Here is a 72,089-nt window from a genome sequence, read left to right on the forward strand (position 1 = left end):
GCATACATTATCTGATTTCGCATTGCAGCATATCCATGCGTTCACATTGAGTAGAACTACACATTAGACACTTCAGATTTCGGAACCGAAGACCTGCAAATTTCGGCCAGATATCCTACGTGTTTCTGCACCGGGTGTTTTGAGGTCGTGATTTTGGTTCATAGACCTTAGGGAGAGTGGCCTATAGGTATTAGTAGGGTCTCCTTCAAGTTCTGTGGTGTTTCGAAAGTGTTTGATGGGTGTTCGGCTCTAGATGGCATTGTAGGAAGTTTCCTCTTTTGCACTCTTGAAGGCTGTGACTTAGACAATTGGTAGAGACCTCTGTAGGAATTAGTTAGAGTGTAGGTTGACACCTTATGCTTGCTTCCACGTGCCCGCGGGTCGAGCTTCGTCCTTAGCTGACATTACTTGTTAGGTGAGTTCTCGCTGTGCCGACGTCCGTCGCAGCGTATCCGTCCAACAGCAAGCTTAAGCATTGAAGCATGGCTCTTGGTTGGATTTGCATTCCATAGCCAAGAGTGTTGGTGTAGGCTCTCACTTCTCACAAGCTTGGAAAAGAAGGTGGAGTTCCTCAACTTTCACCAAGTGAGAATGGATCCATAAAATGAGTGTGTGTGTGTGTGTGTGTGTGTGTGTGGGGTATATCCCCCTAGCACCCCCCTTGCTTGCTTGGGGCAAGTTGTGACTTTTCCACATGCTACAAGCTCATTTGGACCCCTCTCCTCCTAGCCAATCACATGCAACATGCAGTTAAGTACATGGGTAGTCTTTTGACAAGTGCCCTCCTCACCCCTTAGAGAGAGAGAGAGCTTGAATATATCTAGATATTTGTTGGATGGAGCTAGAAGCTCATTGGACCCCTCTTTAGCCCAACCAATAGCATTCAAGCACACCATGTGGTTAAACTTAGGGAGAGTTTGACATGTGTCCCATGTGCCCTTTGGGTGAGTAGAAGGTTAGGTCAAAGATTCCCCTAACTTTGGGACTTTCATGCATAGGAAGCTTCTCAAGCACCTTCCTCATTAAGTTTGTAGGGTCTCTTTTTTACTCAAGCACCTTACCGCCCATGCATGGGAAGCTTCTCAAGCACCTTCCTCGTTAAGTATGACAAGTACCTCAAGTACCTTAGTCATCAAGCATGACAATCACCTTAGGTGGAGTTCTTACCTCAAGCTCAGCCCTAGCTTGCCTAAGGTCAAAGGCAAGTTTAGGTCGGGTTTCCAACTCAAACTTAGCCCTAGTTTGCCTAAGGTCAAAGGTAAGTTTAGGTCGGGTTCCAACCTCCTAGCTTGCCTAAGGTCAAAGGACTTTTAACACTAACCGTTGGAGGTCTTTAATGAAGCTAACCCTAAGGTATTTTAAGCTCCATTAGTTGACCTTGCTCTTTGACAGACCATCTCTCATTTGGGCCCCTTTACCATTAGCCCCATGATGAGATAGATCCGTAATCACATGTCTATATTTTAACCCTTGTTCCCGTTTATTATCCCACATTAAATGGTCGGGTTTTAATATGAGAAAATCATTTGGGTTGGTTAGATATTAGATTTAATGACATTACCTCTCTCTTGAATTTATAGTCGTCCTCGACTATGAGGTAAAAGAGATAAAGTCATAGTCATTAGTCAATTTGTATTAGCGGGTAGAGGATCCCTTTTTAGCCTATGACATCATTCCAAGATGTATGACTAATCCATTTGGTGCTTGGGAGACATAGCTGCCGCAAGCATGTCTGCTCTTTAGTCCATTTCATCCTCCCAAGTAGAGTGACAAATTCTACATGGTGTTTGAGAGACGTCGTCATCCCAAACATGAATCTTAGTATGCATACTACTTAAATGTGTGCACAATAAAGAGAGAATTAGTCTTATAAGACAAAAACATTGATCATTTAAAAGAAACATGTACATTTGCTTACTCTAATGTAGCATTGTAAGCATTGACAAGGTTCATAATATCCTTAAGTTGGATTCCTTGCATCCATCTAGCATCTTCAAAAGGATAATTTTTGAACTTAATAAGATACCGTCGGATAATATTACCATGTCATAGTACCTTATCTTCATGCCGAAGGATAGCTTTGAGCTGTAGTACCTCTTCTTGATCTTTGATTTTGGGAGGGTCTTCAATAATTGGTTCATTTGGAGGCTCTCCTTTGTAGGGCTTGAGTAGGCTCACATGAAAAGCATTGTGTATGAGCCAATGGTTAGGCAACTTGAGTTGATAAGCCACCTCATTAATTGGCTTCAAAATTTGAAAGGGACCATAGTATCTTTTTGCAATTTAGCATAATACTTTTGATGGCCCATACGATTTTTGCCCGTCGTTTGCCTCAATCGAGCCTTAGGAAACTTAAGTAAGACCCAATCATTTTCTTTGAACATTAAGGCCCTTTTGTGCTTGTCAACAGAAGCTTTTTGCCTTAGTTGGAAATTTGATATAGCTTCTTTAATCTTTTGAAAAGATGCTTGCAGGTCACGGCTATACTCATCGGCAGCGAAGATCTTCCCATGTACTTTAAGTAGCAAGGGACCTTTAGGTCTTCCCTCTATGATTTCAAAAGGCGCTTTTCTCGTAGAAGTATGGATAATATTATTATACGCATACTCTACAAGAGGTAAGTACTTTTCCCATTGTGAGCGTTGATCTACTTTTGTAACATAGGTCTTTAGTAGATCAAGAATCGTAAGATTAGCTATCTCACTTTGGCCATCCGTTTGTGGGTGATAGGCCGAAGAGAAATTCAATCTTGTACCTAGATTTTCGAAGAGACCTTTCCAAAAATTACTGGTCTTTCTAGGATCTCTATCTGACACGATGGATGTTGGCAATCCATGGTGTTTGAAAATCTGGGATATGAAGAGAGTTGCCATTTGGTGTGCCTTAATAGTCTTCTTGACAGGGATAAAGTGTACTTGCTTGCTAACCCTATCAACATTAGTCCATATTGCCGTATTCCCATGGATAGACTTGGGTAATCCAAAGATAAAATCCATGGATATACTCTCCCATGGTGAATTAGGAATTGGCAATGGCTAGAGTAATCCAGGTTGCTTCTCTCTATCGTACTTGGTCTTTTGGCATACCACACATTTTGAAACATACTCTTGTATATCCACTTTAATGGTAGGCCAATAAAAGTACGTCTCTACTTCTCAAAGAGTAGGTTGAATGCCTCTATGCCCCGCATAGGGAGGAGCATGGGATTCATACATGACTTTCTTACGAAGGGAGTGGGTAACACATAGCCTATTGCCATGGAGAAGATAACCATTCTACAAGGTGAATGGTTCCTCTTTCTTCCCCAAAGCAAGGGCTAGAATTATGTCTTTAAAGTTAGGGTCAATAGCATACTCATCTATCATAGAAGATAGATCATTGTGAGTTGCTATTGACACAACATTAACTTTTGGTCGTCGTGAAAGTGCATCAGCCACTTGATTGTGCTTACCACAGCAATGTGAGCAATGTGGAAATTAAATTGTGAAAGAAAATTTGCCCACCTCATTTGTTTGTCGGAAAGCTTTGTTTGCATCATGAAGTACTTGAGACTTTGATGGTCTGCTCGTAAAATGAATGGAGTCCCCAATAGATAGCGCTTCCATGTGTCTAGGGCACGTAGAATAACTAACAACTCTTTCTCATAAATACCTAAGACCCGTTCATCCGTGTTGAGCCTTCGGCTCTCATATGCTATGGCATGCCGTTCTTGAAGCAAGACTGATCCAAGGCAATCACCACAAGAATCACATTGGACCTCAACTGGTTTTGAGAGGTCCGAAAACATAAGGACTGGTTGGGAGGTAAGCTTCTCTTTGAGCTTGTCAAAAGCACTTTGCTCCTTAAAAACTTAACGTTTTTCTTTGTTAAGTCATGTAATGGTCCTGCTATATGAGAGAATTTTGCTATGAAGCGTCTTTAGTATGCACACATACCAATAAAGCTTCTTAGCTCATGTAGATTTCTTGGATTAGGCCATGCTTTTATTACCTCCAACTTTGATGGATCCATATGGATACCACCTCGAGAGATAATATGACCTAAGTATTGAATCTCTTGAATGAATTTTTTTTTTCTTTTGATTGAGAAAAAGCTTATTCTCCCTTAATGCTTGAAAAATCAATTGGAGATGTTGCTTGTGTTCCTCCAAGGAATTGGAGTAGATGATGATATCATCAAAGAACATTGCAGTGAATTTGCGGTAGGGTCTATATTGTTTTTCCATCAATCGATTGAATGTAGCTAGTGCATTAGTCAAGCCAAAAAGCATGACTAGATATTCATAAAGGCCAAATGTTGTTCGAAACGCGGTCTTTAGGATGTCTTCATTCACTATCCTTATTTGATGGTAGCCACTTTTAAGGTCAATCCTACTGAAGTAGGTAGAGCCTTGTAGCTTATCAAACAGATCTTCTACCCGAGGTACGGGAAATCTGTTTTTGATAGTGATATGGTTTAGTGCATGATATTCCACACACATGCGGTATGTACCATCTTTCTTTTGCACTAAAAGGACTGGAGAACAAAAGGGAGAGGAGCTAGGCCTCACCATCCCTTTGTCTACCATTTCTTGTACTTGCCTCGTGAAACTCGATAGGGAGGTTTGTTAGGAAGTGAGCTTCCTGATAGGAGCTCAATTCGATGGTCATCATCCCCTCGTTTTAGAGGTAAGTCCATAGGGATATCATCGATGAACACATCTTGGAATCCTTTTAGAAAGTTAGACAAGTTAGACAAGTCTAACTCTTCTTGATTCCTACCATTCACCTTTGATGAATCATTAGGAACTTTTAAGGATTCTTTGACAAAAATCATGTACGCAGAAACTGAGCTTTTCATTGATTTATCAAGGGCGAGAGGATTTACAAGTGGTATAGTACGAACATACTCATTAGCATCTATATATGTATTCTTTCCCCTGTAGTAGGTGAAGTAGATTCTCCTTTCAGGGAACTTCATGTTGGCAGCCATGCGGTTGAACCATGGTACTCCTAGGATAGCATCCTCGTGTTAGAGAGGAGAGATAAAGAAGTCGTCTTTGTCGACATAGCTTTGGACATGAAGCCTCAACTTCCCAATCAAGTGAGTAACGGAGGCTTGCTGTCCCTTGAAAGCGGCATCGGCAGTTACAGCATCTCCCATTGCAAAAGCTTGAATGCCCAACTTCGTGGCCAACTCCATTGAGATGAAGTTGTGAGTAGAACCAGGGTCAAACAAGATGAAGGCATCATGCTCCCTTACCTTTCCCCAAGCATAGGAGAGAGGTGATCCTTTACAATGAGCATCCTCTTTTGGAGCTTCGATAATGGAAGCCCTAGGAGTCTCATTGCGAGCATTTATTTTGGGGCAAGAACAATAACCACGTCCTTGCTCCCCACACTTAAAACATTTGTGATCCTTGCGAAAAGTTACAAGCTCTTCAGGAGAGAGTTTATTTTTAACTTTGTAAACTCCTTTCTCCTTGGACCAATTGTTGTTGTTGTTGTTGGAATGGCCTTGGGAAAAATTTTGGGCATTAGTTTTTCCCTTTGCATCACTTTTGTCTTTATTTTCCATGGGCTTGACATTCCATCTAGCCCCTTGTTGGAAATTGATGCGTGAAGCAACCATGGTATGGTGGATTACTTCGCTGGTAGAACCAAGCCGTTGAGAGTTGACATACTCGGCCATCTCTTTAGGTATTCCCGCACAGAATTGTTGCTTTTGCTCAGTAAAGTCTATCTTTTGAAAGACAGTAGCCTTGAGATGTAAATCCCAAAACTTGTCCACATATTTGTGGATAGACTCATGATAAAGAAGCCTCAAACTCCGCCATTCGGTGAGCACTTTTTCCTTTGTATCGCTTGCAAGGAATTGCTTCATGATGGAAACTCGTAGAGTTTTCCATGTCTTTGGGGCTTCGTCATTTCCACGAAGGCTAGCCCACCATTGACGAGCCGATTTTTGGAAGTGCATAGCTACATGGCGTAGCTTGGAGGACTCTGTGAAGCCCTAGTCTCCAAAGGCCGCATCAAATTGTTGGATGAAGGCCAATACTTTGTCGGTAGCACCAAAGATGCCATCATAGGTGAGAAAAGAGATACTCTTTCCTCCCTCTTTGAACTTCTTGAGCTTTTGTGACCTTAGCCATGCAGGGTAAGATTTGTGATGTCCTCCCCTCTTATATTCTCTAGGAGAATAGCCATAGCTTTCATCGGTAGAGGAGGAAGGTGAAGAAGAAGGCGAAGAGGGTGACCTCTTTCTTGCCCTTTTCTTCCTTGGTTTCCTCTCCTCCCTTTTGGAGTGACGAGGCGAAGGACTATGGGTTAACCGTTTCCTCTTGGGAGGAGTTGGCAATCGTTTAGTTTGCCTTCTTGTGAAGCCACATCTTTGGAGGAATTTAGGGATTCATTGCTTTCTTGATCTTTGGATTCCTCCTCTCGTATGGGAGAGAGTCTTCTTTTGGGGGTCTCATCAAGAGGCCTCGTAAGCTCTCTCTCCTCTTGGAGAGGCAAGGAAATCCCATAAGCATGAAGTTGTTGAGTAACTTTGGCTTGTAAAGCGGGGTTGCCCATAGCTTGTTGCAACCTAGTGACAAGATAATTAACAAACATGGGGGCATCATTATGGGCACCTTCATGCGCAAAATCAAAGTTATCAATGTTCATTCTACTCTCTTGGTTATTGTCAACCATGCTAATTAAACTTATGTGTTTACTTAGTGTATGCTTTGGCAATTCAAAACCCTAGTTGCTACTCCTCTTAGCCTTTGAAAATAGGCACTTAAGTATCTACACCCACAGCTCTAATTGGTTAATTATAGAGAGTAGTGGAGTGAGTCTAACATAACGAAGTTGCCGAGCGATAGCTTCTTTTGGACTTCCTATGGCTCAATAATGGTAAAGCCGTAGGCAAGTTTAAAAAGACTCCATTATTAAGACCAAAGCTCTAGAGGTGTGCACCATATCCCACATAGTGGGCTCAAAAAAACCGATAATAGATCCCAATCCCACTTACCCTAATATAATTAACAAAAACAACCATTAATAGGCTACTTAAGGACCTCTCTTCTTGAGAAAGAAAAGAGAAACCAAATGCTCTGATACCAATGTAATGGAAATGGCCTATGAATTTTGAGAGTAGCGGAATTAGGAAATTAGATGAAGCACTTTTGTGAGATTACTTTGTGAGCATAGCGGGTGAACTTAATTGATGGTAGCAACATAAACATGGTACTTAGTTAACTTGGCATGAACAATACTTTTGCAAGAGAGAGAGTTTAGAGAACATGAGAATAGTTGAGGACGGGATTCATACGGAGCCGGTCCCCCCTCCAATAGGTATTTGTATTATAGTTTCTCCCATCAAGAGAGACTTGGTACAATACAATCTTTGTGTTCCTTGTGACCTAGGGATGCAATGAATATGGAAAGCTTCATGCATCACAAACATAACATAAACTTTGTAGAAAGCATTAACTATCCCAAGCCTCAGTCCCCAGGCTTCAAACACCTTCGAAGGTGGAGAGAGCTAGTGAGAAATGAGGATAGGGAAGAGGAAGAAGAAACATTCCATAGGAGAAAGAAATAGTTCCTCATTTATCATCACTTTTCTTGCTAGCATACATAATGGCATAGTAATGAAGATGGAGAAGATGGCAAGCTTAAGCATTGAAGCATGTCTCTTGGTTGGATTTGCATTCCATAGCCAAGAGTGTTAGTGTAGGCTCTCACTTCTCACAAGCTTGGAGAAGGAGGTGGAGTTCTTCAACTTTCACCAAGTGAGAATGGATCCACAAAATGAGTGTGTGTGTGTGGTGTATATCCCCCTAGCACCCCCCTTGCTTGCTCGGGGCAAGTTGTGACTTTTCCACATGCTGCAAGCTCATTGGACCCCTCTCCCCTAGCCAATCACATGCAGCATGCAGTTAAGTACATGGGTAGTCTTTTGACAAGTGCCCTCCTTACCCCTTAGAGAGAGAGAGAGAGAGAGAGAGCTTGAAAGTATCTAGATATTTGTTGGATGGAACTAGAAGATTATTGGACCCCTCTTTAGCCCAACCAATAGCATTCAAGCACACCAAGTGGTTAAGCTTAGGGAGAGTCTAACATGTGTCCCATGTGCCCTTTGAGAAAAGGGGTGCCCTTTGGGTGATTGGAAGGTTAGGTCAAAGATTCCCCTAACTTTGGGACTTTCATGCATAGGAAGCTTCTCAAGCACCTTCCTCATTAAGTTTGTAGGGTCTCTTTTTGACTCAAGCACCTTACCCCCCATGCACGGGAAGCTTCTCAAGCAGCTTCTTCATTAAGTATGACAAATACCTTAAGTACCTTAGTCATCAAGCATGACAAGCACCTTAGGTGGAGTTCCCACCTCAAGCTCAGCCCTAGCTTGCCTAAGGTCAAAGGCAAGTTTAGGTCGGGTTCCCACCTCAAGCTCAGCCCTAGTTTGCCTAAGGTCAAATGTAAGTTTAGGTCGGGTTCCCACCTCAAGCTCAGCCCTAGCTTGCCTAAGGTCAAAGGACTTTTAACACTAACCATTGGAGGTCTTTAATGAAGCTAACCCTAAGGTCTTTTAAGCTCCATTAGTTAACCATGCTCTTTGACATACCATATCTCATTTGGGCCCCTTTACCATTGGCCCCATGTTGAGATAGATCCGTAATCACATGTCTATATTCTAACCCTTGTTCCCGTTTATTATCCCACATTAAATGGTCGGGTTTTAATATGAGAAAATCATTTGGGCTGGTTAGATATTAGATTTGATGATAGTGTCTTTTGGACTTCCTCCTTCACTTTGCTAGACATAAAATACATAGACTTCGATTCTTATGCTCACCTATATCAACACGAGCGACACAACGTAAATACGCTCAACTCTTCCAGCTTGAGCAATACCTAGAATAGCTAAAGACTCTTGGACCACAAAAAATATTACTTGAAGATTTAGGACTAGTGCCTTGCTCATTTAGTGGCTTAGGTGTCCGACTCTTATGCTCACCTATACCAGCATGAGCACCACAATGTAAATATGCTTAACTCTTCGAGCTTGGGTAGTACGTCCTTAATCCCCTCGGATAACACGTATCCAAAGTATTTGGGAAAATAATAGACCACCAAAGACGAAACCACCTAAATGTAACAAGCCAATTGTAGCGATTCTATGAACACAAAGAAATCCAACTCATTCATAAGGACTCATGAGACCAACTGGAGCAAAGCATAGACCACTCGAGAGAAAGCCATAACAACAAGCATGACAATAAAGAGAATATACTTGCAGGACTGATGATTCTGTTGCAGGCCATGCCTCGACCCACCCGTCCCCTCCACGTCTGCTCGCTCGCCTTCATTTGCCCTTTCCTTGATTTTTTCGGAAGGTATCTATTTTATTAGTGATGTATTTTTGGAATAAAATCCAGCTGGTCCCCCCTACTAGGAGCTATTGGGGCACACCTAATAAGCTGGTCTTGAGTTGATTAACCATGAGAAAATAAGATTTCTCACATGGTGCACTTTTCTAGTGGGGGTCGCGAGATCGAGCGTTCATCCGCTTTGTCAAGGGGAGTTGGCCTCGGCGCAATCTCGTAAAACTAGTCAAAGCATAGGCAAGTTCTCCACAAAATGCAGCCACGTCAAGGGGAGTTGGGCACATGCTTAAAAAAAAAAAGGAAAAATTACCAAAATACCCCTCTAATTTGAGAAAATTCCCAAAATACCCTTGTATCTATTTTGGTTGGATTGTTCAAGATTTTCTAATCTTCATTCGTTTTTGACAATTGAGATCCATTTTTGAGTGCTCCGCATGTAATTTGACACCAATTACCATCGCAAAAAAGGTAGTTATGTCTAAAAATAATGAAGCAATTCATCTCCAAAGCCTGCATAACCAGCTCAAATTGTAGTTTTATCATCTTGTATGATATACAATCACTGTTTTTGTGAAGATCTACAAAAAAATTTATTTTTGGAGAAATTTACTCACACAACCAGGGGTATTTTGGGAATTTTGGAAAATTAGATGGGCATTCTAGGAATTTCTGACAAAATATCGGGGGTATTTTGGGAATTTTTGAAATTTGAGGGTATTTTGGGAATTTCCACAAATTAGAGGGGTATTTTCCCAAATAAAAAAGATTTCTCACATGCTATGCTGATACATTTTTGCCGCCCCCGGAGTCGACCTTTTGACCTGCACGTTTACGTGCTCTTGCTCTCAGGCGATGGAGGCTGTCTCAGAGGGTGAAGAGCTCATCACCGCAGAACCTGTTGGCGCCTCAGGCGATTCTCCCGTAGCCATGGAAGCAGCTATACTTGGATCAGACAATCAAGTTGAGGCAGATTACGCAGAGAAAAAAATAGAGAGTGGAGAAGCGGAGCCTGCAGGTGCAAAGCGGGCCCGAGATGAGGACGAGCGGACACAAGAGACAGAGGAGACCTTAATGCCTATGCAAGAAGGACGAGCTGAGAGTGAATTAGAGAAAGAAGAAGAGGCAGAGAACGCGAGAGCAAAGAGGGCACGGGTTGCCGAGTATCCTGTCACCGTTGATGCAACGGAAAGGTTGGCAGAGCAAAAACTAGGGTTGTCCACAGGAAAAACGATTACTTTACATGAAATTCAACAAGACAAACTCACAATGATTGCACTTGAAAACTGGTCTGTTACCTTGAAAGAAGCTTCCAGGCCCCCTTTCAATGCAAATCTTGTTGCTGAGATTTACAGAAATGAGCTTTTGGTTACTTCTGGAAACAAGACCGTTCCTCTGCAAAAAGTAATGGTCTTAGAAATCAGCCAGTATTTGGAGAACTACCTGTGGCTGCATTTTGATTCAGGCTCATCTTCTTTTGAGCATCTCATGTCCATCATTCTCATGGTGAACGAGAAGGTTGGTTTGTACACTTTTCTACATTTAAGATCTTGTGACTGCTGTGTTCACTTCATGCTGTCCCTTCATGGGCCTTGTTGTCTCTGCTTTTGAATCCATATGCGAAGGTTGTTATTCCTTCTCCAAGAAGAGTATTTGTAACTTCCTGGTTCTGCTATGCAGTTTCGAGAGAATGTACCAGCGTGGAAATGTTTTCATGACAGGAAGGAGAATTTTGAACCTTTTTTGAGGCGCATTCTTGGTTTAAAGGACCAGGTACTTATCAGCCTGCCTGTGGTTACTATCGTTTCGCTTGTTTTTTGGGTGTACGAGTTGCAGATTGAGCTTCTGAATCGGCACATTACAGGGCAGAAATCTAAACGTAGCAGAGAAGACAAATTATCTGCTGTTCATAATACACTGCTTTCAGGTAATGATTTATTCAGTTTTGGTATTGTTGCATTTATGGCGTTTGGTGAGTGAGATGCAGTATATTCTATAGAATACATAAAAAAAGTCACTGAATTAGTTATTTAATGAACTGACAGAATTGAAAGAGATTTGATTGGTTACCATGGAGTGGTGTATGTGTGATGACCACCTCTACTGAAGATTACTTAGTATATCTGACTGTCTAGTTCTCAGCTATGTGGATTTGCTCTGTGTCTTCAATCCCAAGCAATTCCTAGCTGTGGGCAGCTCTTGGGTTGAAGGGTAAGATCATCCACTAAAAATGTAGTAGACGACCCTTCAAAATGGGAAGGTTTATAGTGGTAATCTTGCTGACTCATTTATCAAGAGTATGGTGCCTTCTATACAGGCTTGTTTGATTGGGCAGGTCTACTAATTTGACATGGGAGGAACAAGTTTCCATAGCGTTGGATCAAGTCAGATGAGGACAGGTATACGGAGCACAGAAGGATGATAATTTTTTTGGATCTGGCGGATCTTTCGAGAGTGAGGCCATTTTCCGTAATTGTGATGAAACATTCAAGGAATTGCCCGAAGAAGTCTAGTAGGCAAGTGTCGTGTCTGAGGCAGAGTTGATCCGACATAGTAGTTGTCACTCCAGCAATGGAGTTCTTCACAGAGGTGACACTTTATCTCAACTCTGACATAGTAATTGTCACTGCAGCCATGGAGTTTATTCACAGTGGTGACACTTCATCGACTTTGAGATCTAGAGGGAGATCTCCAAGTCAGAGACTTGAAGGGGGATGATCCTCTTTTATAGTATCTTTCTTGGCCACCTTTGTGAGTGTCGGGGAAGGGTCTTTCCTCTTATGTTTGCTTCTGATGGACAGGTTCGCTAGGCTCCTAGTTCTGTTATAGGGGGGTGATAAAAATAATAATAAAAAATTACAATTTTAGGACCTTCATGTGAAATATTGCACCAGAGGAGAGCTTCTTAATTCAATTCTTGTAGGTCAACACAGATTGAGAAATATCTTTGACTTTTTTGGGGGTACTGAGTTGATGGTGCTCTACCCGCAGGCCAACACTCACTTCAAAAGCTCCAGGCTCAAGAGGGGACGCCCAAATTTGAGAGGGGGGCTGACTCATTGTGCTCTATAGTGTGTGTAGAGTAGTCGTCGGAGGTGATCACAGTTTTAATGGAAAGCTGGCCTCTCCCTTGTCTCATGTAGCGGGATGATTTGCTCTCGTGCATCTCTCTCTCTCTCTACTAGTTGGGCTTCTCAGATGACCATGTAAAATTTTATGGGTTTTATGCGCGTTTGCCAAGTTAAGAGCCTTTTGTATAGGAGCTAGATCAGCTAATTGCTAATCCCCACAGGTACGCACAGTTCCATCACGAAGATGCGAATACGGAGAGTTTTCTCGCGTGAAAACTTGTCCAAACTTTAGGGGAACCGTCCCATTGCATGCGCGAGCTCTTGAGACACACATGGACATGTTTGCTCCGCTCAAAACAATCCAAAACATAAAATTACAGCATGCTGTGTTTGTTTGCAGGTTTAGGGTTTCGCACCTAAACTGCAAGATAACAAAGATCCTCCCACACAAGCATAGGTCCTTTACAAAGCATTCACCAACAAATATCCTAATCCACACTCGTTTTCAAACAGCAATCAACAATAAGATTTACATCTTTGTCCTCTCTAGACTTCACATGCATCCCATCAGGTCCAAGCCTCGCTGACCTCTATACTGATGTTATCATGCATTAGAATCATCCTCATTACCTCACCGATGAACTGAGATAAAAGGTTAGAATCTAGATACATTCTACCTCATATACTCAAACAAACATGCAAAAGAGTAGACATCTTTGTTGCAACAATCAATTTGATATCACATAGTACACCATAATATATATACATAAGTAGCAGTCACCAAGTTGCTCTCTTACTGCCATGTGTCCACTTTGCTTCTTTTGGTTTAATTTCTAGTACCCACGAACTTATAAAGTCTTGCCACTTCTTTACTAGTTGAATTCTAGTGTCAATCGGCCCACAACCATCTCGTGGCTGCCTGGCCTTGACTCATGCGGGTGAAGTTCTTCGTCATTGGCTGTTTCACATTGGCCATGCAATGTCCGGGCATTTGTGATCTCAAAATGAGGCTCCCAAAAATTAAATAAAAATGAAACCAACAAATAAAGATAGCGGTTTGTCACAACCTCGTGACACAAGACACTTGTTAGGTGTGTAAGGGCACTTGTCACAGAAAGAAGACAATTTACTTTTTTTTAAAAACAAAAGGCAAGATATTTGTGTCGAGACACTTGAGACCTGTAAGGACACTTGTCAAAGATGGTCTATCCTTTTAGACAAGTGGCAAGACACTTGTGTAAATGCTACCAAGTAACCTCCTTTTTCAAGAAGCAAGTTCATCTTGATGTGGAATTGGTGGTCGCTAGGAAGGCATTTACAAATTCAAAGGTATCTCACTTAGAAGATTTTATTAGAAGTTTTGATTTTGGAGACCCAATTGTGTTTGCCAAGGAATATCTATTAAGGAAGTGAATCATCGGTCCGAGCTCCTCCGGTCCGAGCTCCTCCAGAAATGCTATTTTTTTGGAGCCCTACGCAATAGCCTCTTCTCATCATTTATCAACGGAGCTACGTACAAAGAAGAAGATATTTGAATCAGAAAATAAGAAAAATAAGAAAGAAGCTTGCAAGCTTGGAGACAAGAGTGTGAAACTTCCTTACTTTGATGGAAATGGCATGGACATTGCAAAGGCTCTTGCCTTCATCAGAGAATTTGATTTAGCCTTCGAGAATCATAAACTTCTCTGAAGAGTCTATGCTTTATTAAAGAAGTTGCTAGTAATTGGTATCTAACACATGTAACTAGGAACACAGATCCTAAAACTTGGGAGGAATTCAATAAGATATTTATATCTCAATTTCTTTCTACGAATTTCAAGAAGGACGTGTGCACAGATTGGGATAAGCTGGAACAGAAAGAGGCTAATGTGCAAGGGTATATTGACCCTTTTTGGGATACATATCTCGAGGCTTCTCAATATATTAATGTAAGCGACGACGAAGTTATCCACAAGTTTGAAGGTGGCCTACATCCACTTTTGAAGCCTCTTATGCATACCTCCAAAAAGGATTACATTTTAGAGTATTGCATGGAATCAGCATTAAACGCAGAAGCTTGTGATATGAAGTGGCATCAAAGAGGGCGAAGATCGACGAGAATGAAGTAGAAGCTTTTAGCATCTTCTAAATCAACAAGCTGTCAAAGGAAGAAATGGAGAGAGGACTCAAGGAAGGAAGGGGTTTTGAATGCGGCGGCAAAGGACACATGGCATTAGAGTCCAAGAAGACTGGTAACAATAAAATAACAGAGGAGCCAACCAAACCTAAGGTTGCTACCATTACAGATGTGCAAGTTTCTGAATGCCTAAAGTAAGGCAACCATGGATAGCTTTTGGAAAGCTGAGAGATCCACGTGTTGTAGGTGTGATTGTGTCACGAGGACGTGGCAACTACTAACATTAGTTGTTGGTTTCTTTCCAATGATTTTTGTTTAATTTTTGAGACCCTCTTTTTGAAGTTGCAACTGGTCGGACATTGTATGGCCAATGTGAACGGTAGTTTCACCCGCAGACGGAAAGTTGGTCGGCACTGGAACTCGTAAAGTAAAAGGATGTCTAGGCTCAGTTCAAGATCATGTAGGTCCCCCCGTCGCACTTAGCAGATTGGTTGAAACCGGCCCGTAGGGCGGTAGGCGTTGGCTTTCACCCGAAATTCTTTACTTTAAACACACACACAGAGCACTTTGCAAAGAGAACCTGCGACGGGAGTTAACACTTGAATACACACACGGCTCGGAAGCTAGAATGCTCCGAGCAGACGCCGACAACCTGTAGGCCCCAAAATTGGCGCCCCTTTCGGTATTTCTTTATTCTTTAGGAGGGTAAATTACAAGTAAGGTCCTGGGAATCCTTCACGTGTATCCACCTAGATACCATTTGATTTGGCCAAATTTCGGCAGCATAACAGCCCCAAAACTTGCGCGAAACCAATTCCCCTGCTGGAACTCGCTTGCGCTGTCGTATACCCTCTGATTCCTGTCCAAAAACAGTAAATTCAGCATGCTGTATTTACTGGTTTTTGCCCTGTTTTCAGCCCCAAACAGTCCCCTAACTGTCCTTTGCCAGTGGGGCACGATTCCCAATGATCCTGGCGTCCGTATGGCTGAAAAACAGTGAATTTACAGCGCATACACAGCGCTGATTTTGCACCTGTACGGTGAGGTTATGACCCTCACCAGTGCCTGCTTTGGAGCAGCAGTTAGCTACCCCTGTTCCTGCTCAAGGAGGCTCTTGCCTCAGCACAAAAGCATGAACCCACACAACTGTACATCAGTCAAATGAGTAGCCCTCTTGTGGGGCATCACATAACTGCACGTAGGGGAGAAAGAGAGCAGTATGTAGCGTGCGGGGCATCACTCCCGTCACCATACTGTGCATAGAGGGCAAGGTAAGCATTCCATAGCTTCTGTACCTGTTGCAATCCGCCTGTGGCTGAAAATGGCGCCCCCTTTGTTGATATGCAGCTCGTTTTTGCCTCCCAGAGTGGCAGAATCGCTCACAAGCTGACACGTCGCCCAGTTTCCGAGTTTGGGCTTTCCCTGCTAAAAATATCTCAACTGGTGCGTCAGTTGACTTCGCGGCAGAGTTGTAAAGTGTTCCCCTAGTCATACCGAAGGTAATGACGCGAACACATTTCGTGGCCCAAAATAGCAGTTCCCTAAATTTTAGGAGATGCTTCCGTTGGGCTCCCACTGGTCTTCTGACCATCTATCCTCATTGGGACCGCATCCAAAAATGCAATGTGGCCCAACTGTCGGATACTTTTTGTTGGTAGTCCCACCTTGACTTTATGCCTTAATTGAGTTCACTTCCTAGTATCCACCAACTTGCTAAGTGCGACGGGGGGACCTATATGATCTTGCTCTGAGCCTAGACATCCTCTTACCATACGAATTCCAGTGCCGACCACTTCCCGTCTGCGGGTGAATCTACCGTTCACATTGGCCATACAATGTCCGACCGTTTGCTACTTCAAAAAGAGGGTCTCAAAATAAATAAAATAAACCCCATTGGAAAGAAACCAACAACCAAGGTTAGCAGTTGCCACATCTCTGTGACATGGTTAATAACTGCCACGTCCTCGTGACATTGGTGGATACTAGGAAGTGAACTCAATAAAGGCATAAAGTCAAGGTGGGATCACCAACAGAAAGTATCCGACAGTTGGGCCACATTGCACTTCTGGATGCGGTCCCAATGAGGATAGATGGTCAGATGACCAGTGGGAGCCCAACGGAAGCATCTCCTAAAATTTAGGAAACTGCTTTTTTGGGCCATGAAATCTGTTCGTGTCATTAGCTTCAGAATGACAAGGGACTCTGCTGCAAAGTCAACTGATATGCCAGTTGAGAGATTTTTAAGCGGGAAGCCCAATGCGGGAAAATTGCATGCATGAGTGCCAAGTGGCACTTTTTGGCAAATTTACCAAGTTTGGGAGAACAGAACTCGTAATTGACTTTTTGGAGCAGTTTTGGAGGCTGATAACTCTGATTTTCAGCCATTTCTCTCCATTTTTGAGCTTCCCATAACTTTACCTAGGACTAAGGAGCTCATTTTCAGCACTGGAAGGCATCAGATGCGTGTTTACAGGGCTGTTTTGCTGCGTTTTCAGCGATATGCAGGTTTTGGCAGCCATGGAAATCTTCCTCTTTTTGTATCTATTTGTTCACAGATGCATTATAGATCAAGCACAGAAGAGAGAGTGCTCGATTTATGCTGGGGGGATGCTTCATTGAGAACCTGTCACAGGTTAAGAGCTAGGGAGTGCTTCCCTTCCACTCTATGTACAGTGTGGTGCTAGGAGTGATGACCTGCACACTACACACCGCTCTCTCTCTCCCTCTCTCCCCTATGTGCAGTTATGTGATGCCCCACAAGAGGGCTCTTCATTTGACTGATGTACAGCTGTGTGGTTTCATGCTTTTGTGCTGAGGCAAGATTGAGCAGGAACAGGGGTAGCTAATTGCTACTCCAACGTAGGCACCGGTGAGGTCATAACCTCATCGTAAAGGTGCGTTTTCAGCGCATACACAGCGTTGTAAATTGACTGTTTTTAAGCCATACGTGCGCCAGAACCTTTGGGAGTAGTGTCCCAGTGGTAGAGGACAGTTAGGGGACTGTTTAGGGCTGAAAACAGGGCAAAAATCAGTAAATACACGTGCTGAATTTACTCTTTTTGGGCACGAATCAAAGGGTTTATGCTAGTGGAAGTGAGTTCTAGAAGGGGAATTGGTTTCGCAGAAGTTTTGGGGCTGTTATGCTACCGGAATTTGGCCAAAAGAGGTGGTATCTAGCGGGATACTGGTAAAGGGATTCCCAGGACTCTACTTTGTAATTTACCCTTCTAAGGAATAAAGAAATACCGAAAGGGGCGCCAATTTTGGGGCCTACAGGTTGTCGGCGTCCGCTCGGAGCATTCTAGCTTCTAGGCCGTGTGTGTACTTAAGTGTTAATTCCCATTGCAGGTTCCCGTTGCATGTTCTCTCTGTGTGTGTCTAAAGTAAAGAATTTCGGGTGAAAGCCAAAGCCTACCGCCCCACGGGGCCGGTTTCAGATTGACTCTAGATCAACTCATAACTTCATTTTTGAGGAAGCAGTGAGATCTATTGGCCTCACTAATGACGACAAAGGTACGCTAATAATTGCAGACACTCTCTTTGGACAACAAGCACAAGTTGCACTTGTCAAGGACCCATTATGAATTCACATTGGGGGATATTTGAATCATGTGGACTTTATTAATGGTTCTACTCAAGGCTGCGATGTAATGCTAGGCATGCCTTGGATGCGCAAAGTCAAGGCAATTCCTATTTATGATAAAGATACTTAAGCTCACACATAAAGGCAAGGATCTTTTGATTCCTAACCTAGGTCCCAACCCTAATAATAATGTCAAGGCTTACATAGATATACACTCTCTTTCTTTTTCCACTCCGAAGTGAGCCACCTAAGCAATGGATTGCAGTTGTATACATAAGTCAATAAAAAAGTTATGGGGCTCTTCCAGTGGTGGCCTCAACGTAAAACGCGAAAGCTAAGATGCCACCATAGTTGGAATTAAAAATGGATAAATTTACCGATGAGGCGGGGCTTGGTGGGTTTGGTGTCTGTGAGCTGTGCACCTCTGGGTTCTGACGACTCCTAGGCTACTCCATGTTGCTTGATTTCCAAGTGCCACTCTTTCAAGAAAAAATTGTGCCATTAAAAGAACTCTATATTGAACATTGTGCTCTAGGGCCCATCATATGAACACTACATGATTTTTCTAATCCACATCTGCTATATGGACACCATTTTGCTGAGCGTTTCTTCCAATATTTGAATTGAACTGGTTGAATTAGAGAAGTATTTTAATTTTTGGGGTAAATTGAAGCTATTTAATAAACAATTACTTTCTCATTGAAGATTCCTCAAATTCTTATTCAATCACCTCACTTTTCTTGCTTTCTTTCTCATGTTTCAAATATCCATGGTGAGGTTGAATGGAGGAGTGCAATAACTAAATGTTGAAGTATTAATTACCCTCATTCCTGCTTGATTCTTATTGTTTGCATTCTTTGTAGAGCTTAGAAGATGAGTGATTGGATTGGTTGAATCGAAAAAGTAATTTGATTTTTGGGGGGTGAATTGAAGCTAGGCAATAAAAAATATTGTAGATTCCGCAATCACCTCACACTTCTTGCTTTGTTTCCCACGCCTCGAATCTCCATGGTGAGGTTGAATGGAAGAGTGCAATAACTAAATAATGAAATACTAATCACCCTTGTTACTGCTTGATTCTTATGGTTTGCATTCTTTGTAGAGCTTAGAGGATGAGATGGTGAGAGGACCTGCTCTTAAGCTTGTCACTTTGCAGCTATGGCATTACCTTTCTCCAGGGCGGCTGCAGGTAAAGAGAGAATTTTGTGCTTTTAAATTTGCTTGAATTTGGAACTGCATGCTGATTAAGAGATCTATTTGTGTGACAGATGGAACTCTCTGTTCATGAGCAGTTGATTGAGCATTGGAAAAAGTTGAATAAGAAAGAAGCTCGGGCTGCCAAGAAAAGTGATGGCTATGTCACAGTAAAAGAAAGATTGGAAGTGAAGTTCATTCCCTTGCTCTTACAAGAGTTCCTTGAGGTGAGTCAAGCGATACAGTGTTTCTGACTCTTGTATATGCAACTACCAGAAAATGTTGGCCTCAATTTGGTGTCCATCTTTAGCTTGTGAAGAACCAATTAAAGCATTGTTCTCCTGAAAATAGGCAAATGATCAAATTATTGAATTTACACTTAGTAGATGGATTTGTTTTTTAAGAAAATGTTCATGCGTTTACAGACACTAGATTCAGTTGTAAGTGCCCACCATGCCACGGAGAACCTGATGAATGGGGATGCAGGGGACCTCGACACTGATGAACTACCTGTGGCTGCAAATGCCATATTATATTGTGAACGCTTTGTGGAGCTTTTGATTGACTTACTAAGTCAATTGCCTACCCGCAGGTGCCTGTCTTGTTCTAATAATTGGTTAAAACAATATTTTCATGTGATAAGATTCTTCACCTCATTGTGTTTTCAGGTTCACGAGAGCTTTGATTGAGGATTTTGCAATCGTGTCAAAATGTCGACTGAGTGCTCTGTATTCTCATCCGAAAGGGCGCTTATTTGCTCAACTAGTTGACTTGCTGCGTTTCTACGAGGGTTTTGAGATTGATGATCAGACAGGTTCTCATCTGAAAGATGATGATGTTCTCCTTGCTCATTGCTCAAAGTTACAGGCCTTTCAATCACTTTGCTTCAAGAAAATTCCAAAGGTATGTCGCTTGTTCTATGAAGAGCTTTAGATTCCAGTTAATTTTTGGCTAGGACAAACACGATTGAACATGTACTTTTACAGTTGCGAGACCTTTCCTTGACAAACATTGGGGCAATCGAGAAACGTATTGACCTGTCAAAGAGGCTTTCGATTTTGCTTCCAGAAGAGCTTAGGGATTTGGTCTGCAACAAGGCACGTTTCTGTTATGGGAGCTTTGACCTTGTCAAGCCTTGTTTTTGGATTCTAACTTTGTGTGCATGGAAATTTCCAGTTAAATATTCTCTCATCAACTGATCGATGGTCCCATAGGGTCGATTTTCTGATGGAAATTATGGTCTCAAACTTCGAAAAACGTTTGTCACAAAGAGAAGCTATTAATGCTCTACCTCTCTACCCGAATGAGCAAGTCATGTGGGATGAAAGCTTGGTGCCTAGTATTAATTACACGGGTGAGGGTTGTCTTGCTTTGCCAAAGCTCAACCTTCAGTTTCTCACTCTTCATGATTACTTGCTTCGAAACTTCAATTTGTTCCGATTGGAGTCCACTTATGAAATAAGGGAGGATATTCATGACATTCTACAGCGCATGGGTGCCTATGTGAATGGGGAAGGAGGAACATCTTTTAGGGGATGGGCCAGAATGGCAGTTCCCATCAAGGAATTCAGAATAACTGAGGTTAAAAGGCCAAATATTGGAGAGGTTAAGCCCTCCGCATGTATAGCTGAAGCAACGTTTTCTGTGCAAAAGTACAGAGGATCAATGCGGTCAGAATGGGATGAATTGAAAGAGCATGACGTTCTGTTTTTGCTATCCATACAGCCTCCATTGGAACAGCTAAACAGTGAAGAGGTTACGGAGTTAAGTGTTCCTGAAAGGTTTGGATTGCAATATGTCCGTGGTTGTGAGGTTATTGAGATGCGTGATGAGGGAGGGCATCTTATGAATGACTTCACTGGTAGAGTAAAAAGGGAGGAGTGGAAGCCGCCCCAGGGAGAAATACGAACAGCTGTTGTAGCTCTGGACACAGCCCAATATCATATGGATGTATCTTCTTTGGGAGACAAGGATGAAGATATCTACAGCACATTCCATGTGCTTATGCGGAGGAAACCTAAGGAGAATAATTTTAAAGCTATTCTCGAGTCCATCAGAGACCTGATGAATGAAGACTATATTGTCCCGGGCTGGCTAAGGGACATCATTTTGGGATATGGGGATCCTGGTGCAGCACAGTGGAAGAACATGCCCAACCAGCTGAAGGTGTTGGATTTCAAAGACACATTCTTAGATGCACAACATTTACGAGATTCATTCGAAGGCTATGATGTAAGTGTTTTTTAATTGATTTGAGCTTAATTGTGGCAATTCAAATCCTTTGCTTATCTTGGATTCATCTAGGTGTAATATATATGTATATATCTTAACTCTTAATGCAGGTGATACTCAAAAATGCAAATGGACGTGATGATGAAAGCCCACTACCTCCTTATAGGGTGACTTTTCCCAAGTCTTTTATGAGCAATCCAAAGACAATGGGCTTCAAACAGAAAGGGCTGGCTTCAGAGGCCAAGGTGGAGAGTGACATGGGCGTGCAAGATAAAATTATTGCTGAATCGTATGTTCCTCCAGATCCTGGTCCTTATCCTCAAGACAAACCAAAACAGAACACGGTCAGATTTACCCCTGTGCAGGTATGATGCAGCAATATGAGTGCAAGGAATATACATTGTTAGTTTGTGGCTTTTATGTTAGGGAATGGGACTTAGAAAAGAAAGAAGGGGAAAAGGGCCCGGCGGGGGGGGGGGGGGGGGGGTTCCCATTGAGTTCAATATGAATACATGATGGCTGTATCTGGGTACATACCAAAGTTAAACAATTATTTCAAAACAATAAAAGTTTGATTCATTTCATGACCGTAAGACCCCATCCTCACTTGTGGGCTTGATCTACATTGCATCCGGCTATTCTTTTACTGCTCTTATGCCTGGACTCTTAGGATTCCTTTTACAATTTTGAACATTGAAAAATAATTTGGATCCAAAAGAAATTCATGTGTGCACAATCGTATTATATTTAAATTCATAGGCTTAGCAGTACAGTCAAGTTTGCTACTGCTATGTATTTGTTCAGAGCATAGTCTTCCGGCGGCTTGTGCCCACCGCCCCTTGCTATACAACTTGGCTTTGGATGATACATAGGAGTAACTAATTTGGCGCAGAGAGAGAGAGAGAGAGAGAGAGAGAGAGAGAGAGAGAGAGAGAGAGAGAGAGAGAGAGAGAGAGAGAGAGAGAGAGAGAGAGAGATTTTCCACTACGACGAACGGCTACCCACCTTAAGCAACCACTCTACTTCCGCCTACGGTGCTCGCTTAGGTTTACAAAACTGCAGCTCTACTTGGCTGCCTTGTCTGTTCCCCTCTTATGTTACCTGTACTACCTGCGACGGTTTCTTTCGTTACGTTTTGCTTCTTGTTATTATGAAGGTATTTTTCTTTCTCTTTGTTTCTATTTGTTGAGCTTGCTTGCGCCTGATTTCTTTTGCGTGTGATGCTTTTGCTTGTGGATTAAAGGATTTGCATGTGCTTGTGGTGAGTGTGTTCTACATGACTGCTTGTGGTTGAAGTTTGTGTGTGTGTATGTTTGCTTGTTCAGCTTGTTTACTACTTGTTCTTTTTTTTTTCTTCCTGGTGATGGGTGATTTAGGTTTAGAATTACTTTGGTAGGTGAGGGCTAGAGGGTGTGTTGGGCCGTTTCTGTTTTGCCTCGCTTTCAGGTTGTCACCATATACTGCTTTTGCATGTAGGTTGAAGAATGTCATAGCCTTGTTAACCATTGCTAGGGATTGCTAGAGGCTATCTCTCTTTCGGATTTTTGGTGCAAAGTCTTTTGCCGGTGGTGATGTCTTTTGCCTTGGAGATCTGGAGTTGGCTATCGGAGATTCTTTGGTGAAGTTTTTGGCCTCCTTTCAACGCCAGGGTGGCTTGCCTGTGCTTCAACTCTCTACTACTTTCTTCCCTCACTCCCTTGCTCCTATCTTTTGTTGGACCACCCATCTTTTGTAACTTTGCATCAATGGTAGTTTTCCCCCTATGGTTTGTAATCATGGAATATCTATGGGGTTTTTCACTATCAGATCCATTATCCTTGTATGTCTAGGGGTTCGTGTAATGCTTGCGGGCTTGTAATTTTCATTACATAACCCACTTCTTTTGTGTTGTGTGTGTGTGTGTGTGTGTGTGTGTGTGAGAGAGAGAGAGAGAGAGAGAGAGAGAGAGAGAGAGAGAGAGAGAGAGAGAGAGAGAGAGAGAGAGAGAGAGCCATGGGGTTGTTGCCGAGCTGCTATAGGTTGCCCTCCTAGCTAGTGCTCCCTCTAATCTGTTGCAGTGGACGTGCCTCTCAATCCATCGAACTGCTTGTTGCCTTGTTCGTGGCAGCGTGCTTGCCCACACTAGATCAACTACCTCTTGCAGACTGTCTCCTTCTGCTTGCACCATACTTGCTTGCGCCTCCTCCACTGTCTTTCTTGGAGTTCCCTCCCTAGCTCTGGATTTCAGGAGCCATCTTCAGCAAGTGGACTGTCCTCTATATTGGCTGATATCTCCTTGTTAGCTCAAGTTGTAGTGCTTTGTTGGTTCTCCTATGGCTTCCTTCGGTAGATTATTTGGTGATGTTAGCTGTTCTTCTGTTAGGTGCAGCGGAATGAATGTTTGCGCTTTGCTCAAGATGAGTGCTCCGAACTGTGCTCAAGGTTCCTTTTGTTCTTATGGAAGGGTAGAGCCTTCCGTTCTTAATGAGAGAGTGCTTTGATCACAAACAAAGTGAATGGACACTGTGCGTGCAAGTGTATGAGATTGAGAGATAGAGAGAGAAGAGAGACGTTGTAAAACCCTCCTCCGAATGCCCCACTCTCGTCGGCAATAGTGGTCTACTTATGATTGCACAATCTGGTACAAATGGTATGCATGAGACTGATGCAAGTCTAGGCTATGTCGACGATGACGACGGTGATGACGAAGTCGACCTAAAGGCTGAAATCCGCAAATCTTCTATCTGCTGAATTCTGACTCTATGTCGATGACGACGATGCGACGATGACGCGCTGAAAACGCAGATGCTGAAATCTGCGTTTTCCGGCCTGAAACTGTAAACCTTGCGAAAACTGATCGTGCGGCGAGGAACTGCTGCGGAAGGTGAGATGTGCGAGGTTCGGGACTTGATCTGCGAAGTCTAACTGCTGAAAACTGAAAACGTTGGTCCTAGGGCTGATTCTGTCGCGATAGATCTGCAAAACGCTGAGGTTGTTGGCAGATGCAAAAACGCTGGGGCTGAAAATGGTGTTTCTGTCGTCGAGGTTCTGCAAATGCAAAAACGCTAGGCTGATCTGCTGTGGTCTCGTCGCTAGGGATCTACAAGGGTAAAACGTTGGTTGATCTGCTGTGTTGTCCAAAAACGCTAGCCAAGATGCTGTGGAGCAAAAACGCTAGAAGTCCTTGGGGTCTTGTTGAGAAGGTGCCTGTTGAGCATGTGCTCCTGCTGCCTCTTCTGCCATTTAGTGCTAACTTGGGTTTGCTTATATATTTTCTTAGCAAAATTGCCCTACCTACTTTTGTTAAAAAGTCACTTAAAAATATTAAGTGAAAAATGTCAAAAATAGGAAAAATAGGCTAAATGCATTGGAAAATTCCCCTGATGGAATCTGATGATCATGCTGCGTGCAACCAGAGGATATGCATCTACACTAAGTGACTGGGCATGCACGGTATAAGGTGCAACGGAATGATTGTTTGCGCTTTGCTCAAGATGAGTGCTCCGAACTGTGCTCAAGGTTCCTTTTATTCTTATGGAAGGTAGAGCCTTCCGTTCTTAATGAGAAAGTGCTATGATCACAAACAAAGTGAATGGACACTGTGCGTGCAAGTGTATGAGACTGAGAGATAGAGAGAGAAGAGAGATACGACACCCGAGAGGTTGTAAAACCCTCCTCCGAAGGCCCCACTCTCGTCGGCGAGAGCGGTCTACTTTTTGATTGCACAAAGTGGTACAATGCGTATGCAATGGACTGATGCAACTTGGACTATGTCGATGACGACGATGAATTTAGGGCTGAAATCTGTGGTCTTCTATTTGCGGAATTCGGGGCTGTTTCGGTGGCTGAAAACGACTGTTTTGGCTGCGTTTTCGAGGCTGAAAATGCGGGATCTTCTGCAACCAATGGGGCTAAATCTACTACTGATCAAGCATGCTGAAAACACTGCATATTCTGCTGCGTTTTGGCTGAAAATGAAAAACGCTGGACTGTGGGCTGAGCGTTAGTAAAAACGCTAGGTCAAATTGGTACTTCTGTTGCAAATTGGGTGGATTTGCAAACGCTAGGGGACTTGGGAGATGAGGGCGATCATGCAAGGGCTGAAATGCCGGATCTTGGGGAAGTACTGCTGGAAAACCAAAAACGCTAGCCACTGGGGGAGGTAGCTCTAAGGTTGAGGGTGTTCTGCGGGTTCTGTTGAGAAATTGCCTGTCGAGCGGGGAGCTCCTGGTGCCTCTTCTGCTAGAAAGTGCTAACTTGGGTTTGCTTATATATTAACTTAGCAAAATTGCCCTACCTACTTCTGTTGGGAAGTCACTTAAAAATAATAAGTGAAAAATATCAAAATTAGGGAAAATAGGCTAAATGTACTGGAAAATTCCCCTGATGGAATCTAATGGATTCTGGTGGGAATACTGATGATCATGCTGTGTGCAACCAGAGAATATGCATGTATGCTAAGTGACTGGGCATGCACAGTCTACGAATAGACTCACAAAAGTGCCAGATCACTTCTAATCTAGATTGACTGGACTAACTGAACCTTGATCATGGTGTAGCTTGTCCACGGACAGATAGGGTTGGATGTGTCATGTGACATCCCCTCCTTCTCAAAGTGAGGTACTGGTACCGAACTGTATGGCGTCGAGGGAGATCGCCAATAGCATCCGGAGTCCTAGAAGGGACTCTTCGCCGGCCCACTATGATGTGTGGGTCGTGCGGTACTTGAACTTCATAAAGGTCTGCAACGCTTGCTTCTTTGGGCCGTGCTGAAAGCGACACAAAGTTTGCTGTGGCTCCTTCCTTGCTTCAACTTTGTCTAGAGACCTGCTTCTTTCGTCTTCAAGAATCTCCATGGCTGAAAATTCTTGAATCCATTTCCAACACAAAACCATGAACATACCCATTCCATGTAAAGTGAAGGGAAAAAATAGTGTTATCTCTAAAGACTGTGTATGCAATGTAGATGAACATAGAGACGGAGTGACAACCCGTTCATCAAACACATGCAAACAATGAGATCGAATCTTTCTCTTATGATGTAGAGCAATCAATTGTGGCAAAACACAATGGAAATGCCCATGCTTGGTGCTCATACTTTCATGTGCTCGTTCGGAAACTGTGTCATGCCAAGGAAGAGACATGGAATGTGACTTCCTTACATACATACTTTTCAGCTTTTCACATACATTCGTGCTCATCCATGAGAGAAACGTGTTCAACATACAATATGTCATGCCTAGGAAAAGGGATCACATAATGATGCTGACTAAAATACAGGAAACGATGACGAATGAAACATTCGAACAATGCGTGCATATCAATCATGCGAACACGTAATATTTCCTGTGAAGGTTCTTTGGACCTAGGCTCGAGAGCCAAGATCGCTTCTTCCTGAATGATCGAATCGTCTTGTGGGGGTTCTTTGGACCTCGACTCGAAAGCCAAGATCGGTTCTTCGTGATTGATCGAATCTGTAACGAGGTTAGCTTCGCTAGAAAGAGCATCAACTAACACATCACCCTTGTGAACAATCACATCTTCTTCATGCAACTCATCATGCTTGTGAGAAATCACATCTTGATCATGCAAATCATCATGCTTGTCATCATGCTCATCATTATCATCCAAATCATCATGCTTATCATTGTCAATCAAATCATCATGCTGATCATGGTCATTCAATTCCTCATCATGCTTCACACAATCATGCAAATCCTGTGTGTTATGCTTGGGAGAAGAAGAGACTGATAGAGTCTCCTTTTCCCGATCCTGTTGAATCTGTGCTTGCATTTGAGAGAAGAGTCGAAACATCGCTTGCATTCTTGTTGTGGTCTTGCGGTCGTATTCTGCTTGTCTTGCTTTGGCTTCCAAGCGTGCTTGCTCGCTCTCACGCGCTATGGCTGCCATTCTTTCTTGGTACTGGCGCTCTATGGCTGCCATGTCTTCTTCGTAGGCTTTTCTTTCTGCTTCTCTTTCTTGGTCCAACTCCTCCCTAGGAGTTAGCGCAATCCTTGTCGTAGATGGTGAAGGGGGAGGGTCGGAAAACCCTCCTGGTGGGGAAAATTCTTCTTCGTCTCTCTCATGCTCATCACCTATAAGCGAAGTATCCATTCCGCTTCGAGTGATGACCATTCTGCAATCGTGGGTTCTTATGGTCTTGGGTTCTTAAGTTCACGAGGAACTTGCGTTCTTGGGTGTCTTGGGTTCTTAAGTTCACGAGGAACTTGGGTTCTTGAGGGTCTTGGTTCTTGGGTTCTTGAGGTTTTCTTTCGCTTGCAATTCGCGTTGGAGAAGGATCTTCCTTTTACCCGAGTTCTACTCTTTTCTGCGGGCGCACCCCTTGGCGGCCTTGCGTTCACACCAAGGTTGCTTTTTCCCACCTCACGTTGATTGGCCGGCCGCTAAGTGCACGGTCCGCTCTCAATGAGTGAAAAGAGACACAAGGGGAGGATGGACAAGCCCTGCTTTCTTGGGATTCCTGTCACTCTTCAACAAAACACGATTAGGAATCGACACGCCCAAGTAAACTTGGGTTCGTGCGACCTCAACAAGCAAAAAGATTCTTGTGGTTCTTGTGGTTCTTTCCTTGAGTGATACAGAACACTGCCAAAGCTCTGATACCAATGTTAGGTGCAACGGAATGATTGTTTGCGCTTTGCTCAAGATGAGTGCTCCGAACTGTGCTCAAGGTTCCCTTTATTCTTATGGAAGGTAGAGCCTTCCATTCTTAATGAGAAAGTGCTATGATCACAAACAAAGTGAATGGACACTGTGTGTGCAAGTGTATGAGACTGAGAGATAGAGAGAGAAGAGAGATACGACACCCGAGAGGTTGTAAAACCCTCCTCCGAAGGCCCCACTCTCGTCGGCAAGAGCGGTCTACTTTTTGATTGCACAGAGTGGTACAATGCGTATGCAATGGACTGATGCAACTTGGACTATGCCAATGACGACGATGAATTTAGGGCTGAAATCTGTGGTCTTCTATTTGCGGAATTCGGGGCTGTTTCGGTGGCTGAAAACGACTGTTTTGGCTGCGTTTTCGAGGCTGAAAATGCGGGATCTTCTGCAACCAATGGGGCTAAATCTACTACTGATCAAGCATGCTGAAAACACTGCATATTCTGCTGCGTTTTGGCTGACAATAAAAAACGCTGGACTGTGGGCTGAGCGTTAGTAAAAACGCTAGGTCAAATTGGTACTTCTGCTGCAAATTGGGTGGATCTGCAAACGCTAGGGGACTTGGGAGATGAGGGCGATCATGCAAGGGCTGAAATGCTGGATCTTGGGGAAGTACTGCTGGAAAACCAAAAACGCTAGCCACTAGGGGAGGTAGCGCCAAGGTTGAGGGTGTTCTGCGGGTTCTGCTGAGAAGTTGCCTGTTGAGCGGGGAGCTCCTGCTGCCTCTTCCGCCAGAAAGTGCTAACTTGGGTTTGCTTATATATTAACTTAGCAAAATTGCCCTACCTACTTCTGTTGGGAAGTCACTTAAAAATGATAAGTGAAAAATACCAAAATTAGGGAAAATAGGCTAAATGCACTGGAAAATTCCCCTGATGGAATCTGATGGATTTTGGTGGGAATACTGATGATCATGCTATGTGCAACCAAAGGATATGCATCTATGCTAAGTGATTGGGCATGCACAGTCTACGAATAGACTCACAAAAGTGCCAGATCACTTCTAATCTAGACTGACTGGACTACCTGAACCCTGATCATGGTGTAGCTTGTCCACGGACACATAGGGTTGGATGTGTCACGTGCCACATGGTCTACGAATAGACACAAAAAGTGCCAGATCACTTCTAATCGAGACTGACTGGACTGACTGAACCCTGATCATGCTGTAGCTTTGTCCACGGACACATAGGGTTGGATGTATCATGTGACATTTTCTTTATCATCTTCATCATCGATTGTTCCCCCCTTCTGTATTTCCATCCTCTCCCCATTTAGCTTACTAGGACACTTTTTAATCTTTTTAAGAGAGGTTTTTCCCTAGCTTTTCAATCTTTACAATTTGCCCTTATGACTACTTGTATACAATTTTTCCAGATGTCGCCTTTGGAAATGCTTTCTAACTAGTTTACTTGATTCTTCAAGTAAATAGAAATCGCCTCCTTTTCTTTGTCATCAAGGTTGTACATCATTTTGATGACAAGAGAAGGCTCATATTTAAAGGCCCTTGGCTTAAAAGGATCTTACATAATCAAAAGCCTCTAATATAAAAAGTGCATGCCCATAGGGCTGCTTCCACGTTTCGTGGGCCATCCGTATCATGTCAGCAGTGCTTCCGCGTTTTACGGTCTGGTTCGTATGCCTTGCCACGTCAACACTTATTTTAAGGATTTGAGGTCAATAGAAAGCCTCTAGGGGTGTCACAGAGTAAGGAATGGGTTGCTAAAGCAGCAACTCAATGTCGGGCCAAGCTGGTCAATTGGTGCCATGTGAAACCATAGGACGAAGAAATGGCACAAAGGAGGGAGCAGTTGTCACAAGGCGGGCACTACGTGCCAATAGAGAAGAACATACTGAACAAACTTTTAACACTTCAATAACAACTGAACTGAAAGAGAGAGACGACACACGACACTGAGTGGCGGAATTCCACCCCAGAGAGTATTGGCCCCAAACCTTGACGCCCCTTCCGTTGTTTCTTTATATTGCATCAACATAGTACAAGCCAGTGCTCCAGACTCTGCACCTTTTCCCAGGAAGCATGCTAGAGAATGAGCCCTAGCCTCATATTTAAAGGCCCTTGGCCTGAAAAGCAGTTACAGTAAAAAGCCTTTAAAACTCGAAAGCTTTTGGTCCAAAAGCAAAGCCAAAAACTGTCAGCTTTTTGTAAATGTAAATTGCGCCTGTGTCCGTACAGCAGGCAACGTGTCAGCCCGCCACGTCAGCAAATTAGGGTTAGGATTTCTGATTTTAGGGTTAGGTTTTCGGATAGAATTAGGGTTTTTGAATTTAGAGTTAGGGTTTTTGGCAGAATTAGGGTTTTTGATTTTAGGGCCAGGGTTTTAGCAGAGTTAGGGTTTTTGGCAGAATTAGTGTTTTTGATTTTAGGGCCAGGGTTTTAGCAGAGTTAGGGTTTTTGGCAGAATTAGTGTTTTTGATTTTAGGGTTAGGGTTTCAATAGAATTAGGGTTTTGGGTAGAATTAGGGTTTTTGATTTTAGGGTTAGGGTTTCAACAGAATTAGGGTTTCGACACGTCAGCAGTTTGTTACATCTCCCCTTCTTGAAAGAGAGTAATCGTCCGCGATTACAGTATATCTGCAAAACAACTCAAGTTACCTCAAAAATTTCCGAGGGTCATTCCGAGGGACAATCAGTTTGCTCGTTTTGTTAAGGAGTTAACTTCTCCTTTCTGCTCTTTTGATCAAGGAGTTAGCTTCTGCTTTCGGTTGTTTTGATCAAGGAGTTAGCTTCTCCTTTCGTCCAGATCGAAACTCTTGATATTCCGGCGTAGTAAAATTAGCCATCACACCCAGACCGTACTGATCTTCCACGGGTGTCTTGATGCACTAAATTTACATACCCAGGCAATCTCATCCAATTAGGAATATTCAGTGGTTGGCACATCACAATGCAACACAAATGCTTACATATGCATGTTACAAGACATAGAAACATAAAGCTGCCGATGAACACTCCTCCCGCATAACCTAACAAGGTCCGGGCCGGGAGATATTCTCGCATAACCTAAAAAGGTCCGGGCCGGGAGATATAGAGGCCTTTTATAACCAAACGCTCCCCAGACCGCGTCGTTTGGAGGTGTTGAGAGTAACCACTGCTCAGACTTCTTAATACTCCTCCCGCATAACCATCCAGGTCCGGGCCGGAAGTCTCAACAACAATTATTTTACAAGCATACAACCAAACGCTCCCCAGGCATTGGCCTGCGTCGTTCGGAGGTTTTCAAACATACAACAAAACGCTCCCCAGGCATCGGCCTGCGTCGTTCCGAGGTTCAAACAATACCAAAATAGTATTTCTCACTTCTCCACCCAGGAGTAAAATCACCAATCGTTGAAACCAGTATCAAACCATAGTCAAACAATTCAAATCGGCACCGAAACAGGTTCAAAACAGATACCATCCATTTCAAACAAATTCCAAACTGAATCACCAAACAAGATCAAACAGAACTCAAACTTAAAAAGCAATCTCGACATCAGTCGAGCTCGAAAAGTCGACTGACTTTCCATCTTGAAACCTGCACCAAAAATTAGGGTTAGGTTCCTTTCATGAGGTCGTACGTGAGCACAGCATGGTCCGTCAGCTCTTGGACAAACAGTGTTGCTTTGGCGGCGATGGTAGTCTTAAGATAGCAATCGCACTAAACCTCGAAGGTCATCTGCTCGTGAAGAGACATCTACTGAGAGATGTCGAGAAATTTCAAGTTATAATCTGCTAGGGTTTCCATGGCAAGCATTTCAGGATACCCCACTCTGCCAGAAGTTGCACTCCGAAGGAAGATGTGAGAAACCATATAACTTCGGACAATTTTTTTTTTCTTGAAAGCTTGCCAAGATCCTTCTTTGCAAGTGATCTTAATGGCATATGCCTTGTAAGACATGAGCGGTGAAGACGGGAGCGCGCCCGATGCGCGATGAAGTAAGGGTGGGAGTGGCTAATAAGTCCGGGTTTGAGGGCGAAGATCCCTCAAATCAAAATCCAATAGCTCTGTCTCCTCTTTTGTAGGACCGGTATGCTTTCAGAAAAGCACACGCCATATACCTCAAATATAATTCCAATAGCTGGACCGGTATGCTTTCAGAAAAGCACACGCTTGATGCTCTGATACCACTGTCACAAGGCGGGCACCACGTGCCAATAGAGAAGAACAGACTGAACAAACTTTTAACATTTCAATAACAACTGAACTGAAAGAGAGAGACGACACATGACACGGAGTGGCGGAATTCCACCCCAGAGAGTATTGGCCCCAAACCTTGGCGCCCCTTTCGATATTTCTTTATAGTGCATCAAGATTCAACACAGTACAAGCTGGAGCTCCAGACTCTGCACCTTCTCTAGGAAGCATGCCAGAGAATGAGCCCTAGCCTCATATTTAAAGACCCTTGGCCTGAAAAGCAGTTACAGTAAAAAGCCTTTAAAACTCAAAAGCTTCTGGTACAAAAGCAAAGCCAAAAACTGTCAGCTTTTCGTAAATTGCGCTGGTGTCCGTACAACAAGCCACGTGTCAGCCCGCCACGTCAGCAAATTAGGGTTAGGGTTAGGATTTCTGATTTTAGGGTTAGGGTTTTGGGCAGAATTAGGGTTTCTGATTTTAGGGTTAGGGTTTCAGCAGAAGTAGGGTTTTGGGCAGCATTAGGGTTTCTGATTTTAGGGTTAGGGTTTCAACAGAATTAGGCTTTTGACACGTCAGTAGTTTGTTACAGTAGTCGATGTTGAAAATGATAGAAAAGAAGCTCTTGGCATTGCCAAAAGCTCTAACGAAGGAAACCATAAGGGAAGGCCAAGGAGAGCATTAAACAAGAGCTGCCAAGAAGGTCTCAACTAGTGTAGAGGACATTCCACTTTCCGAAGGTGGCTCTTGTCATCCAATTAGCCGAGGGGCCTAAACCCTCAAAAAATAAAGCGGGACCTACAAATTGTGTATCCATGTTGACGTGGTAGGTTGTACGGACGTTCGCCTTCGGATTTTGCGTTGGTTGCTGTTGTCGCAGCTGTACGGATTTCCACGATTTGCGTTGCAGCTTTTTGGGCGCGAGTTTTTGGTTCGATTGCTTTTAGAACTGATGCTTTGCTTTTGGGATAGGCCAAGGGTTGTGCCAGGGCCTCTCCTTTTGGTAGATTAACTTGGGAGCATTACGAGAGAGAGAGAGATTGACATGGTAGCTGTACGGATTTTCGCGAATCGCGATTCGGGCTGTAGCTATTAGGGCATCATTTTTGGTCTAATTGCTTTTAGATCTGATGCTTTTCACGTAACTGCTTTTGGGATAGGCCAAGGGTCTTTATAAGTGTGACAAGGTCTCTTCTCTTGTCAGATTAACTTGGGAGCATTGCGAGAGAGAGAGGGCCCTCCGACCATGTACTCTTGCAAAGTAGTAAATAAAGAAATACTGGAAGGGGCACTTGTCTTTGGGGCCAGTGCATCTTGGCTCGGAACTCTGCCATGCCATGTTGACTCTCTCTCTCTCTCTCTCTCTCTCTCTCTCTCTCTCTCTCTCTCCCCTCTTCAAGTTTATTGAGGTGCTTTCTCACGTGTGTTGCACTAGATCTTTGGCTTGGAGTGTTCAAGTCTATTATAGAAACCCATCAAAAGAGAACCTGGTATCGGTAGGAGAGCACTAACCCAAGCGCACTGTAGCACCCCGACATACAACGAAACCAAAAAACAAAGATAAGCATGGAAATAAACGAAAACAAGCAAAGGTCAAAAAGAAAAAACAAACCATAAATACGCATCTGTGACAAGGCAAAGCTTCACATTAAGCCCCCCCCCCCCCCCCCCAAATCCAACAAAAGCAAGGGTTGAAGGTACGGAAAAAAAAACACACATCTACCAAGCTTCACTCTGTTAGAGTTATGGCATCTCTCTAGATTCATCCACTAGTTCCCGGTATCTCCCAGGGACAGGTGATAGGGAGTGGGGGTTGTTTTGTGGCTGTGCCCGGCTAGAGTGAGGTAGTTTCTCGTGTCGGGATATGTCTAGCCTTGAGTTTTGACTCTTTTACATAGTCAGTGTCTCTTCTACATGCCTAGGGTATTTATACCCAGACGGCCTTGTATCTTCCCATAGCCATAGGGACTGTTTAGCCCTTTTCTCTCGCCCATCAAACACCCTCAAAAGGCCTAAGCTTGCTGAAGCTGGATAAGAGACATGGAGTTTAGGACTTAGTTTTTTTTACCAAGGATGGGGAAGAGATGTGGGTCGGGCAGTTGGGAAGAGCCCCATATATAGGCATGGGGGCCATTTGTAGGCATACCGGTTTCAGCCCAACAAGGCGTCCTTATGGGGCAGTTTTAGGGGTGGGCATCCAGCCTTGGGGAGGGAGGAATCGGCCCGCGGGCTACCGGATGCTAGCCCCCACGACTCCACCGTAGACAACTCGAGGAGATCCGACCCGAGCACATTGAGTTGCTGAGGAGAGACGAGCCCAGATGATGGCTCACCCAACAACGTTCATCAGGGCAGCCCTTGCTCCCGACCCATGTACTACATTCTACATCCCCCCATTAGCACATGATGGAGCTAGCTAGATTGATGCATTTGCATGATTGTACTACCTTGAGCATATAGACATGCATATATCCCTAGCACTAGAGCTCCACACCCCCCCCTATGAGGATTCTAGGTACTAATCCCCCCCCTATGAGGATTCTAGGTACTAATCCTTTATTAAGTACTTAAACTCATGATTAAGACTTAAGAAACTTGAACTGTACTCGAGACAAGACTTTGAAGACTCTGTGTTTTATTGATTGAATGTGTGATACAAGGGCTCCTTATATAGGAGACGAAGAGACATAAATGAAAAGACACGTCTCTTGGTGAAGAGACATGACTTTAGGCGTAAAGGCACATCCTTTCGGCGAAGAGCTGCAACCATTGGGCGAAGAGTCGCACTCGTAGAGCGAAGGGGTGTGACCAATCGTCGAAGGAGTGTGGCTTTTTGCGAAGAGACACGTCCTTTGGGCGAAGAGGTGTGACCATCCAAGTGCAGGGGTCCTCCTTGGCATGGCACTTCGCGTATCTGCAACTAGGAGTAGATGTATTGTTGTTAACATAGTCACAATCGTGACATTTCCTCCCATTTAAAATGAGAGTCCGTGTCAAAGAAATGACTTCTGATGTTGATAGAACTCTGGAAAAGCATTGAATCGTCGAAAATCTTTAGTCTTTGAGTTATCTGAAGACTTTGTCTTGAACCTTTGCTTTTTGCGAAACCTTTTTGCTTTGACTGCTAAATCCTATGTCATTGCATTATTCAAAGATTTTTTAGAGGAATCTGACATAATCAAGTTGACTGCAACAAGAGATTGATCTTCAAAATTCTTCATGCGATGTAAGATTTTTGGTTCAAAATCTTCCAATAACTGTGAAATATTTGGGGAAGAGGAAAGTACTCTTTAGATGGGGTAACTTCAACTTTATGAATCACTGGAGAGGATTTTGGCTTGAGACTGTAATCATCTTCCAATAATGAATCCCAAAATTGTTCAGAATCATCTTCTGGAGCTGTAACTTTATGACTTGTAATTGGCATATCATCATCCAGTAAAGAATCAAAGAAAGCATAGTCGTCTTCAGACTCGGAATCTGCAACTGTAACAGACTTGGACACTCCAAGTCAAGAATCAACCGCGACAGCACCAAATAACCACTTTCAAACAATTCACAGATCACAATAGATTTGCACTGGCCCGGCGGAGTTCCGTGCCTAGAGATATTGGCCCCATAGACTGGCGCCCCTTTCGGTATTTCTTTTTATATTAATCCATCATCAAAGTACAAGAGAGCGGTTAGGGTTTCACTCTCAGACTCTGCGTCCAGATGCTCTGAGAAGTGAGGCCCTCACCACTAATTTAAAGGTTACAAGGGATGCCCAAAAGCAGAGCCCCAAAAGCTTCAAATCAAAAGCAATTGCTCTCTCTCTCTCTCTCTCACAGAGAGTCTTTTCTCTTTTTTTTATTAAAAAAAAAGCAAAAGCAAAATTCGCGTCGCTCATCATTTTTCAATTTTTTTTTTTTAATAATAATCCGCCTCCGCGATTTTCGGAAATTAGGGTTTTTGGCAGAAATTAGGGTTTGCAAGAGTTTTAGGGTTTCTGGCAGAAATTAGGGTTTTTGCTGTCTGCCACGTCATCACTTTGTGACATACCCCCCTCTTGAAAGCATTGTAATCGACCGCGATTACGCATGCAAAACCGACAAAAGCCATAAACCGTCTTAGCAAACACTGACTGTTAGTACCTACGTACTAGGAACACACATCTAGCACATGTACAAAATCGACAGTCACATCACAGGACATCACAGGACATCACATGACATTCAACATTCATTCGGATCTTAGACCATGATTTATCGGCAATGTAGCTAGCAATCACATCTAGGTCCAATCGGGACCTCATCGATGTCCGATTGACTAACCCCTATTGCAACCATGTCTATTCGAGATCAATCAGACCAAAATGCTGCAGTCATTTCGTCTATCAGTTCTTGCACTCACAAGAAGTCAAGAACAAATCAGTATCATAATCAGGAATTCCATTTCATAAAGTCATCAAGCAGAATACTGTCAGCTCTCAGTATCCGTGAAGCTCAAAGAGACATCAGTGACTTTAGTATCAAAATCAAGGCATCTGTTGACAAAGGAGTGGAGTGACTCCCCTCTTGTGCATCCCACTGCACCAGATCTCCGGCCAAGCTGAATTCTGGGTTCCGTTTGGAGTAGACTATGCTAAACCAAAACATCGAGGTAAAGTTTCACAATCCGAGGAGTATCTGCTAGGTCCTCCTCCTCCATCCACTTCGCATCAAATGCAGGAAAGTTCTTGAACTTAACCAAGAACCGCCTTCGGACTTTACCTTTCTTCGTATCATTATGTGCCAAAATCTGTTCAGGAACAAGGATCTCCTTGTTTTCTTCGAATTCGGGTTGCTCATCAGGCTCCCCATCATCAGGCACATCACCCTTAACAGGTTTCAAGAGACTCACATGCAATGCATTGTGAATCCTCCAAGTATCTGGCAGTTTCAATCGGAAGGAGACATCATTTATCTTTTCAGTAATCTGGAAAGGTCCGTAGTATCACATACTAAGCTTTGGAAAAAGCCTCTCCTTTCCCTTTTTCTTTCTTAGACGTGCCTTCTCAAAAGTAAGAGCACCCAATCATCCTCCTTCAGTTTCCAGTCGCGACGATGGCGATCCGCTGCCTTTTTCTGTCGTTCTTGAGACTTTTGCAAAGTCTCGCGAACCTTGGCAAAAGCCGTATCTAAGTCTCGCGAATATTCATCCGCTTCAAATTTCTAATCTTTCGTGCTCAGGAAGGATGGAACCTTCGTAGCAGTTTCAACAATCTCACATGGTGTCTTCCCCGTCGAAGAGTGTATCGTGTTACTATAGGCAAACTCCACCAAAGGTAAGTTCTTTTCCCATTGAGTCTTCTGATGCGAGATAGAAGACTTCAATAAATCTAAAATCACTGAATTGGCAATCTCAGATTGCCTGTCAGTCTGCAAGTGGAACGATGATGAGAACTGCAACCGCGTGCCAATGTTCTTCCAAATTGCCTTCCAAAACAAACTCATAAATCTGGGGTCTCTGTCGGAGACAATCGTCTCAGACGTGCCATGTAATCGAAAAATCATCGTGATCATTCTGTATTCGCGGGAGATAAAAAAAAATGAAATCCATTTCAATATTTTCCCAGGGGCGGGTGGGTATGGGTAAAGGCTGTAACAATCCCTGTGCCTTATGCCTGTCAAACTTGACCTTCTGGCATACCAAGCAACTGCGCACAAACTCTTCCACATCCTTCTTCAATCTCCGCCAAAAGAAATCTCTCTCTACCCCTTTCATGGTGGTAGCAATGCCGCGGTGACCCGTAAAAGGTGGACAGTGGCAATTAGTCATAACCTTTTCCCTCAACGGTTGTGTAACGCACAACATAGTCTTTTTCATCAAGTAGCCTTCCCGAAGGGAGTATCCAGCTACTGTCTCCCCATCCCGTATCCGTGTGAAAATATCTGCAAAATCTGTATCTGTGGCACACTGATCGACCATATTCTTGAAGCTCCTATGATGTATCGCGGAAATAGCCAGAACCAACGGTTTTCGAGACAAAGCATCTGCCACCACATTCTTCTGTCCTTGCACATGGACAATCTGGAAGTGGAACTGTGACAAGATGTTCACCCACCGCATTTGCTTTTCCGAAAGCTGCTTCTGTGACAAGAAGTAGCGCAAACTCTGATGGTCTGTAAAGACAGTAAAATCCGCTCCGAGTAGGTAATGCCGCCATTGAGTAAGAGGGTGGATAACCGCCAAAAGCTCTTTCCCATAGATCTGTGCTGTCATCTCCGGCCTAGAGAACAAACGGCTCTCGTAAGCTATGACATGGCCTTCTTGCATTAAGACCGCACCCAGACTACGACCACAAGCATCACAAAATACTTCAAATGACTTCTGCAAGTCCGGCAAAGTCAAAATAGGTCCCGTAGTCAATTTCTCTTTCAACGTCTGAAAGGCAGTCACCTCTGTGGGTCCCCACGAAAAAGGTACTCCTTTCTGTGTCAAGATATGCAAAGGGGAAGCAACCTCTGCAAACTTTCGTATGAACCGCCTGTAGTACGAACACAGTCCCAAGAAGCTTTTAACTTCATGGACATTCTTCAAGTCGGGCAAATTACGGATAGTCTCTATCTTGGCCGGATCCATTTGCACTCCTGCGGCTGACACAATGTGTCCCAAAAAGTGTATCTCTGGTAGGAAAAATTCACTTTTCTTTGCATTAATCACTAACTTGTGATCTCGTAATGCCTGAAAGACCTGAAGCAGATGATCTCTGTGTTCTGCCTCATTCTTGGAGAAAACAATGATGTCGTCAAAGAAAGTGCCAACAAATAGCTTGTACTCTCGAAAAATCCTATCCATCATCCGGTTAAATGTCGCAGGAGCATTGGTTAAGCCAAAAGGCATCACCAAAAACTCAAATAACCCAAAAGTCGTCCGAAAAGCTGTCTTGTAGACATCTCCTGGCGCTATCCTGATCTGATGATATCCACTCATCAAGTCAATCCTGCTAAAGCACGAGGATCCCTGTAACCTGTCGAGTATATCATCGATCCTAGGAATCGGAAATCTGTTCTTGATGGTGATTTCGTTGAGAGTGCTATAATCGATGCACATTCTCCAAGATCCGTCTTTCTTCAAAACCAACAACACTGGAGAGCAATACGGTGAAGTACTAGGCTGGACAAGACCCTTTTCCAAGAGGTCTTTCACTGAGTTCATAATCTTTTCATTCTGTACTCGGCTCACACGATAAGGTGGCCGATTCGGTGGCGTGCTTCCAGATATCAGATCAATGGTATGATCTTCAGGCCCTCTCAAAAGCAATCGGCATGAGCGTGGAGAAAAAAAAATCTTGGCGTTCTTTTCTTCAGGTCAAAACATATTCAACCTTTATCCATCGTTCAGTTCTCCCAAAAGAATGAGTAAGAAAACTGAAGTTCATCAAGTACAATCTCTAAGCCCTTCATTTATCAAAGTCGCTTTCTCGGCCTGGTAGTCAACCACGGCGTAGTTCTTGTGGTACCAAGGGATACCGAGTAGAATGTCACTCGCGTGCCCTGAACACCCCTGTCATTGCAAACGAAGTTTGCCAATGCTCGGTGTAATGGCAACATCCCATCCGAGTGCCAGTCGAACTACCTCCGCCTGTGGCGTCAGTCTGTCGGGCGTAGTTCCAAATCGAGCCACCAATTCCAAGTGAAAAGAAGTTGGCCTTGGCTCCTTCAAAAGAGCTTCCTGATCCTTCACTTTGCCCCGAAAGCGGCAAAGTTTGTACTTTCATTCATTAGATTCGGTGCAGGTCCCACGCCATGTGGTACCAGTTGTGCTTTTCTATCTGCCTTTTCTGCCACATTCCTCAGCTGCTCTCGAACTCTCAGACCTGTCGTCGTCATTATCATTCTGTTCTTTCTGTGCCTTATCAGGGCACTTTGCGGAAATATGTCCATGTTCCCCGCATCCAAAGCACTTCCCCTCTCTAATGAAGCGAGCTCTCTTCTCAGGAGTAAGCTTGGGTCATGCATCCTTTTTTTTCTCTGGGTTGCTCTTTTTCATTCTACTTTCATTCCCAGAAGTATGTTCGGCTCGTTGTGTCATGGCCTCATCTGTGGGGTAGGTCAGACTGCCAGAGTGAATGGCAAAGCCCCGCTTTGCATGACTCATCAACTCCTGAACTGAAGCTGACTTCTGTTCCAAGCAGTGATTTCGGATCTCTGTAGGTAGACCCAAGGTAAACCGCTCAATCTGTTCTCTGAACGAGATCTTCTTAAATGAAGAGGCGGGTAGAAAAGAGCTCTAGAATCTTTCACAATAAGAATTCACTGTATCGCTCTTGGTCATCCGGAGATGGTTCCAAGCAGCTCGTATATCTCGCTCAAACTCTTGAGTCAACCAAGAAGAAATAAAAAGCGTGGACCACCAAGTACGAGCATTCCCCTTAAAGTAAGAGGTAGCTCTCCGAATCTTGGAGTGCTCTGAATAGCGTCCTCCCGCGAAAGCGATGTCAAACTGCTGTATAAAAGACAAAGCCTTCGAAGCATCTGAGTATCCTGAAAAGTATCAAACTTGATCGAGTGGCCACCTTCCTTAAACTCTCGGACTTTCTTGCTTTTATCTTCAAGAAAGTCATACTGGTTGGCTTTGTAAAAATTCTTCTTGTTCGCATAAAACTTTCCGTCATCGAAATCTGAGCTGTCTGTAGACGAGTCCTCAGTAGAACTGTCAGTCTTTGGGCGAGATTTAGCCTTCTTTGCCTTTCTCTTGCCCTTTTCAAAGCGTTGTTTCTTGCTTCGCTTTTTACCTTTTCTGTCTTCTTCGCTCGAATCCGAGGAGCTAGAAGAACTGTCAGAAGAAGAAGAAGAAGAACTGGGTAGGTCTTCAAACTTGACGCGCTTCTTCAATTTCTTTGCCTTGTCAAATGTCGACCGACGACCCAAATATCCCGGGAAGTCAGTGCCTTTCTTCTGCTTTTTGTCGTGCTTTTTGTCTTTCTTTTGCATGTCGAAAAGCTGAGCAATCCGTGCATCAACCACGTTCTCTAGTTCCTGCTCCGTATATTTTCTTGGAGGCAGAAGGTTTCTTGAGAGCGGGTTTCGGGAGTGGTGTTGTGGTTCTCTGCCACTCCCTCTGTACCTCTTCCAAAGAGGTCTGGTTCATATATTTTGCCATCTTCGGGTCCTTGGCAAAATTGAGCATCATCTTTGTTGCATCGCTGATCAACTGGCGACGCTCTATCTCTCGCCGCTCCGCCTAAGTAGGCCAAGGCGGGCCATACTCTCTGCCTGAATCTTCGTTGTGATCCCAGCCCGCATCTCCAGATGCAGAGGGAGTCGACTGATCATTGCCTGAAGCCATAGGTGCCGCGGAAAAAAATTCGGGGATCGGATTTCCCGTAGAAGAGAAGTCGTCCGTGCTCTGATACCACTGTAACAGACTTGGACACTCCAAGTCAAGAATCAACCGCGACAGCACCAAATAACCACTTCCAAACAATTCACAGATCACAATAGATTTGCACTGGCCCGGCGGAGTTCCGTGCCTAGAGATATTGGCCCCATAGACTGGCTCCCCTTTCGATATTTCTTTTTATATTAATCAATCATCAAAGTACAAGAGAGCGGTTAGGGTTTCACTCTCAGACTCTGCGTCCAGATGCTCTGAGAAGTGAGGCCCTCACCACTAATTTAAAGGTTACAAGGGATGCCCAAAAGCAGAGCTCCAAAAGCTTCAAATCAAAAGCAATTGCTCTCTCTCTCTCTCTCACAGAGAGTCTTTTCTCTTTTTTTTATAAAAAAAAAAGCAAAAGCAAAATTCGCGTCGCTCATCATTTTCCAAATTTTTTTTTTTTAATAATCCGCCTCCACGATTTCCGGAAATTAGGGTTTCTGGCAGAAATTAGGGTTTGCAAGAATTTTAGGGTTTCTGCTGTCTGCCACGTCATCACTTTGTGACAGCAACTATATCTTTATCTTTGTCTTCATCAATTGATTCAGGAGAAGTCAATGAATTAAAAAATTCATCAATAATAATATCTGCATTTGCATCGGGGATCATATTCGTTTCATAATCCACTGTATCATGCTGTTTAACTTGTATACGTGAGGCTTGAATCACTCTTTCCGCATGAGAAAGCCCGTGTAAAGTCAATTCACGTCCATCTTTGAACAAATTGATAGTATGTCCTCGAAAGCTAATTGCTGGATCATATTGAAATAACCAATGTTGACCAAGAATCATGTCGTAATGAGATAAAGGCATGACTTCGAAATCCAATTGATCTTGCATAAGTTTGAATCTCAAACTGCAACTGTCGAACTGTCTGATCACAAGTCAAAATTGATCTATCTGCTAATTCCACATCATATAAGTGAGATGTCTTCTGAGTTCGTAAGCCAAGCTGTTGAACTATCCGAGTGCTGACGAAATTATTCGAGCATCCACTGTCCACCAAAATATTGATGGAGCGACCATTGAGTAGTCCAAGAAGGCTCAAAACTTGCTTTGAGAGGCTCCAAAACTGAAGAATTGCACTGAGCATGCTTCATAAGAATACTCGTATCCTCGGAGACTCGAATCGTATTGACCACTGATTTTCCTTTATCCTTAGCAGAATCTGGTTGTTCAGAATTTGATGATGTTTCTGCATTGGAATTTCTTTTCAAATTAGACGGATTTGGTCTCTTTGGACATTGATACCATCTATGGTCACCACTGCAAATTGTACATAATCCTTCCTTCTTTGAAGTCGAAGATCCATTTGACGAAGAGCCTTGCTGAGTATTGGAATGCCGATCTTGAGAAAAATCACGTTCTTTACCTCGATCAAGTGGAGGAACATGTGAAGAAGATCTGCTTTCAGATTGTCGAGCTTGAGAATAGAACCTTGAAGTTGAATAAGGTTGCGTTGCTTGTTGTCTGAACTGAGATTGATGTTGCTGACTTTGGCTATAGTTGTCTCTGCGATTGCGTTGTGAAAAGCGAGCGCTGTTTGAAGATCTGTTACCAGGGAGAAAATTCCGTGTAAGACGCCGATTATCGCCAAGACGCTCCACATAGGCAATTGCAGCATCCAAAGTGGTAGGGTTGTATTTGTGCACATCATCCTTCAGGTTGGGTTCGAGTTCGTCGATAAAGCTGTGAAGTTTATCAGAGGGATTAAGAGTCTCTATCTCCAGAGTTAGTCTTTGGAACTCTGTGATGTACGCGGCCAAGGAACTTGTCTGGCTCAGGCGCGAAGAGAGGACTTGGCATGAAAATCCGCATTGGCAGGTTCGAACGCCTTGCGAATAGCACGCCGGAATTTATCCCAAGAAGGTGTGTGTTTAGCATCAGCAATCCGTTGTTGCCACCAAAGAAATGTTGTGTCCTTGAGCAGAGAACTAACAAGTGCAACTTTTTTACTCTCGATCAATTCTGTGTTTGATAAGTAAACCTCCATTTTGAACAGCCATTGGTCTAGCACACGCTTGTCGCGGCGACCATTATACGGTTCCGGCAGTTTAACATCAAGCTTCTTCTTCTGTGCAGCATTAAAAATTTTATAAAGTAATTGAAGTTCGTGATTGTCTACCTCATCGGCTGGATCTGGTTCGTTCGGTTCATCCACTGAAGCTTCGGAAGAATGTGTTGAAGATGTTGCATTAGAGTTCAAGAAACAGCAGGTCGACTTCGAGAAGTGTTTTCCGTGTACATCTCATCCAAGCGAGTGTGAAGTGATGCGAGGCTTATGGAAAGTGTGGCCATGTGCTCCTTGATAAGAGTAAGGGCCTCGTCAGATTGACCACCTCCATCCTGAGAATTTGGCATGGTTACGCCTCAAAAGGAACTCAAATAAGTGTAGGTTCGGGTTCGGGAATAGGTTATGGGACTGGTGATCCGTGAGAGAAAAATCTATCTGGAATAAGTTCGCGCTCTGGACTCCGGGAATTTCGCAAGGTTCAAGAGTTCAAGAGAGTAGACCGGCGATGGAATTTCCGCAAGAAAGTCCGGAACAAGATTTGGTTCGGGAATAGGCGCAGGTACCGAATAGGATTTTCAGGCAGAATATCTTCAGGCAGTTTGTTTACATAAGTCAGGTATGGAAATGACACATCATAGGTCTCATCGGCCATGTGTGTGAGGCTTGCAGGTGTTCGAGAATTGTGCGCAACACAGGCAGCTTTGGAGAATAATGGAACGTAGAGATTGTGCTGTCTTCGCTGGCTGTTTTGGCTTTATTTTTTTTTTAAATGTTTGGTACCCAATGGGTACCCTCTTAAAAGTATTGGGCGGCCGGCCAATTCCCTTAAAATTTTAAGGCGTAGGCCCAATTTAATAAATTCAGCGTTGGGCTTAAAAAATACGCTGGCTGGACAAAAAATTCAACGCAGCGTTGCATGATTGCCTTGTGTAGCATATTTTGACAAAAGGTTGCCATCGTTGGCTGGTTGCACTGAGTATGCCCCTTAGACGGTTGCCCTTTGGGTGAGTTGGACCATGCGGAGAGTCACCAACGAAGAGACACCGCGAAGGGGTGCAAAGCAAGCCGCCTAAAATTTCAGCCCGTCGGAGCAGGAAGTCTGCCAATGGGTGCTCATGGGTACTCACAGGTTCACAGGTACTCCTTAGCACCTGAAAAGGCACATATGCACACAACCATGCTGTTTCTGGTTGACCGTATTATATTTTTATATCCGAGAATATAAGTAATTTATGTTACCTCATGTTGAGATGTGTGCATAAGCCACCGTTCTTCCGATTCCATACAACACCGGGAAGGGGGGGTAGAGTGTAGTGTCAAGGGTGAGAGGCTCACAACCGTAGGGTCCCGGGAAAATTTTTGCTCTGATACCACTGTGAGGATTCTAGGTACTAATCCTTTATTAAGTACTTAACTCATGATTAAGACTTAAGAAACTTGAACTGTACTCGAGACAAGACTTTGAAGACTCTGTGTTTTATTGATTGAATGTGTGATACAAGGGCTCCTTATATAGGAGACGAAGAGACATAAATGAAAAGACACGTCTCTTGGTGAAGAGACATGACTTTAGACGTAAAGACACATCCTTTCGGCGAAGAGCTGCAACCATTGGGCGAAGAGTCGCACCCGTAGAGCGAAGGGGTGTGACCAGTTGTCGAAGGAGTGTGGCTTTTGGCGAAGAGACACGTCCTTTGGGCGAAGAGGTGTGACCATCCAAGTGCAGGGGTCCTCCTTGGCATGGCACTTCGCGTATCTGCAACTAGGAGTAGATGTATTGCTGTTAACATAGTCACAATCGTGACCCCCCCCCCCCCATCTCATCCTCCATCAAAAGCCTTTTTCTTTTATTCTGTACTAGTTTGAACTATTTTGTCTTTTCCGATAGACAGAGGAGATACACACATGTACTTGATTTGTCTCATGGGCTGACTTCGGCCTCTCTCTCTCTCTCTCTCTCTCTCTCTCTCTCTCTCTCTCTCTAAGGGGTTGTATTCTGTGTCTTATGACCTCGGGAGATGCTCAATGGCCTATCACCGAGAGGTATAAATGAGGAGTGACAATGTGTAGGCTATGTAGACATCAAGGTGGTATGTACGATGACTGTAAAATGTTTGTATGATCAAGGTGGTCTGTACGAGAAAAGGGGCTGTATTTTGTGTACTTAAGAGACCTTGTGAGATGCTCAATAGCCTATCACCTAGAGGAAGTACAAAAGAGGAGTGACAATGTGTAGGCTATGTAAACATCAAGGTGGTCCGTACGATGAATGTAAAATGAACCACTGTGGGGGTGCATAATGCCATGTGATGTGACTCTGATCTTGACGGAAAAGAACTGACGATCACGCCCATGTGTGAAGAAAGGTGCATCGACGCTGCTCGGTCCTCTTGGAGGAGCTGGCTGTAGAATCCCACTGATTGCGAAGAGTATGTAGTAGCTCTGTCTAGATGGCTGTCAAAATGTGGGATATTGAAACCGGCCTGTGGGGCGGTAGGCTTTGGCTTTCACCTGAAATTGTTCTCTTTACTTTAGACACACACACACACACACACACACAGAGAGAGAGAGAGAGAGAGAGAGAGAGAGAGAGAGAGAGAGAGAGAGAGAGAGAGAGAGAGAGTTCTTTGGAAAGGTAACGTGGGACGGGAATTAACACTTATGCACACACACGGCTAGGAAGCTAGAATGCTCCGAGCAGACGCTTACAACCTGTAGGTCCCAAACGGTATTTCTTTATACTTTAAGAGGGTAGATTACAAAGAAGAGTCCGAGGAATTCTTTACCTTTATCCAGCTAGATACCACCTGTTTTGGCAAAATTTCGGCAGCATAACAGCCCCAAAACTTTCCCAAACCAATTCCCCTGCTAGAACTCACTTCCACTGGCATAAACCCTCTGATTTTTGCCCAAAAATAGTAGTCTCGCTGTATTTACTGGTTTTTGCCCTGTTTTCAACCCTAAACAGTCCCTGAATTGCCCTCTAGCAGTGGGGCACTATTCCCAAGGGTTCTGGCGTCCGTATGGCTGAAAAATAGTCAAAATACAGCGCATAACCAGCGTTGAAATCGCACCTGTACGGTAACAGTTAGCTACTTCCATTCCTGCTCAGAGAGGCTCTTGCCTCAACAAAAACGCATGCAACCACACAGCTGTACATGAGTCAAATGAAGAGCCCTCTTGTGGGGCATCACATTACTGCACGTAGGGAAGAGAGAGCAGTGTGAGGTGTGCAAGACAAGACTTAAGAGGGAAAGCTTGTAGTCAATAGCTCTTATCCTGTGACAAAAACTCTCAAATGAGCTCTCCCAGCTTAAAAATCAGCGCTACCTTCTTCTGCATGAGGAAAGTGCATAGAAATGTGCCACTTGGCGCATTTATAAGCAATTTCCCATTTCGGGGTTACCGCCTAAAAATCTCCTGATTGGTTACCTAGTTGGCTTTGCGGCATAGCCCTAAAATGTTTCCCTTGTCATTCCAGAGGTAATGACACGAACAGAGTTCATGGCCCAAAGTAGCAGTTTCCTAATTTTTAGGAGATGCTTCCGTTGGGCTCCCACTGGTCTTCTGACCATCTATCCCCATTGGGACCGCATCCAAAAATGCAATGTGGCCCAACTGTCAGGTACTTTCCTTTGGTGACCCCACCTTGACTTTATGCCTTTATTGAGTTCACTTCCTAGTATCCACCAACTTGCTAAGTGCGACGGGGGGACCTACATGATCTTGATCTGAGCCTAGACATCCTCTTACTATACGAATTCCAGTGCTGATCAACTTCCTGTCTGCGGGTGAAACTACCGTTCACATTGGCCATACAATGTCCGACCATTTGTAACTTCAAAAAGAGGGTCTCAAAAATAAAACAAAAATGATTGGAAAGAAGGTTATCAGTTGCCATGTCCTCGTGACATACCCCCTCTTGAAATCGCAAACGTCCTCGATTGCATACCATAAATACACGTTACTGATGATCTTGTGTTGTTAGCACTCTTTTATCATCACATGTATCCGCAAAGGTCGTAACACATAGATACAAATGCGGCAAGCCTAAAAAAAAGGTGTGTGAAACTGCTCCCCACATCACGAACCCATCGTGGATGCCCACTCTAATCAACAAACAACAAAATTCCATCCACACCAGTTGTGCAACAGGACAAACGCGGGAACAGTGCCTCAAAGACTCGGGCGTTGAAGTACATCACTGACAAGTTGGGCCATGACCAGTGATTGCCGACCAAGTACCAATAGGCAATCCTGCATGTGCTATCATTCACATGAAAAAACATATCTTGCGGCTAATCTGGATGGTCCAAATGCATGACCAAAACTGAGGATGCTCTCTCTTTCTCTCTCTCTCTCTCTCTCTCTCTCTCTCTCTCTCTCTCTCTCGTATGGCTATGAAAATCATGGAAGACTACAGCTAGAAGTTTTACGAATCTACCCCCTGGTGTCTTTCTTCAAGTTGATAACCTTGGAGGACCAATGTGAGTGCTACACCATAGGACTGCCATCACCACTATAGGAATATTGTTTGTCAAAGCAAGTCTCGAACATCCAAGAGCTTTAGTTCTCAAGCCGAAATGCTGCAGTCATTTCGTCTTTCAAACCTGCACACAATCACATGAGTGAGCACAAAAATCAGATTCATTTTGGGGAGTTCCCATTTCGAAGTACTTCTTTCATAAAGTCACCTAGCAGAATATTGTCAGCCATAGTAACAAGGAATGGCCGTTTTCAGATCTCCGTTCCCCGTTCCCATTCCAAGTTCCCGTTCCAAGTTTTTGGTTGTTCCTTGGTGTCTTTATGTTATGTGTTTGCACATATGAACTTTGTGTCATCTGTAAAGTATTTAGATCGCATGGGTATGTGATCTTACTGCATCAAGGCACCCCTTGATGGGACGAGCACGATCTATGTGATATGGCAAACATTGCTATTCAAGAATATCAAGAGCTCCGATGTGGATGAAATGCCTCTTTGCAACCAGAAGGTGCTTTGAGTGCCAGATTTTGTAACTGATGCCTTGCGTGGTGCCTTTAAATAAGTGCCTTGGGGGAGCTCCCTTGCATTCTAGCACGTGCAGATTGTAGAGCCCCGATACTTGTACCTTTTTCGAAGCAATATAAAAGAAATATCGAAAGGGGCGCCAGGGTTTCGAGGCTGCATTTGGACGTTCTGATTTATTTTTCAAGTAATAGAAAGCAGCCTCTTTCTTTACTATTTTGTGTGAGAGAGAGAGAGAGAGAGAGAGAGAGAGAGAGAGAGAGAGAGAGAGAGAGAGAGAGAGAGAGAGAAAGATTTTATTTACGTCTTCAAAAGGCCTATGAGACAGATCCATGTACAAGAATGTGAATATCCTCTGGATATCTGGTATGTGCAAAATGACCGGGTAATATTAGCATCTGGTGTACAAAGTGTAGTGTGGTAAGTGACCGGGAAATAACAAAGCATCCGGTGTGTAGATGTGGGGGTGACCGGGTAATAATAGAACATCCGGTGTACATAGAGAGAGGCATGTATGTGTGTAGTGAGAGTGAGGGGAGGAGGGAGGGGGGTGGTGTGGTACATCAGCTCCATCCAGTAGAAGAAGAAGAAGAAGAGAATTTTAACGTCGTAGGAAACTATCCCAAGAGACCTTAAAGATCTATCCGACGAGGGGAGTTGAACTCAAGACTCATTATTCAAGAGGGAAATGGCATACCCAATCTACCACACTTGGGTGATAGAAAGGTTATACCATTTTCCTCTTCTTATTAGCACGTGCCACGCACACCCACACACACACCCAAGAAGAAGAGAATTTTAACATCGTAGGAAACTATCCCAAGAGACCTTAAAGATCTATCCGACAAGGGGAGTTAAACTCAAGACTTGTTATTCAAGAGGGAAATGGCATAACCAATCCACCACACTTGGGTGATAGAAAGGTTATACCATTTTCCTCTTCTTATTAGCACGCACACCCACACACCCACACACACACCCAAGAAGAAGAGAATTTTAACGTCGTAGGAAACTATCCCAAGAGACCTTAAAGATCTATCCGACGAGGGGAGTTGAACTCAAGACTTGTTATTCAAGAGGGAAAGGGGATATATATAAATATATAAATAAATAAATAAATAAATAAATAAATAAATAAATAAATAAATAAATAAATAAATATATAGAGAGAGAGAGAGAGAGAGAGAGAGAGAGAGAGAGAGAGAGTTTGTTCTGCAGATCAAGGCCATCGTTTCCGGAGTGCAACCAGGATTGACAATGGTTGTTGGTCCCCCAGGGACGGGAAAGACAGACACTGCTGTCCAAATTCTGAATGTTCTTTATCATAATTGTCCATCTCAGAGAACGCTTCTTATAACCCACTCTAATCAAGCACTCAATGATCTATTTGAAAAGATAATGCAGGTACCTCATGCTATAAGTTTTGGTTAGTAGCTCTTCAATGAAAAGACATTCTACTTATCAGTCAATTGCTTTGATACAATTTGTCTTTAGTTGCACCCCAAATGAACTGAATGTCCCCCCCCCCCCCCCCCCCCCCCCCCCCGGCCGCCTTCTCTAATGCTCAGATGGTTTTGCAGAGGGATGTGCCCGCAAGATACCTTTTGCGACTGGGGCAAGGAGAGCAAGAATTGGAAACAGATCTGGAGTTTAGCCGACAAGGAAGGGTAAATGCTATGCTTGCACGGCGTCTGGAGTTGCTAGCCGAAGTTGAAAGACTTGCAAAAACTCTTCAGATTCCTGATGATGTAGGTTATACTTGTGAGACGGCTGCACATTTTTGGCTACTGCATGTTTATTCTAGATGGGAGCAATTTGTAGCTTTGTGTGAGACTGCCATGGAGACGCCAACCATTGTCAGAGACAAGTTCCCTTTCAAGGAATATTTTACTAACACACCAGAGTCTGTGTTTACTGGGGACTCCTATGAGCGAGACATGCGAGCAGCCAAAGGTTGCTTCCGGCATCTGGCCACAATGTTTCAGGAACTCGAAGAATGCCGAGCCTTCGAGCTTCTTAAATCTACAGCTGACAGGGCAAACTACTTGATGACCAAACAGGCAAAGATAGTTGCCATGACTTGTACTCATGCTGCTTTGAAGAGGAAAGATTTTCTTCGTCTTGGTTTCAAGTTTGATAACCTGCTAATGGAAGAGAGTGCACAGATTTTAGAAATCGAGACGTTTATCCCCATGCTTTTGCAGCGACAGGAGGATGGTTTGTTAAGGTTGAAGAGATGTATTTTGATAGGAGATCATCACCAACTGCCTCCTGTGGTGAAGAACATGGCTTTTCAAAAGTATAGTCACATGGATCAGAGCTTGTTTACACGATTTGTTCGCCTTGGGGTCCCTTACGTAGAATTGAATGCACAGGGTAGAGCTCGACCAAGTATTGCAAAGCTCTACAACTGGAGGTATAGGGATTTGGGTGATTTATCCTTTGTGAAGGAAGATGAGAGGTTTCATCTGGCTAATGCAGGCTTTGCCCACGAGTACCAGCTCATTGATGTGCCTGATTATGAGGGCCGCGGGGAGTCGGAGCCTAGCAAGTGGTTTTATCAAAACCTTGGTGAAGCAGAGTATATTGTGAGTGTCTATCAGTACATGCGATTGCTCGGCTATCCAGCAAGCAAGATATCTATCTTGAGCACATATAATGGCCAGAAGCATCTTATTCGAGATGTTGTGGAGAAGCGATGTGCTGGACACCCTTGGTTTGGTCGCCCAAGTAAAGTAAGCGGGCCTACTCTGATTTATTGAATGTTCTTGATCTAATTAAGCTTATGAACTTGAATTCAAATTTTGCTTTACATTTTTCAGATAGCGACTGTTGACAAATTTCAAGGGCAACAGAATGATTACATCTTACTTTCTTTGGTGCGAACTCGAATAGTCGGACATCTGAGAGATGTTCGCCGGCTGGTGGTTGCTATGTCGAGGGCCCGTCTAGGCTTGTATGTTTTCTGCAGGCGCTCGCTTTTTGAACAATGCTATGAGTTACAGCCCACATTCCAGCAGCTACTGCAAAGGCCAGACAAGCTTGCCCTTGTGCTGGATGAGGACTCCCATCCTACACCTCGAAAGGTGGAGGACATTGGCAGGGCACAACTTGTAAATGGACCGGAGGGCATGGCTTATATTGTGGCTGAAATGTTTAACAAACGCATGCAAATGCAGCCAGTGAGTTATCATTATGAGATATCCTTTCAAATTTAAGCGTGTCAATACATCCATAGATCTCTTTTCAGGGTTTCTCATATGTTTTTATTGGGCTCAGATGTCAATGGCCAGGTATTAAAATGGAGTGCTGGATTATTTTTTTGATGGGTGACAATGCCCGGGTTTTGGGATTGGAGCAGGAAAGGCTAGACAAACAAGGGGCACCATGTGCTGGTATAGTAAAGATATCCCATCAGCAAAGGAAGATTTCTGATGCGAATTTATGGGTGTCAAGAGTAAGCCTCTGAAACCTTTGAAGTTATCTGTAGTTTTCATTTTATTCAGGAACTGATGTAAGTATTAAACTGCAAATTTCAGTAGTGCAACTGTTGTGAGATCCAAGAAGTCTGTAGGCTGCGAAAACATCTTTTGATAGCTCAACCTTTTTGTAACTACTCGCTCACAGTTTTCGAAGCTGAAAACTAGTGGAGGCATGTTGAGAGTATACACAGAGTGACTCTCGATTGTTTGAAGTAGTAGAATGGTACATGAAAAGATGGACTTGCAACTTACTCTACTATTGGCGGACAAATTCAGAAAAGCAGAGTGTCGTGAGTCCAGTTAATGAATCATATTTGTATGAGTGGAGCTTGGCCACATAAAGGTCAATAAAGGTCACGATTTACGTCTTACAGGTAAATATCAGTCAATTGGCTCTCGATCCTATCCTTTTGAGATGATGACTCACGGAATCCCTTGTTTATCAAGGTTCTCTGTGCATTCTGTATGGTGCACCAAACTAACGCAAGGTGGCCAGGGATTCTCTTTGTAAAGTTTCAAGAAGCGACCCCTCAGGTCTGTTAGTGCAGATCTAATGTCTTTTACGGTGTGGTCAAAATCTGTGTCATTGTAGCTGTCTGTAAGCAACATAAATCAAGTCAAATAGTTTTCTGATATTGCATTGTCAGTGGACGATGTTACTGTTTTTGAGTAACATCTATATGATTGCTTGAAGGAAAATTTGCGTTTTCTCTGTTCAGTACTAATGAGTGATCATTGTTATCTTTCTAATACATCGAATGTTTTCTGTGTTCAGTACAACTGAGTGATCAGTTATCTTTCTAATACAATGAATGTGTGAGTGATCTGATGCACACCGTCATTGGCAATTTAAATATGTTGATTTTCTTGCTTCTTGCATGCAGACATGGACATGAAGCAAGCAGCTTGGGCATGGTTAGCGCAAGCAAGTAGATCTTATAGATATTGGTATCTACTGTTTTTTTACATCACATGGGCATTGCCCTTACAAGAGATTGTTGTGGCCAAGTGAACATTGGGAACTTTATGTTGAGGGACAAGAAATAAAAGGCAAGACAGGCCTCGATAGACTGGTGAAGTCATTGCAGTTGTAGATCAGCATCATCCTTGAGAATCTGTGTTTGTTAAGAGTTTGTGAAAACTATGGAGGTACGCCAAGAATGATCGATTGTTTTGGATGGAAAATCAAGCTCCATGATGCATGCAGTGGCATTGATTGTAATGCATACAGTCCAAGGTTAAAACACAAGCCCCTACCAGGTGCTTGGAGCGAAACTGAAACATACTTGCGTAAGCAAAGCATGACTCCTTTGTGTGAACCATCATAAGCGCTCCTGATACAAATATTGTCTGATTCGAGGAGTCTTAGGTGGATGCTCTTAGGTAGTTACCCATCAGCCATTAGGAAGAGTTTGGGGTCTAGGAGGGCCTTTTTATTTGGCAATGTAAGGAACTAAAAAACTTTTGAGTGGTAAGAAAGGCTATCAATTTGAATTTGACGTTCCCTCCAAAATGAAATTCAAGATCTAGTGAGAAGAACTGCATCATGTAGCATATTTATTGAAAGAGCTCTTGTGTATAGGTTTCATACGTTTGATCTCTCCTCAAATTGGTCGAAAATCATAGGATTGTCCACTTCTTTTTTTTGTTTTTTTGGGTGGTACTTTTGATCACTCTTATGCCTCTCTTACACACCGACCGCTTTTGCACACATGGCATACCCCTATTTTTCCAAATTCTGATCACCTTCATATGCTCATGGTAAGTTACAAGGGTGATTTGGACTCTTATTTTCTTTTTCTTGCTAATGGGTGGCCCTTGATTTTTGGTGAATATGTGGGCGATTGATCACTTTCTTGTGTTGGATCTCCTCCTTTACAGAGTTACATTTTTATTTGGATAATCTTCGTAAATCTATGAAAGGAAGATTGAAGCCTTAGGTTGTTCGCTAGCCCATATATGACATTGGCAACATGAGTGGCTTAGTCATGCAAGCTTAGGGTCATGAGGCCAATACAACAGTCCATGTGCAAGCTTGATACCTTTCGTTTTGGTTGTCACTTTAGAGGAGTAGATAAGGTGTGGGCATTGTAGTCATATGTCTTGATAAAATAGATCAGTTATTGGTGTAATTGTGTTTGTTGAATCAATTTTACCTTAGAAACGAAGGTTGTAAAAATGTAGTGTGTTTTTGCTCTTGAAATTTTATTAGGAAAATTGGAGGCTTGATAAATTCTACAAGAGCAATGGGATTTGTATTGTTGGCATGATTGCCTAGTCAATTTCACAAATGACAAATATGAAAACACAGATTGGACATGAGTAATAGAGCCTTTTGTAATTAACTTGTTCTACTCATGTAGGATACTAGTCATGCTTGTAGGTGTAATTTTTCTTCGTGCTTTTTGTTTCCCATTCATGTTTTTATGATAGTCTTTAGCTTGAGAGTATTTTGTGTGGTGTATCAAACCAAACAAAGGTGGTTTTTTTAATAACCTATGGGAAGGCCATTCAAGATCTCCATGTGAAGGAAACAGGGAGGCTCACAATAGAGGGCGTAATGTTGGGAAGCGGAGCCACCACCATGCAAACCTTTCTCCAGGCTACATGTGCATTTGGAATTTTAATGCCAAAAACAGCCACCCCCTTTGCAAAATTTACAGCCTTGGTGCTTTCCAAAGTACACTTTGTAAGGGCTCAATGGCAATGTCCTTGACATTACTTTTCAGGCCACTTATACATGTTTTGATCTATACATAGATCATCCTTCATGGTGGAAGGAAAATCAAGTGGAAGTATCATCTTGAGTCAGTGGGGACTTATGCGATGTAGTTGGTGAGGACAAAAAGTAGACATAAGGGTTACTAGACATCATAATTGGCATATAAGGAACATCTAGCCAAATGTGAATTGGGACCCACCCCAAGCTCATTTGTAAACAAATCTTGTGTGAACACTTGTGAACTTTGGCAATGCTTGCTTCACACTCAAAATAGGGTGTTAGCTTGTGCTGTGTTATGTAGCTTCTTGAGGCAAGATGTTAATTTTTGAGGTATGATGCTAGGCTAGATTAGCTATAAGATTTTGGGCCAAGGATGAGTGTGAGACACTATGCTAGGACATGAGCTAGATGCATATGCTTTATATTATGGTAATTTTATGCTTGCTTGGGTAATGTTGGATCCTAAAGGAGCACTAAGGCTGGGTTCATATTGGGGAATGAAATAGGGTGAGCAAAGGGCATTCATCCATAGTGGAGGACAAAGATTAGTCAAAATAAAAGGGGAGCTTGTTTCGGATTCTCCAAAACCTAGGCACTGTACCCTTCCGACGGAAGAGTCTTGCACCCAAGTTTTTGTCGTGAATGATAGATGGAGCTTTGAGACTAGGACCTACTGTCTACAAACATTGGTACTTGGTATCTCATAGTGTAAATGAGGAGATGGTGGAGGAGGGGCTCAAGATACATATTGTACACTCTTGCCTACTACGTGACAGAGAGCCCCATGAACGGCAATCAACTCTTGAAACTAGCCCTTGCCCGCATTTAATTGTCTTCATCAGACCACCTCTATGTTATTCAAAATATTATATGTATGCTATTATTCATATGACAAGATCCATTACATCAAAGAGCTAATTTTGTAGACAATAGCCCTTTATTCCTTCATAAGATAATCCTTTATTGCAATTGGTACCAAACTTGTTCCAATAATTTGACTTGAGTGCACTTTGATCATCATCATATGAATGGATTGTATGCATTTTGGAGTCCAAAATCGAAGAGATTTTGTTACTTATTGCTCCTTTGCTTTCCATTGCCTCTAAACAATTTCAATCGTTCCATTGGCTTTAATGCATGCCCACAACTATTGCATTGAATATACAACTTGCAACTTGTCTCTTTCCTTCAAATGCATTTTTTTTAATCATGGTCTTTCAAAACAAGTCTCCCGAATTTGTGAAAATGTCCAATGCATCAAGAAAATGATCGATAAGAAGGTTATCACTATATCAAAGCAATGGAAACTTAGAGTCCCTTCATGCCTTGAGATTCATTCCTTGCTGTTAGCATACTCAGTTTAATGTTTGGATACAGTAACACCATGCACCTCCTGATTTTTTGTCTCTCATGATTTGTTGAAGGTGCTCAATTGGTCTCACAAATCCCCAAATTCATCATACTTTTTGAGCCATTTCTTGAAGTGAGAGGGATAGAAGTAATTGGTCCAACTTTTCGCCAAACAAGTTGTCACCATTCCTCACATGTTTTGGGTTAATATTTCCCTTATGCCTAGAATTAAGCGAACGAGTGGGGTTACACTTTCCAAGCCACTCTCAATCTTGTTTTTCTTTGTAGGAATTCTGACAAAATAGAACCCCATTCCTTGTTGGTCATCTTGGAAGTCTTCATCCATGGAAGTTTTTTTGGAAGTGAGTTATGCACTAATATTACCATATAAGCATCTCTTCTTTAGACATGTCGAAGAAGTTATTGTTGAATCTATCTTGCTACAAAAGTTGCCACAAAATAGCACTCCTGGATGTGTCATTGTTCTTGACTTGTTTCATAATTCCTCAATTTGCCTAGACATATCCTTCCATTTCTATGGTCAACAACCATTCAAGTACTTTCTCATTCTTCCCCTTATTCTTTTTAGCATTTCCTCATTGGTTGAGCACAAACAAATCGTCAACTTGAGGTATTAGTTCCCTCATGGTCCATATCCTCTTGCCAAATATCTTTCACTATTCTTGAAACAAGCTGTCAGGATCATCAATTCTTACTAGCAAAGGGACCATGGGCACCATGCTCATTCTCAATGAGGTGCTCCAAGACCGTGCTAAGCGTCATACTTGAACTCCCCTTGCCTACCTGAGTCTCAAACCTTTCCAAATCCATGGTAAAGCATGATTTGGAGTAAAACACTTCCTTATAAATGGTCCCTAATTGAGGTCCTTGAATGGAAGCCGTACTCTTTGTGTCGATAGTACAAGCCACATTTACTGCTACTTACTAGATTTCAAGTTCATTTATATGCAAGCTTACACAAGAGATGTGAAGGAGTACGAGCGGAAGTGCGACGCGAGAGAGAGTGCGAGAAGAAGAGCACGACAATATGGTGAACTCGCTCTACTGTAATGTGTAGAGCATAGTGAGTTCTTATTAGGTTTTTAAAAAAGAATATGTGTACATACCTGGCGGCCCGCCCACTTACCTGGGCGACCACATTGGGCTTTATACCCCAACAACCTCCCACTTAAAGTCCAATGTGGTACTTTAAGTGTGAGAGAAGCTACTATACAAGCTAATATACAAGAGATGTAGAGAAGTGATGTACTACCCTACACCTAACTGCTTGCAAAAATGCGCAAAGCTCTCTGAGGGAAGTCCTTTTGTAAGTAGATCAGTAGGATTTTCTGTGGTGTGAACTTTGACAAGCTGAATTTGTTTATCCTCGAGCATTTCCCTGATGAAATGATACTTCACATCCACATGCTTTGTCTTTGAGTGATAAACTGGATTGCGAGCCAATTGTATAGCACTCTGACTATCACAATATAACACAGGCATCTCTTCTTTGATTCCCAAATCTGTTACTAGTCGATTAAGCCAAATTGACTCTTTGCATGCCTCTGATGCTGCAACATATTCAGCCTCTGTAGTAGACTGAGTAACACAATCTTGTAATCTAGAACGCCATGATACTGCTCCACCAGCCAATGTAAAGACATACCATGACGTAGACCTTCGGTTGTCTAAGTCACCTGCATAATCTGAGTCTGTAAAACCCTTTACACTTAGCTCCTGACTCCCATAGCATATACACATACTCTTTGTAGCTTTCAGGTATCTCAATATTCCTTTCATTGCCTCCCAATGTTTCTTGCCTGGGTTTGACATGTATCGACTTACTACTCCCACTGCAAATGCAATGTCTGGGTGAGTAGCAATCATTGCATACATCAAACTACCCACTGCAGACGCATATGGAATCTTATCCATTTCAGCCTGTTCTTCCTCAGACACAGGACAATCTTGTTTGCTAAGTTTCACATATGGTGGCAATGGAACACTCAATGCCTTTCCCTTATCCATATTGAAACGTTGCAAAACCTTGTCAATATACTCTGTTTGAGATAACCTAATCAACTTCTTTTATCTGTCTCTCTCAATGCGCATACCAAGTATATGACTTGGCGCACCCATGTCTTTCATGTCAAATGATTTTGCCATCTTTGACTTCAAAGCTGAAATTTCTTCCAGGTGCTTGCCAGTAATCAACATGTCATCCACATACAAAATAAGGATCAGCCAACTGCCATCCTTAGCCTTCTTTGTATATAGACAGTGATCGAACTCACTACGTTTGTAGCCTTGAGAAAGCATAAACTTGTGGAACTTATGGTACCATGCCCTCGGTGATTGTTTTAAGCCATAAAGACTCTTTAACAACTGGCATACCAAATCTTCCTTGCCTTTCTCAACAAACCCTTCTGGCTGTTGCATGTAAATTTCCACATCTAAATCACCATGCAAGAACGCTGTCTTGACATCCATTTGGTGCAACACCAAATCTAATATGGCAACCAATGCAAGAAAGCATCTCAATGTAGTCATCTTGACCACCGGAGAGAAGACTTCATCAAAGTCAATGCCTTGTTCTTGCTTAAAGCCCTTGGCAACAAGCCTTGCTTTGTACTTTGGCTGACTATCATGAGCGGTGATCTTATACCTGTAAACCCATTTACAAGGTAAAGCCTTTTTGCCCTGTGGTAATTTAACTAGCTTCCATGTCTGGTTTTTATGCAAAGCTGGCATCTCTGACTGCATGGCCAATTGCCAATTCCCAGAGTCCTTCATTTGCACTGCTTCCTTGTAACATGAAGGCTCATTGCAATCAGTCAACATGACATAGTTCATAGATGGAACAAACCTATCAGGAGGTCACGTGATACGTCCAGATCTACGCACAATAGGTGGCTCAGGCTCAGCCACAACCTGTGGTTCCACTGTATCCTGTCCTTGCTCCTCTTGAGCCCTGGCATTTTGTCTTGCACGTGCAGGTCCATCTTCTTGGAAGACAACTCTTCTAATCTCCTCAACCCTCTCTGGTTTAGAATGATATTTGGCTTCATTAAAGTGAACATCATTGCTGCGAATAACCTTTCTGGATTCAGGATCCCAAAGTCTGTACCCCATCTCACCAGAATTACCATAGCCTAGAAAGATGCACTTTCTACTCTTTGGCTCAAGTTTGTTCCTAAATTCCTTTGGAACATGAGTATATGCCTCACAGCCAAAGACTCTGAGATGCTTGTATGAGGGCATTTTGCCTGACCATACCATCTCTGCCACCAAATCCTTTTGCAAAACCTTGCTAGGAGATCTATTTATAAGATGAACAACTGTTGATACAGCTTCAGCTCAAAACCCATTTGGCAGTTGTGCATTAGACAACATACTTCTGACCTTCTCTTGTATGGTCCTATTCATCCTCTCAACAGCACCATTTTGAGGAGGATTGTAAGGAGCAGTAAGTTCACGTTTTATACCTTTTGACTCACAAAAGTCCTGAAAGGCCTTTGAAACATACTCTCCACCATTGTCAGTGCGTAAGCATTTAAGCTTCTTGCCACTCTGATTCTCCACAAGTGTCACAAACGTTTTGAAAACACTAAACGCTTCATCCTTGTGCTTGAGAAAGTAAACCCATACTTTCCTCGAGTAATCATCTATAAATGTCATAAAGTAAGAAGCTCCCCCTAGAGATAGGTTAGGCATAGGTCCATACAAATCACTATGAACAAGTGCCAACTGTGTATCTCTTCTACTGTTTCTATGCTTATGTGGCTGCTGTGTTTGCTTACCATATAGACAATGTTCATAGAATTCAAAATTATTAAATGACAAGCTAGGAAAATAACCAGAACGAGACAAGATTTACATTCCCTTCTTGGACATATGTCCTAACCGGCTATGCCACAAAGAAACGTTCGGCTGCTCGGTTACATTGATTACATTTTTAGAGACATTTGATACATAAATCATGTAAAGTCCGACAGACTTTACTCAATGTGCTACTGTCATAGAACCCTTGGATATCTTCCACATGTTTTGTCCAAAAGTGGTGACGTAGCCAGCATCATCAAGTAAACCTGTGCTGATCAAGCTCTTTGTAATTGCGGGAACATGTCTCACATTCTTCAGCGTGAAAGAAGAGCCATTCTGAAACTTCAATTGAACATCTCCAACACCTAAGATCTCACATGTCTGCCCATTGCCTAGCCGAACATGATCTTTGGTGGTCACATAAGAGGTAAACCACTCCTTGTTTGGAGACACATGAAGTGATGCCCTTGAGTCTATAATCCAGTCACTCAGTGCATTTCCATCAGCTGCTGTAAGAAGAGTTGAGTCCATTGTATTCTTCAAGAAGTAGATGTCTCCTGACACTAGACTGTCATCCTCTGCAACAATGTTTGTCACATTTATTTCTTGAATCTTCACCGAGGACTTGTTCTTCTCACCATGGTCTTCAGCTTTCTCTTTGCCTTTTTCTGCTTTCCATTCTCTGCAGTCTCTTTTCATGTGACCCTTCTTGCCACAATGGTAGCATTCTATGTCACTCTTTGCCTTTAGCACTGCGGGACTTGCTATGAGAATTGACCTCTGAACCAATATCAACCTGTCAAATGAACCAAGAAAGCTTCAGATTCTGCAGAAATTTCGGCAGAGTCTCCTTTGTAAAATGGCTCTGGTGTACTAAAAGACAGCTCAAAAAACCACTGTCTCTCTAACACTATAAGCTGTGGGTAAACCTGTCCTGCACCTGTACTGTCTCTCACTGTCCTGTCACAGTCCTGTAAGCATAGATTGCGACAATGTCTCAACGGCAGTAAAGCAAAGATGCAATCCCAACTGTCTAACTCACAGTCAATACATCCTAGATGCTTATCTAAGGGTGTTCGAGGGATCGCTCCAAGACCTGTATCACCGAAAGGATCTCAACATTCGAGAATACCCGAGCTCAATAAAACCTCACTCGACCCTCAACAAAGGATGCAGTAAATCTGACAGTACATAGAATTCCCACAAAGTCATACATCCAAAAATTTCCCACTGTATGCTGTAACCGTTGCGGCGGTTGTTTGCTGCGTGACTCACAGCCAACAAACCCTCAACAGACATACATCATCTCTGACAATACATCCCATGTGGAAGTAACTGCATTGTTAGGATGAAATCTGGAATATCAAGCAGCAAACACAAGCTACCTGATGAACTAGTGGATGTCGCCTACAGTCTGTGTGTAGGTGCGTTCGTGTATGTGACACGCCTCCAAGAATTGTGAGCCGTCCTTCGTTGTGTAGACAGCTACAAATCAGCACTCTGGAAGTGCCGATATCCTCAACACCTGCAGTCGTAGGCCGAAACCCCAAATTTGCAAAGTCGGATCTGTACCTGCCGAGACCACGTAGTCAAAAATGGCATGCGCAAAACTTTGTCGAAGCCGGAACGGTGGCCGAGATGACGTCAGAATGAATCTCACTCCAATCTGAACAGGTGACTCTGGCTACCTGCAAATGCTACCCCGAGCCTCGATCTGAGCTCTGATACCAATTGAAGGAGTACGAGCGAAAGTGCGACGCGAGAGAGAGTGCGAGAAGAAGAGCACGATGATATGGTGAACTCGCTCGACTGTAATGTGTAGAGCATAGTGAGTTCTTATTAGGTTTTTACAAAAGAATATGTGTACATACCTGGCGGCCCGCCCACTTACCTGGGAGACCACATTGGGCTTTATACCCCAACAAGATGTCCAATGGATTACATCAATTGAAGAGGTAGAAATAGGCAAACAACCCAATACCGCTCTTGCAAAATAGTACTCAAGTACTTTACAACTCTTAGCTCTTTAATTACATGAATCTAGCTTCTAAGGTATATGGTCGAGTCAATTTAATCTATTAAGCCTCATCCAATCTCAAGAAGAGATTAGGTAAGATGCTCTCTATTCCAAATTGTGCACTATATCTCAGTTTCACCTCCTCTTTTCTCACTTTAGTAAAACCTTATGCCAAACAAGCCGCATTTCCTGCTACTTACTAGAATTAAGTTCATTTATATGAAAGCTTACACAAGAGATGTCCAATAGATTACATCAATTTAAGAGGTAGAAATAGGCAAACAACCCAATACCACTCTTGCAAAATAGTACTCAAGTACTTTACAACTCTTAGCTCTTTAATTACATGAATCTAGCTTCTAAGATATATGGTCTAGTCAATTTAATCTATTAAGCCTCGTCTAATCTCAAGAAGAACTTATGTAAGATGCTCTCTATTCTAGATTATGCACTATATCTAAGTTTCACCTCCTCTTTTCTCACTTTAGTATCTTGAGTTCAAATATCTTAGTATCTTGCACACAACCTCTAGTTAATGTTCACATATAAAATATGTGAGAAAATGCATGTAGTGTGAAGAGCCCCAACAAATAAGAGTTTTGGAAGAAACCCAAAACGTGTTTCTTTATGGAAATTTGATCTTCTAGAGTACTACTTCATGGTTTTTGGATGACTAATCAAGTTTGTAGTGCAAATTCATCACCAACAACAAAAGTTGAATGCTTGTATTTGGAGTGAATTTTGTGATCGAGATACGATTTTCTCTTGAGGATTTTGTCTACCCATTTTTGAAGCGCCCCAAATTTTATGATTTTTGGGCTTTCCTAGGCTGTGATGTTTTTGCCAATTCTAGTATTGGATATCACTTAAATCAACACAAGGAGGGACAATCAAGACAAACTTAATACTCTGACCTCACTCTAATTCAAGGCATTTTTTTCCCTATTTGTTATTAGCTAAACTAAGTTAGGTTAAATTTTGGACTACATACTCACTTTCTAACTGATTTAGGTTAAATTTTTGACTACTTACCCAATTCATACGTGAAATAAAGGACTAAGCTAAGAGAACAAAGGAAATCCTCTCCATAGGTAGTTTGCATTAGGAAGAGAATGGGATCTTGGAGGGCCTCTTTATTTGGTAGTTTAAGGGAGTCAAACCTTTAGTATTGATAAAGCAATCAAATGGAAACTTTTAGATTCAAACAAGCAAGAACGATTACTTTCTTTGAATTCAAAATTTCCCCCCAAAATGAAATTCAAAATCTAGCATGGGGTAAAACCATACCATGTAGCATATCTACGGAAAGAGCTCGGCATGTACATTGCATATCTATAAGCTCTGCTCAAATAAGAGATTGTATACAAAAGTTATGGAAAGCCAAAATCATGAAATTTTCCACCTCCTTTCTGGGGAGGAAAGTGCATCCATTGACCAATATTACACCTCTCTTATACACCCACCATTTTTGCACACATGGTGTGTACCCATTTGCCGAAATGTTAATCACCTCCATAATCTCATGTCAAATAAAGAGGCCCTCCTAAACTCCATCCTCTTCCTAATGGTGGGTGAAAATAGATTTTAGAACTATTTGAATTGATACTACCAACATTACCTTGATTTAAAGGCAAAACAAATAACATACAACTCAAATGTCCAAAAGTCAAGACATCAAAAACTAATCTTACTACCTGAATCGTGCATGAATATGCAATGGATGAAGATGGCTCTAGGCATCTCAAGGATCTCAAAGCTTAGTACCAAGGGTCCCACCAGCCCAGCTTTTCTTCCCCCCGGTGCATAACTATGCAATGGATGAAGATGGCTCTAGGCATCTCAAGGATCTCAATGATTAGTACCGAGGGTTCCACTAGCTTAGCTTTTCTTTCCCAACACTGGTGTCAATGTTAGCGGGTTGTCATGATAGACAATGTAGCATAGCTAGGCAAGCACTAACTTACCCTTGTTAACGCTAGTTTGGTAAGGTAACATGACATAAAAGTATCCTTTCAAGGTTTTGGAAAAAAATTCAATTTCTATATGTGTGAAGTTTGGAGCATCCTTACATGAGTTTAATGCTAAGAACCCATTCTACATGGAAAAAATAAGCATTGTGCATATTTCTTGATTCTTAGGTAATGACAAGATTCCAAAGCCAATGCGGTTATGCATTTGACTAAAATTTGCATATTTTCATGATTAACCCCATGCTACGCCACCATAGAGAACTTTTCATGCAACCAATCTATTTTTTCTCGTTAACTTCAATGGTTTACTAATGTAAGTATAAGGTTGCTATAGCCCCATTTTTTTTTTGATTGTGCATACAATTAAGTACAAAAAAGTTTCACTTTTTGTATTCTACATACCTATCATCGGTCTTTGCATGTCTACACACACATTTACTTATATATATGCTTTATATCAATACACCTTGTTAATTCACCTTCATACTAACACCCAAAAGCATAAAAAACATTCAAACATGTGTTCTTATGAAAATTCTAGATATAACTACAACACCCAAAAACTACACAAATGAAAAAACTGGCTTCCATATTATGGCCATCTCAATCTATTTGAAAAGTATGTACTTATAAACCAAAATGGTATTGTATGCTTAGGTTTGGAATGAAGCTACAAATTGACCCTGTTTATTGAAGGAATTGAGCAATATTGGACATAATACACTTGTAACTTTAAGTGAGTCCAACTTTTGTAAAATGGAAAACTTTTCTCGACTTTATATTGTTAGTTAAAGGGGGTATTACGTGTTAAAGGGGGTATTATGTGTCCTAAAACTTTTCTCGACTTTATATTGTTAGTTAAAGGGGGTATTATGTGTCCTAAAACTCAAGAAAGATGCTATACATAGTGATGACTCTATATACACAATCAAACTTGCCTTTCTATTGCATATACATTGCCAAAAAAATTGATCAAAGTATAAAATTTGTCCATAAACTTTCATGGAACGATTTTCATATAAATAGGCCATCATAGAATATCCATGCGTTAGAATCATTTGAAAACTTTTATAATGATGAAGATTACTTATGTAGCACCCTAGAACTCACTAAGAGGCGTTTTAAGGTGGCCTATAGTCAATTTTATGAAAAGATGTGTAAAAATGACACACATTTTTTGGCATAGTTTAGGTTGAAAAGTAATTATGAAAGACAATTCTAGAACTAGAATCCATAGCCCAAAAAATTATAATTTTTTCCAGCTCATAAGCTGTCTTTGTGGATAACAAACACTCAAAGACCTCATTGGCATCCCTTGTAATAATTCTAAGAAATTGCTTGGTTAAGAGAACGTAAAAGTGTCCAAGGACATAAAAGTTGTTAGGAATAAAGGTGAGTAGCTAAATAGAAATTAGAGTGGTTACTTGATGGAAAGATAGTTTTCACAAAAAAAAGACATTACACACACACACACACACACACACACACACACACACACACACAGAGAGAGAGAGAGAGAGAGAGAGAGAGAGAGAGAGAGAGAGAGAGAGAGAGAGAGAGAACACAATATACGTGGTTTACTCAAGTGTGGGCTATGTCCATGAGAAAGCAACCACTCAATGGCTTTGCACTTCAAACTTGAAGTAAGTTACAAAGGGATTAGAAATGTTTTAAAGGAACTCCCACCTTACTTCACTCTCTTTCACCACCTCCCATACCTTCCACTACACCATTTTGTGTGTAGAGGAGGTCTCCTTTTATAGGCCAAAATGACCCTCTATGGCCTGTCCTCTCTCATGAGAGAGCCATTTGTAGAGGCCATTGTGTAGACAAGTCCAATCCTTGCCCATACTCCCATGTGTAGCGGTCCTTAAGTATACAAGTCCGCCTAGAAATAGACCACCGATTTTTGAACACCGGCCATTGGCCATTCAATTTTGGCCACCACCCATAAACTCCCAACCACCGACCATGAGCTAATAGGCCATTGGCTATCAGCCACCAACCAACCATTTTCTAGTCAATTTCCTATCGCCGTCTAGCCATGATATTCCAACGAGTGATCCTGTAATGAGGTCCTTAAAAATGTACTCTTTTGAGAATAAAAATTACAAGCTTAGGGGTGAATCATGATCCATATTTAACAATCTCCCAGTTGGAGATTGATCTTCACCAAACCTGTGACTACTTTCTATTCTTACTTCTTATTCTTGAATGCCAATTGAAGATGAGAAAAAGCTCAACTTCTCCTTGTTAGCCACTTTTATTTAACATGTCTACATGATTCTCGCTTGTGTGCAACTTTCCAAGCTTTAGCCATTCCCCTTCCAAAAGAGTACGTATGAAGTAATATCGCACTTCTATATGCTTTGTGCTTGAGTGAAGGGCTCGATTCTTCACAAGATGAATGACACTTTGACTATCATCATACAAGACACAATTATCTTGCTTGTATCCAAGATCCTCCAAGAATCTATGAAGCCACAAAATCTCTTTGCAAGCCTCCATAAATGCTATATATTTTGCTTCCATGGTAGAAAGTGAGACCACTTTCTACAACTTTGAAGTCCAACTTTCTAATGTGCCTCCAATAGTGAAAACATAGCCAATAGTGCTTCTTTGATTATCTTTGTCACCTGCCATATTTGAATTAGCATATCCTTGCAAGAAAATGTTAGTACCTCTAAAATATAAAGCAGTTGTAGTTGTTCCCTTTAGATACCTAAGTATCCATTTCATAGCCTGCTAGTATTCTTTACCTAGATTCTCAATGGATCTACTCTCACAACTCCCACTGCATGTGCAATATCATGCCTTGTCTAGACCATAAATTACATTAGAGAACCTACTATTGTATCATATAGAACTTTAGACGTTATACTATCTCCTCTTGTCTCTTTGGACACATATCCTTGGTTAGTTTAAAGTGACTAGACAAAGGGATAGAAACCAATTTTGTATTGCAAACCTTTTTAGTACCTTCTTGATGAAATCCTCTTCAGATAGTGTTAGTGTCTTCCTCTTCATTCTTTGTGAAACTCCATTTTGTTGAGGTGTCCTTGGGGCTGCTTCTACCTTTGAATGTCATTGATAACACAAAAGCTTTCAAAAGCTTAGCTATAATACTTGCCTCCATTGCTGAATCTAAAGCATTCAAGTTTGGTAGCTGCTTCATTTTCCACAAAGTCTTTCCACCTTTGAAATATAAAAAACACATCGGATTTATTTTTCATTGATAAACCCATGTCTTCTGCATCATCTATGAATGTCTTATAATATAATGAGCCACCATGGGATGGTGTACTCGCAAGACACCATACATTAGAATGAATTAATTCAAGCTTTTTACTTTTTTTTTTCATTTCCTACTCTAAGTAAATTTATTCTCTTTTGCTTACGATAAACACAACCCTCACAGAACTTCAAGTCCACTTCTTTCAAATCTAGTAGCAGCTTCTTTGATTGAAGGATTTGCATTCCTTTGGCACTCATATGTCCAAGCTGAGAGTGCCATACTACACCATTGAATTCCGTAGATGTTACACAATTGTAAGATTGTGCACTGACCATACACAAGTAGAGTGTATCCAAGTTTTGTCCTTTTGCAACCACCAAAGATTCTTTCAAGAATTTCTATACAATTCCATAGATGTTGCACAAATGGAAGATTGTGCATTGACCATACACAAGTAGAGTGTATCCACCTTTTGTCCTTTTGCAACCACCAAAGACCCTTTCAAGGCCTTCCTACGTTTGTTTTCAAATGCAACATTGTGACTTTCATCGTTCAATTGACCTATAGAGATTAGGTTTCTTAAAGAGAGGGGACATGCGTACTATATTTAAGCTTCCATTCATTTCCGTTTGGAGTTCTTGCAATTCATTATCAAAGTTGACCTTCACCAATCGAAGCTCACTTATGTTGGTGTTGAAGTCGTTCAAGTGTTCTCCAACTAAACCACTCTCTGCCATTTTTAGATTGAACAATCGCTTCATGGGATCTACCTTAATTGATGTGGATGGTTTCTCGTAGAGGCCGTCAAGAGACTTCATCAAGTCCTCCGTGGTCTTCATTTTTGAGACGTTAAAAGCCACCATGGACACCAAGCATAGTTAGACTTTTCTTGATGCCTTTTAATTAAGGACGTTCCAAGCTTTATCTGCTATTGTTGCAAGCTTTTTGCAAGACCGCCTAGTAATGGAAAATAAAGATCCTTTTGGTAGAGATAATCTTTGACCAACGTTGGAAATTTTTGGCATTGAAACTCTCAACCTTGAACATACCTTCCTCTGCCATTACTCCCACTCAATTCAAGGAATCCTTTCCTTTAGATATTTTAGTTACTAGTAAATCCCGCACTGATACCAATTGTTAGGAACAACGAGTAACTAAATAGAGATTAGAGTGGTTTATTTAATGGAGAGCTAGTTTTCATACGAGAGAGAGAGAGAGAGAGAGAGAGAGAGAGAGAGAGAGAGAGAGAGAGAGAGAGAGAGAGAGAGAGAACAAGAGAGCACACATGATATACATGGTTCACTCGAGTGTGGGCTACATCCACAGGAAAGCAGCCACTCAATGCCTTTGCTAGAAGTAAATGATAAAGGGATCATAAAACCCTTAATGGAACGAGTCACATTGCTTCACTCTATTTCACCACCTCACACACCTTCCACTACACCATTTTTTTCATGCAGAAGAGGCCTCCATTTATAAGCCAAAATGACCCTCTATGGGCTTCCACCTAGAAATCAGCCACCGGCCCTTGAACGTCAGTCAATGGCCATTGAATTCCAACCATCTGTCATAGACTAAAAGCCACTGGTCAACTTGACATTGACCATCGACCAACCAACCATTGACTACTGGCCACATACCAATCGGCCATCGACCCTACTGGCCATTGACCAACAAGCCATTGACTATCGGCCACCATCCAACCATTGACTACCGGGCATCGACCGACTCTTTTCTAGTCCGTTTAAAAAATTTATCATCTAGCCATGCTATTTTGACAAAAAGAAATATTCCAGCAAGTGATTTCTCTCACGCACAATGGCTTCATAATGGGGGCCTTACGAATGTGTTTTTGTGAGAATAAAAATTACAATGGGTGAATCAAGCTCCATACTTAACAAAAGTGTCATGTTACCAATATAATGTTAATACTCAAGGCTAGGGCATGAAGGTATCTTAAGAGTGCCAATTTAAAGTGAAACCTTGAGTGTTTGCACTACTTTCTAGAATTGTTTGCTATTCTCACTACGTCTTCATTATGAGCTAATTGTGATCAAATAAGCTTGAAAGTTCACCATACTAACCACACAGATTCATTGTAGCTTGAGCCCCCAGGGGATTCACTCTATATACAAAATGGGACGCCACCTGCGAGCGCACAAATTTGATAAAACCCCTATATACGGATCATTTTAGGGAATATGACCCCCCTTTCTACGCTTAACGACAATCAATGAAGAAAACTATCATACCCCTATCTTACATATATAATTTAGGTCTCACATTATCTAGCTGAGTAAAACTAGTCAAAGAGCGTGTAGCATAGTGACTAGAAACGTACTGAGGAACCACTCCCGTTGATAACTAGATGTACCCTCAATGTGTCTTAGTTTGAATTTCAAACTATGTACAATCAGCCTGCATCTGGCTACTCGTCCAATTCTGACTCATGCAAAGCTAGTGTATATCAATGCCTGAGTTGCTCCAAATCAGCCCTTATCTATGACCAGATTGATGCAAAATTTGATGTGTGGCCAGATAAAAACACTTTCCCAAAATTCCTCTGAGTTCTATTTTACACCGATGATCAATCGTGACAAGTAATCAACTCGGGTTAGGTCCCCCCCCCCCCACAAACCCCCCCATAAATATAACACCCCCTCTCTTATTTTTAAGCTTGGGATATAAATTATTGGGGGCCTATCCCTAACTTATACGTTTATGCAACTTGTAAATAAACCCCCCTCCCCTACACTTACGTGGTGCGGTGAGTTTTCCATGGTGAATCCCTTGGGCTTGAGCCACACGAGGATATCCTCACCTTGACAGATTTCTATAAATCACAATTTTTGGACATCAATGGGCCAAAATTGCAACTTATAGATCCACAAAACAAGATCTAACCAATGAATCATATGAAAACTCGACCAGTTTTCTAATCTAATGCTTATCCAACAACTCACATTTTGATTACTTCAATCACATTAGATTCAATTAAAAGGGACACAATAGCAAATGATGATTATAACTTTAGTAGAAACAAAACTTGAAAGCAAGGCCTCTAGATTGAGCTTTTTGCCATTGTATACAAGATTGAGAGCAAGAGATCAATAGCGTGTACAATTTTATTTCCCCAAATGTTAAGGTAAAAAAGAATTAGTTCACCTTTCAACTTAAACCTTCAATTTCACACTAGAGTAGGCCACAAAATAAAAATGACGTACCCCAACTCATAATCATGGTTTGATGTATACAAACAAAAAAGGGGGAAGAGGGGGGGGGGGGGGGGGGGGGGGGGGGGATTTATCTTCAATTTTGTTGTAAGACACATGACCTATGAGACATAATTGAGTAATGGGTATCCATCGTGAGGCAAATGTTATACTTTTTACTAGGACTTTGGAAGCATATATCCAAAGGATTAATGGATTTTTAGAGTATAATGTACACTTCAATGTAATGGGTATCCATCGTGAGGCAGATGTTATACTTTTTACTAGGACTTTGGAAGCATATATCCAAAGGATCAATGGATTTTTAGAGTATAATGTACACTTCAATGTAGATACAAAGTGCAAAGCAACAAAAAGGTCAAGGAGTAGTAGCATGCTTGATTGAGAACAAGGGGAAAGATTACGTGCCAAAGATGACAAGCACAAACAATACACATGGCTTAAAGTAAGGCCACCAAATGGAACATGTAGTTTTGTGGCTAGTTTTTATATCTCTCATTATGCTTCTATCTTTTATTTGCATAGATAGAGACCAATACTTTCTCAATATGGAAAAAGATAATGTGCCTTATCTTGGGTGACATGAATTCATGTAGGGGACTTTGCAACTTGAGATACAATATGTAGAAATTCTATATTACTAGAGAAGAATGAAATATAGACCCATGTATGATTGAATTTCTATGGATAAAAGGAGCTTGGTCATTTTAGAAATTTTATCCTACATATATAAAATAGCATTGGCGTGCTTATTGGAAATGGTGTATCACCATGGAAAGTGACTCATGGCTTTAAATGAAGAAAGCACAATGGGGATAATGCCATTGGCTATGTTATCTTTTTGAAAACATAAAACAAAGAATTGAAAGATTTCCATTTGGATGATGGAGCCTAAAATTTGATCATTATACATAATGTATTGATCTTGCTTGGGATGAGAGAACTAAACAAATATACCGTTATCACAGTCATTAATTTGTATTTGATTATAAACAAGCCCCATTTGTGCTTCTATGGTTGAAGAAACGTTGCAAAATAAAAATATTTTCCGTGATGCACCTTTAATAAATTTCAAGGTTATGATTGAAAAGAAGATATAGAGAAATATGGATAGTGCATGTGGCCAAATGGAGGGGGAGAATATTTCTTTGATGAGTCAAATTTAGAGGAAGTTTTCACGTAGGTATACTCCATAGCAACATGGTGTTGATGAACAAAAGAATAGGAACATTGCATCAATTGCAAGGGAAATGATCAATGAGAAGAATATGCTTTATTGTTATTGGGATCCGGTAATCTCTATAGCTATTTACATTATGAAAAATACTTCTACTAATTATGTACACAATATGACAATGAGGAGAAGTTTATTGGGAAAAAACTTGATTTGGGATGCCTTAAAGTTTTTGGATGTATTGCTGGGGTTCCAAAAAAGGATTTTTCTCAGGCGCTCCTCCGTGCAAGTAGGCTAACGCTGCTCCAGGCCTCTCC

The 72,089-nt window shown here is 42.3% G+C and overlaps 1 protein-coding gene across 5 annotated transcripts; it reads left to right on the forward strand.

The window, feature by feature from the left end:
* The first annotated feature begins 10,145 nt into the window (after positions 1-10,145).
* On the forward strand, positions 10,146-53,777 carry EMB2765 (P-loop containing nucleoside triphosphate hydrolases superfamily protein). 5 transcript variants are annotated; one of them, XM_086510440.1, is made up of 17 exons: positions 10,146-10,867; positions 11,030-11,122; positions 11,214-11,276; positions 19,222-19,308; positions 19,388-19,540; positions 19,739-19,905; positions 19,982-20,216; positions 20,300-20,410; positions 20,490-21,545; positions 21,656-21,910; positions 49,986-50,171; positions 50,348-51,502; positions 51,590-51,949; positions 52,047-52,224; positions 52,307-52,623; positions 52,697-52,783; positions 53,134-53,777. In XM_086510440.1, the coding sequence occupies exons 1-14, from the start codon at positions 10,205-10,207 to the stop codon at positions 52,065-52,067; spliced, it is 4,605 nt and encodes a 1,534-aa protein (XP_086366566.1). In that variant the 5' UTR covers positions 10,146-10,204; the 3' UTR covers positions 52,068-52,224; positions 52,307-52,623; positions 52,697-52,783; positions 53,134-53,777. The 5 variants fall into 5 exon arrangements, with proteins under 5 accessions (XP_086366566.1, XP_086366564.1, XP_086366565.1 ...); XM_086510438.1 differs by having other exon boundaries at positions 52,307-52,783; positions 53,134-53,776; XM_086510439.1 differs by lacking the exon at positions 53,134-53,777 and having other exon boundaries at positions 52,697-52,882.
* The last annotated feature ends 18,312 nt before the right edge of the window (positions 53,778-72,089 follow it).

Source organism: Adiantum capillus-veneris, chromosome 4 (assembly GCF_014529385.1).
Source record: "Adiantum capillus-veneris isolate H3 chromosome 4, ASM1452938v2, whole genome shotgun sequence".
NCBI lineage: Eukaryota > Viridiplantae > Streptophyta > Polypodiopsida > Polypodiales > Pteridaceae > Adiantum > Adiantum capillus-veneris.

What these genes read in the sequence shown, in the direction of transcription:
- EMB2765 (XM_086510440.1), top strand. Translation starts at nt 10,205, where the DNA reads ATGGAGGCTGTCTCAGAGGGTGAAGAGCTCATCACCGCAGAACCTGTT. An exon ending in AGTCAATTGCCTACCCGCAG is followed by an intron (nt 19,906 to 19,981) that starts GTGCCTGTCTTG and finishes TTGTGTTTTCAG; the next exon opens with GTTCACGAGAGCTTTGATTG. An exon ending in AACGCATGCAAATGCAGCCA is followed by an intron (nt 51,950 to 52,046) that starts GTGAGTTATCAT and finishes TATTGGGCTCAG; the next exon opens with ATGTCAATGGCCAGGTATTA.